Source organism: Salvia hispanica, chromosome 1, assembly GCF_023119035.1.
Source record: "Salvia hispanica cultivar TCC Black 2014 chromosome 1, UniMelb_Shisp_WGS_1.0, whole genome shotgun sequence".
In the NCBI taxonomy this organism is placed as follows: domain Eukaryota; kingdom Viridiplantae; phylum Streptophyta; class Magnoliopsida; order Lamiales; family Lamiaceae; genus Salvia; species Salvia hispanica.
Window position 1 is genome coordinate 32512502 of NC_062965.1, and position 71578 is coordinate 32584079.

Below are 71578 nucleotides of genomic sequence, written 5' to 3' on the forward strand. Positions count from 1 at the left end.
ATAGGCTGAGAGCATCAAATTATTGTGTAATACTCCCTCCGTCCCGGCTAAGATGACACATTGCTTAGTCGGCACGGGGTTTTAGGAGTTACTGGTTAAAGTGTTTGATTGGAGAGAGAGACGGTGAGTGTAAGTATTAAAGTAGAGAGATAAAGAAAGATGAATATTTTAATATGAGTGGGAAAAAGTGGTTGAGTGTATTAATTGGAGAGAGGAAGTTACCAAAAAAGGAAATGTGTCATCTTAGTTGGGACAAACTAAAAAAGAAAACGTGTCATCTTAAGCGGGACGGAGGGAGTAGAATCTTAGTTTTCCTTACCTTTTCTCTTATCTTTTCTCTTATGTCTCCCAATACTTTTATTTTTATTCTCGATCAATATAAAATTAATTCAACTAGTCTCACAACATAAAAGAATATGGAGCAAATGCTGTTGATTTTCCAATTAAAAATATTAAAAACGTTACCAACAGGTTCTAGTGACTTGGCAGCGGGAGCTACGGTGACCTTGAGTTGAGGTTACGAGTTCAAACTCTGCCACTAGCTGGAAGACTTTCGGTTTTAATTAGTGAAGACAGGTTTAGTACACTCGTGGTCAAACTAAAAAAGATAAATAAAAAGGTTATACTCTAGTCTCTCAAGCATTTTCTTCATCCCCGTGTTACCGTGTACTTACAGCATACTACATAATTTAGAATAAACAAAGATTCGATCATTTTATTGTATTATGTATTGTTTGAGATTATGAACTCAAATTTTAAACTATGTTTGAGATTAGTATTTATTTTTCTTGGAGTTGTATAATTCAGTAATTCACGAAGGAAGTATTTATTGTCTATCATTGCATGAGGAAAGTAAAATTGTCTAACGATATTAATATATAATTAGTATAAAGTTGAATATGACTTAACATCCATATGAAGATATTTCTCTACCACCAATAAATAAAGGAAAATTGGTGCAAAAACACTCGTGCATGCCCATGGACACACTACACGTGTGTGCATGTGGAGAAATACTAATAACTCTTTTAGTCAATTATTTATCGAATCTTTATTACTCCATTTAAACTAGAAAATGTATAGTACAAATCTAGATTTTCATATCCAAATTGCATGTTGTTTGATTCATACTTTATCTCGTCAGCGAGAAGAAAAATAATGCTTTAGTGGGTACAAATTTTTTTAATTAATTATAAGAATAATTTATTTTAACAAAATACTAATGTTTTTATATAATAAGTCAATAACCATATTTTTTGGACTTTATAGTAAGGGAGAACTCATATAAACTTTTATCATTTACAAAATTAATTTGTTAAGAGTTGAGATATTTTAGTTTTGCTTAACTCAACCACTCATTGAAGGTGGTTTGAATTTTCGAACTTATTAATTAATTGAAGTGAACGTGTTATCAGTTGTAGCCGCGTTTCGTTGTAAAGATATTAATGGAAGGAGCCCCATTGAATACCCATAACTATTCGTTTTGGGTGTCTATCGTTTGGTTTTTGTGGAAAAGGGTCTATTTGTATTTTATTGCCTAAGAAAATGTTTTTAAGGGAAGGGATGAACAGAGAGTTAAAAAGAAATAATTGTTATATTTAAAACTCTTTTTAAATAAGGGAAGGAATGAGCAGAGAGATCAAGAGATGTAATAAATATATATGATTTTTTGGGTGAAAACTCTTTTTTAAATAAGAAGGTGTTAGGAAAAGACGAAAAATTTGAAAAGAGAGATTTTTTTTATTCACTTTTTGATGGCATATTACATGAAGGAAATCAGCTTTATACAAACTGATCGAAGGATTCAGAAAGGGAAGTTACAATCACTAAATACAGAATACAAAAGGATGCAAGTTTATATCAGTTATAAAGCTCAGCTCTTATCAGTTACGAGCTGCTTACATTCCACCTTATCCTTTGAAGTAACTTTGTTGAGATGAGCTGGATCAATGCATTCAAAGTTGCAAGTTTCACTTCCATGTAGACATCTTTGTTTGGTTGCATTTGTGATAGAGCACACAAGGCTTTGTGTATCATGGCTCTCATGCTTTGAAGATTGTGTGCTAACATCCCCTCTCAATTCGAGCATAGACCGAGGATAAATGCCCAACTTATTCCGAAGGCGTGAGAAGAATTGGTACGATAGAGGTTTGGTGAGAATATCAGCCGTTTGATCAGAGGAAGGGACATGACGAAGGTCAATCATCTTAGCACGAACTTTATCTCGGACGAAGTGGATATCCAACTCAATATGCTTGGAGCGTGCATGAAGAACCGGATTACTTGCTAATGCAATCATACTAATGTTGTCGACCCAAATGAAAGGGGTAGAAGAGCATCGAATACCAAGTTCATGAAGTAAAGATGAAACCCATTGAACTGCACAAACAGTCTGAGCAAGGCTTCGATATTCAGCCTCAGTGCTGGAACGTGAGACGATTGGTTGCTTCTTCGAGCACCAAGAAATCAGATTCTTGCCATAAAAAACACAGTAGCCAGAGACTGAGCGACGATCATCAAGATCAGAGGCCCAATCCGAGTCAGAGAAGGCAGTCAAAGAAGAATTAGACGGTTGCACATGGAGTCCGTAGTCAACTGAGCTGGCAAGGTAGCGCAAAATGCGCTTGACTGCTTTCCAGTGAGTATCCAATGGAGAAGCCATAAATTGGCTGACTTTGTTCACCGAATAGCTGATTTCTGGCCGTGTGAGGGTAGCATACTGCAAAGCACCAACCGTGCTCCTGTAGAGTTTTCCATCAATGGTGGGATTCGCATCATTTTTAGATAATTTAAGGTTGGCAAGCATGGGAGTTGGACAGCCTTTAGCGTCCTGCATTTTAACTCTATCAAGAATGTCTCGGATGTAAGCACCTTGGCTCAGGTGTAGACCATGTTTAGTACGTGCAACATCAACACCGAGGAAGTGAGTAACTTCACCCAAGTCTTTAAGAGAAAACTGCTTGCTTAGACAATCGATGACCTGGCTGATAACAGAAGGAGAGGTGCCTGTTATCAACATATCATCAACATAGATGAGAAGATAAGTAACCTCTGAACCACGTGAGCGGAAGAAGAGTGAAGTGTCGGCCATGGATTGGGTGAAGCCAAGAGACAAAAGTGCAGCTTGTACAGTGACGAACCAAGAGCGTGAAGCTTGTTTTAAGCCGTAGATGGCTTTGTTGAGTTTGCAAACAAGGTGAGGGCCACCCTGTTCGAAGCCGAGGGGCTGCTTCATGTAGATTTCTTCCTCTAAATCACCATGAAAGAAAACGTTGTTCACATCCAAGTGTGTAATTTTCCAGCCAGCAGAGACAACAATAGAAAGAATTAGCCGGATTGTTGTGGGTTTAACAAACGGGCTAAATGTTTCGGTGTAGTCGAATCCCGGCTCTTGAGAGAAACCTTGAGCCACGAGGCGAGCCTTGTGCCGAGCAATGCTACCATCTGCAAGCTTTTTTAATCTGAAAATCCAAGAACAACCAAGAATATTTTTTTCCAGAGGAAGTATGGTTAGTATCCATGTTTTGTTTAGCAAGAGGGCTAGAAATTCATCGAGCATCGCCTGTTTCCAAACTGGAATTAAAAGGGCTGCCATGGCGGACCTAGGGAGAGAAGAGTGAGGGAGAAGAACAAGAAGAGCCTTGGGCTTGAAAATGCCAGCTTTAGGACGAGTCACCATTGGATGACCAACAACTTTATTTTGATTGGATGGAGGAGATGCACAAGTAGAGTGATCAGAGGAAGATGAAGGAGGTTCATGAGCATTGAGAGAAGAGTTAGCTGATGGAGATGATGTATCATCAGAGGGGGAAGGATAAACAAGGGGCACCGAGGGAGAAGTTGAGGTAGAAGATGATTCATTGGAGGGGGAAGGAGGGATAAGGGGAATAGGTGATGCTGAGGAAGACAGAGAGGAGGAAGAAGATGGTGCCAGATTTGGTGGTGGATTAGAGAGAACTGTGAGAGGAGTGAAGGACGGAGAATGAGATAACTAGGAAGATGGAGAGGATTTGGATAGGTGAGGAAAAGTTGATTCATTAAAAATCACATCCCATGATATGATAACCTTCCCATTGTCAAGGAGAACCTTGTAACCTTTGTGATTGCTGCTATAGCCAAGAAATGTAGCAGGGGATGATCTAAACTCTAATTTGTGGTGATTGTATGGTCTCAAGAATGGATAGCAGAGGCAACCGAAAACTCTCATGTTATTATAGTTAGGCTTGGAATGATGTAGAATCTCAAAGGGAGAGTTGAAGTTGAGAGTTTTTGTAGGGAGTCGATTTATGATATAAATGGCTGAAGAGAATGCATCATCCCAATGTATTGAGGGTAAGCCAGACTGAGCTAGCATGGCTAATCCCATCTCTACAACATGTCTATTCTTCCTTTCAACTAAGCCGTTTTGCTGGGGAGTGTAGGGGAAAGATAATCTGTGATGGATTCCAGAATCATGGAAGAACTTTGTAAGGCTCCTATATTCCCCACCCCAATCACTTTGAACCATTTTAATTTTAAGATTAAATTGGTTCTCAACAGCAGCTTTGAAGTTTTTGAAAACTCCCTCTACTTCACTTTTAGCTTCCAAAAAATAGATCCAAGAGAATCTTATAAATTGATCGATGAAAGTGATGTAGTATGAAAAGCCATTACGGGATTTTACAGGAGATGGTCCCCATAAATCTGTGTGAATTAGCTGAAGAGGAGCAGTATATGAGGTGTTAGAATTGGGATATGGGAGTCTATGGCTCTTTGCATTGCAACAAGGATGGCAAAGCACACTTGATTTTATTGATTTATAAGAAATATTACAACTCTTGAGGGTACGTTCAACCATATCAAAGGCGCTATGGCCAAGGCGCTTATGCCAAACATCTAAAGATGAAATAACAGAAGTTGAAAAAATAGCAAGATAACTTGAGGATGATGAGCTATCAGAAACACAGGAGCTGCTCTTATGTTGTTGGGAATGAGAGTTAAAGGAAGACATGGAGGACTTGACTTTGTGAAGATGGAAGTGATAGAGTCCGTTCTCAAGCGTGCCCTTGAGGATTACTAGTTTGGTGGCTCGGTCCTTGACAAGGCAAAAGTTGGAGTGAAACTCAAAGAAAACATCATTATCAAGTGCAAATTGAGAAACACTTAAAAGATTTTTAGAGATATGGGGAACATGAAGAAGATTATGGAGAAAAAGAGATTTCGATGCAGGATGAGGAGATGATTTAAAATGAGAGCTGCCAATGCGAGCAATGTTGATGCCAACACCATTGCCTAAAAGAAGAGAGTTACCTCCTTGATATTCGGTGGCTGTGTTGAGAGTGGTGAAGTCATTTGAGACGTGGTTTGTAGCACCAGAATCAGAATACCATGAGGTGATGGATGAAGCATCAAGGTTCAACTCAGAAGGTGGATGAGATGAGGCAGGTTGAGAACGAGGTGGAATCTGATATCCATGATGTGGTCGGGAATGAACCAGATTAGCAGAAGGAGCTGATTGCTGAAAGTTGGGAGTACGGAGAAGAGGCCTGGAATTAGCTTGAGGAGAGAAGCCTTGATCGAACCTATTCCAACAGCGGTCCGCGGAGTGTCCCGGTTTATGGCAGAGTTGGCAAGTAAGGCGACCATTATTAATTCTGCCACGACCACGCCCTCCGCGAAAGTTAGAGAAGCGACCATTATTTCTAGGCATAGGGGGTCTATTATCATTGCGAGGAGTGGTGTATGCAATATGAGCTGAAGGAGAACCGTCAGTGTTGATTGAGGAAGAGCGAGCAGCCTCATGTCGCGATTCAAAGCTCAACAAGAGGGCGCTCACGTCTGGAACAGTCCAACTACCCCTCGAGGTGACCGTGACCATAACGGGATCATACTCGAAGCCAAGACCAGTAAGGATATGAAGAATATGATCCTCTTCAGAGACAATACAACCGGCAGAGCTGAGAAGGTCGCAGAAAGACTTGATTTTGTAGAGATATTCTTGCATCGAGAGGTTGTTCCTCTTGAAGGTTTGGAGTTGTAGCTTGTAGTGCATGACTTTAGCTTTTGATTGGCTGGCGAAGCTCGACTCAATAGTTTCCCAAATGTCCTTACTGGACTTGAGTCCAACGATAAGAATCATAGTGCTTTCCGAGAGAGAGCCTTGTATCCAAGCCAGAAAAGCGGGATTCACTTGAGATGGAGACGAATCAGTACCTTCGATGAGAGGAGGAGGAATTTCTTGATTGCCGGAGAGATATCCTTCAAGGCCATAGCCTGCAACGGTTGCCAAAATTTGTTGGTGCCATATGAGAAAGTTGTTGGGAGTGAGCTTTATAGAGAGAGGAGGAGTGTTGGAGAAGAATGGAGTGGAAGAAGGAATCACAGAGGATAAGGGAGGGGAGATGAAATCAGATTCAGTGCTGGAAGCCATTAGAGAAAAAGAGATAAAGCAGGGACAAGAAATGAGGGAGGTGGGAAAGGATCAGAACCTAGGCGAGTGATACCATGTTAGGAAAAGACGAAAAATGCTCTTTGAAAAGAGAGATTTTTTTTATTCACTTTTTGATGGCATATTACATGAAGGAAATCAGCTTTATACAAACTGATCGAAGGATCCAGAAAGGGAAGTTACAATCACTAAATACATAATACAAAAGGATGCAAGTTTATATCAGTTATAAAGCTCAGCTCTTATCAGTTACGAGCTTCTTACATTCCACCTTATCCTTTGGAGTAACTTTGTTGAGATAAGCTGGATCAATGCATTCAAAGCTGCAAGTTTCACTTCCATGTAGACATCTTTGTTTGGTTGCATTTGTGACAGAGCACACAAGGCTTTGTGTATCATGGCTCTCATGCTTTGAAGATTGTGTGCTAACAGAAGGGTATGTGAGAAGGTATATCTTATTCAATTTTGAAAATGTATATTTACACTTTTTCTATATAAAATGTAAATATGGTAATTATTAATGTGAATCACATTTGCATGGTTTTCTCCCTTAATTTTATGCACTTTAAGTATTTTATAGACTTATTGTTGTGTTGTAAGTTTGCTTTTATGAAAACTAACTCAATGCAAAATGAAAAAAAGGAAAGTAAGTAAGAATGTACTATGTACATCAATTGACCTATATTCAGATACATTTCCAAATACTTGCATAAGAGCATCCACAATAGGATGGACACTTTGGCTGGACACTTTTACGTTTTTTGTCCATAGCCACTTTTTATTTGTCCACGGGCATAAAAAAAAGTTTCCGCAGCAATAATGGACACTTTTTTTTAGCCACATTTCACTTTATTTTATTTGTTGTATATTTTAATTCAATTACAATTAAAATAATCGGACTAAAAATAATTAGATAAAAACGGCTAATAAAACAAATTAAAATTGAAAACTAAATTTTCGTCGGATTAAAGTAAGGGGAAAATTACAACGAAAATTTGATCTACGGAAAATCACACATGTTCTTCACGCTACGCCGCCTCCCCTACGTGCCCAGACCTCTTCAATCAAATCGACCTGGAGTTGGTCATGTGCTGTGCTCCTGCGTATATCAGCGAAACGTTGGATCAGATATTCATTACTACGTGGTACACCCATCTGTATCGGCGCGGAGGCAACGCCGTGACTTGAACTTGCACCATCTTCCGGTGCCCAACGTTCTGCAGCAAATCCTTCATCTTCTATTATCATATTGTGCAATATGATACATGCTAACATAATATTCGCGACATAATCTTCGTGCCAAACTCGTGTCGGGCAGCGTACTCATCGCGCTTGGAGCACACCAAAAGCTCGCTCAACATCTTTACTAGCGGCCTCTTGTTTTCGCGCAAAATATTATCCCCTCGCTCCAGCCGGTTGGCGAAGTGTCTTGACGAATACGGGCCAACGAGGGTATATTCCATCTGCCAAATAGTATTCCATGCGATACTGCGTGCCGTTTTCTACGAAACTGATCTCTGGACCCTCTCCCCGGCACTCATCATTGAAGATAGGCGACGACTGCAGAACGTTGATGTCGATGTTCGAACCTGCAACACCGAAATACGCATGCCAGATCCACAAACGGTAGTCAGCAACGACTTCCAGGATCATTGAAGGATGATTGCTTTTGAAACCAGTAGTGAACTGGCCTTTCCACGCCACCGGGCAGTTTTTCCACTCCCAATACATGCAATCAATGCTGCCCATCATCCCTGGGAAACTGTGCACCGCACCGTGCATATCTGGCAGTCTCTGGCTGTAACATCCCACTTTTTCAAACCCTAATTTTTTTTAGACGTGAAAATTTTTGCATTAAATGCTTTTAATGCTATGATATATGTGGATTAAATTATGAGTAATTATTGCATGACTCTTGTGACCTAATTGCATATTGGAGTTGAATAGTCAAGCTTGTTGAATATATGGTGTGGCTATTGAATAGTCAATATTGTGGGAAATATGACATGGCCGTGGAATGGTCAAAGTCGTTGGACAAATGTGAAGTGGAGGTGAAATTAGAATGGTGGATTTGTGATGTGAATATGCGAATATTTTGATGCGGGGTGAAATAATATAGTGGTGAATTATTTTCCTAAGGGATGAGTGAGAATTAAATAGGAGCATTATTTATTCACATGGAATTTTCGACCCTCCTATTTATTGGAAAGAAATCCTGTTTTTCTTAGATTTAATTATTGCTTGGGATAATTATTTAAATTAAATTCAAAGTCTGGTTATTCCTTATTTATTGAAATTTTCGGCCCTTATGATTTTCGAAAATCTCCTATATTATGGGAGAAGGGATTATTTTATTATATTATTTGATCCCTTGTTTATTCTTTTTCATAAATAAATTCAAATATCCTAGCATATCTTACCATATCTAAGGAGATCTTGTCATATCTTATTTTAAATAATATTTGAAATTGATTCCTTGTAGAGAATCAATATTCACGCCACTTTCCCTACTTAATTGGGGAGATTATTATTTTTATTCTACTCCGTGATATTTTATTCTACTCCGTGAAATACCAAATTAATCACATGCTAATTAAATAGCATGGAATTCGAAAATTCCTATTATTCTCTACCAAAAATCACGCCAACTACACTCTACCATATCTTTCAAATCTTTAATTTAGTTAATTAAAGATATTATATTTTGCACTCTATAAATAAGAGTGAAACCCTAAACCTAGAATCAAAAATCACGCCTCCCTCTCTCTCAAAATTCACGCCACTTTCTCTCCCACTCTCTCCCAAATTTTCTTCTACTTTTCTCCAAGATTTCTTCATCTTTTGAGAAGAATTCAAGTTGAAGCCTCAAGAATTATTGAAGAATCAAGATTCTACTTTGTTTCTACCGTTTGTTCTATCGAGAAAAGGTATTTTTATATTAATCTTTTCTCATCTAACCGATTAGTCGGTGTTCTTGAGCCCTCATGCATTTAGATTGAGTGAAAGGGGAAACAATTGATGTATATGGGATGCATATATGTGTGGGTGTGTGAATCGTGTGTGTGTGTGCGTCGGTGCGTGTGGGTGTGTTTTAAAACACTCATGCGTGACACGTTGTGGTGATAGATCTGGAGTTGTTGTGCGAATAAAAAGTGATACGATAATAATATCTTGGTTTTGAATGGTGATATTAAAATGAATCGATGGGAAAAGGGAAACGTTAGGAACATGCATGAATATGAGTAGATGATTGAGACTTACTTGTGATATATATAAATTAAAGGTGGTAATTCGCGCTCTCGGTGTGTTAGCAAGAGGAAGAACATACTTGTGATCTAAGGAATCGAGGTGGGCTTTATTCTTAAACTCTCTCTTATGTTACAAATATATGAAAGTGGAGCGATAAGGGTGGATTAAACTGTTATGTCATGCCTATGATTATTTTGGATATTGTGTGTGCCTGATGCCTAGTTTGCGAGTGCGCTCCATTAGGCTATAGGGCTATATAAACGAATTCGGGTCTGAGTAGGGCCGCAAACCCTATCAGGCTAGTGTACACGGGAGATCGGGAGCCGTCCTTGCTAGTCGGCCGGTCTCGTGGGCAAAAGTGTGGCCACACTTCGTCGCACCATGATATTGTTGATTGATGAGAAAATGGGAGGTATTGTTTGACTGGCTAGTCCATGAGATATTTTTGTGATACTCGATGCTATTCTTTAAATAAATGCAAAAACTCGAGTTCACTATGGTAAGGGTGGCATAACTATTAAAACGTTTTGGCATGAGTTCACTGAGTATGTTTAAAATACTCAGCTCTGCATGTGTTTTTCCTATGTGCAGGTTGAGCGATGACGAGCGGGTGGCGGTGTTGAGCTAATAAATCGAATAATGATATGATCGTTTGAAACATCAAGTGGAGTTATGTCTTCATACATGTTCTTCATTTTTCTCTTGGTTGCTTCCGTTAAACACGAAACTTAGTATCATCGTTTTTGAACTATTTCATTATTTTTTGGAATATCGAGACATTATGCGTTTTGTTGGATTTACATTAAACCCTTGACCTTTGAGCATAGTTATGATATCTATTCATCTTTTGATTTTCTTGATTAAACCGTTGACTTATTGCTTTGATAGTTTGTTAAATACCTTGGTCGAAATCCTCCTTGTCGGCTTCCCTCTGCACCTCTTGAATCAAAGAATCACATGCTTCATTCCACAAATCATCCATAAATAGCAATGGAAATCCATAAATTTTTAGAGATAGAAAAATTGGATAGAAAGTGAACTGGGTGTGAAGATGTGTGTGGAGAGAAGATGAAAATGGGAGGAATATTTATAATAAAAACAATTAAAAATCCAAAAAAAAAAAAGCATGTAAATCGGCGACCACCGCGGCGGTTTCGCCGTGCAATAGATAGCCGCGGCGGCCGCCGCGTTTCTCTCTCCTCCGGCTCGTCCTCGGCGCATTCGGGGCGAAAGCCCTTCCGCCCCATAAAACCGTCCGCCTCCGGGGCGGCCTCTTCCGCCACAGTAGACAGGCGCGGCTTAGCCGCGATCGGGGCGCACGCCGCGGTGCCGCTACTGTGGATGCTCTAAGGTTACCAATGTCTTCATCTTTGAAAGAGATTCGTGTGGTTACCTTGCATGCTTCAATTGAGATTCGATTGAGAAATGTATGACCCTTTTATGAGAGTTGCTCTGTGTTGTCAAGAGAGTGAAGAAATTTTGGCAAAAATTAGGGATATAGAGATATACATGCCTTTTATGTGTCCAATCTCTTTTTACTTTAGATAAACTTCAAAAATTCAGATCTCAACCCTCTCCACAATTATAAAAGAAAGTTCATTGAGTTCATAATTCACCTCTTTTATTCTATCATTTTTTCATCTTTTAATTTTCTTCCATCTTTTACTTGACGGAGAACCTTAGAGATCCACAGAAGAGAGGATTGTAGATTTTCTTTTATATCATCCAGTAGAAGATTCGTCCACCGTGGTATTTTTTTCTATATCAAATCAAACTATGTGTGGCTAATTTTTTGGATTATTCCTAATTTGTAGTTGTATTTGTTTTGTACTTTTATTCTCCAAGAGTCCAGACTATAGTTATAAAACTCTATGCTAAAACTGTTCATGTATGAAGATTGTTTTTTCACCTGTTTTAGAAATTAATCATCTTTTTCTATTGCTTTCATTTAGTTTTAGTTTCTACTGTTATCTTATCTCCTTTTTTAAAATCAATTTTAGTCTCTTTTTTAAAAGCTTTTCATCGTAACCGTCATCATGTAGGCTTGCTCCTTAAATAGACTAGTATTAACCCTCGTGCTATGCACGGGACATAAGAGTTTCAAATAATGATTATAAAATATAATAAATATATTAAAAATAAGAATTCAAAGCACTATGAAGATTTAAAATAACAGAATGTAATTATTGTCTCACTCTAAATGAAGAATTTACTATCCCTAATGAATGAAATATTTCAATTTCAGCAAAACGATTTTATAAAATTTTAATTTATGATCTAAGTGGAGTAAAAACAATAAAATTAATAACAAAGAAAAGATGTGTGACTAATGATCAAAGAGTGTGAGTTAATACGAATAAGATATACAAATAACGAAAATACGTGTGAGTAAAGATCAAAGAATAGAAATTAGATCATTGGAATAAGAAATGTACAATAACAATATATTAGATAAATAAATAAAAAAATTAATTTATCATTGCGTATTGTAATAATATCCGGTATTGACATTAACTCAGTAACCATGATAAATCTTAAACAATTAATGGTTGATAATTATGTTATGATTCTTGTGAGCGAGTAAAGTTATAATGAACTTCATTTACTCCTAAATTTCTATGCCAATTCAATAACGAAACATCTTATTTCTATTTTGTGTTCTTTTTTCTTTCTGTTGATCATGGTTTTTTAAACATTGCGATAATTAGCAAAGTGTGATCAAGGCTAGAGGTGAGTATTTGTTTCTCAGCTTGATTTTCTAGCCAAATAGTGAAATTTTAACCCATAAATAGCTACTCTAGATGTATTTCACCTTTTTTTTATTAAAAATTATCGACACTGAGTATATACAAATAAAATAAATAAATATGGATGACAAATTTGACCTTAAATATGGGTAAGTAGTGATATTGACAGATTTCTATGTTTGAGGATTCTTGTATTTTGTTGTTAATGGTTCACATAGAAATTTGAACTCATAATATATATTTAGAGTTGTTTTAGAAAATCAAAGTTTATTTAAATAAGTATATGTTAATAAGCATTAAAAAAAATAAGATCATTGGTAACTAATCCAATCTATTTTTCAGTATATAGTTAAGACCAAAAAGAGGAATAACTATAACCATATTTGTTAGTTTGATCTATACATATATATGTTGATCCTAGTTGTGGCATGTTAATCATCTATTCTTATAATTGACTGCTGCTGCAATGTAAAGTATAATTGAATACTTTGCAAGTGTTGGTGTTTAATGATGGTAAGTTTTGATCTTCAAATTTACCATAATTTATGGTACCTAGTTTTGGCATTTTCTATTCAGAAATCCAAAAATTAGAAATCAAAATTAGAACCTACATAATAGAGCAAAGCATCCAAATTTGAACTCTATTTAATTAAAAAAATATCAAATTATTATTAAAGTTTAAAATATAAAATATACATTTAAAGCTCAAAATAATGCCCAAGTATTATAATTAATACTCAAAATAAAGTACATATATTAATAAACTCCCAAACCCTAAAAAATTGGCGCCCCCTTCCCGCTTTCTCCTCTCTCACGCTCGCCACCATTTTTGTAGTAGCACTCTTTTCTCTATCTTTCAATCTCAACCTTCCTTCTCCAGTAACATTTCTCCCTAATTATTGGCAAAGGGCCATTACAAAATTCAATCTTGAATTAAAATGGAGCTCGGTCCCCCTCCAACAATGTCCTCCTCAAGGCCAACCGCGCCGCCGGCTGCTCACCGCCATCGCCGTCGCATTCCCTTCCTTACCTCCGTCGTTCGCCGTATGACCTCAGGCCGCACCGACTCCTCCGACACCCATAGGCTGAGAGTCATGCCGTGAACTTGAGGTTCTTCATCTGAATGTCTAGCTGCTGCTCCTATGCTCGATTCCGGGATTGTGGCTTACTTCAAAGGCTTACGTTTCTGGCAGTTGGATCTTCACCTCTATAGCTTAGCTTTTATAGCAATGGTGCTTTTTTTATGGATAATGCTACTTCTCTTCTAAGCCAAATTGTTTGGGAAGACCACCTTTTTGGAAACACCACTTTAACTCTGCACAAATGCCGTCCGCCGCTGCTCCGGCGATGATTGGGGGTCTGCATCGATGCACTCTTTCTCCTTCCTCTTTCTTCTTCTCACCCTTCTCTCTCTATGTTTCATTTTGGGATATGGATCCCCTGCTCAAAGTCACAACAGGGTGTGCTGTTCCACACAGCCAAATATTTAATTAAAAAAGAAATTAATATTTAAATGTTATTATTTATGAATTTTATATTTGGCTGTGTGAAACAGCACACCCTGCTGTGGCTTTGAGCACAGCATGGGATCCATATCCTTCATTTTGCAGATTCAATATCGTTTTATAATTGTTCCAAATCTTGATTGGGAAGCTATCATTTAATTGGATCAACTTTCTATCCAATAGTTGTTATTTCTCAAAATGAACAAAATAGCTTTAAATTCTCCCTCCAAAAAGGGTAAAAATGTCTTTTCACCATACTGTCACTTTAGATTATGATAGATTCCCTCCTTCCATTAAAAATATGAATTGCTATTTCTCTTGTAGCTTGTCCCTTATAACAATAAAATTTAAAATTTAAGAAACTTTGTTTTTGCTAATGAAATGTAGCCCATTTTTATTAATAATATAATATTTTTTCTTTTTAAAAAGTTTACCAATTATACTTATATCCTTTCAAAAGAGTATAGTTTTAAATGACGGAAAGAGTATTTTTAACACAATTATTTTGTAATTAAAAGTATTTTTAGACTATTTATTATACTTGTGCTTATTTGTATCCCAATTTTTCCCATTTTAAACATAAAAATTACGAATTTATTTATAAGTAAAATGACCGACTTGTAGTGACTAAATGATTTTATTTATTTATATATGCTTATCAATATCTGACAACCTCGAATTTTCCATCGAGATTTACGTAATAATAGTAGAATATTACATCTTGTAGTTTGTTACACTTAAATTTTAATCTCTTAACATTATCATCTACCACATAGGATATTATCTTCAACGTACATATAACAAATTAACAATATTAACACAGTAAATAGAATAAGATGTAATTGCTCTAAAATTAAGCTAACACATATTTATATCAAATTGCATTATAAAATTAAATATGAAATTAAACATAATTAATCTTAAGAAAGAATCAATCAATCCCTTTTGCAAATCACAAGTTGTGCATGTCATCAATTAATAAAATACAAGTATTTCAAATCTCACACCACCCGTCTCATTCAAACACAATTAAAAGATTTTGGACCAATTCTTGATGAAACCTTATTTCAATTTGTGGCGTAGTCTTGCGCAATTCAACTACCCATTATGACAAAAAACAAATTAAACCTCCATTGCTCGCCACGTTCGCATTTAAAACAAGCCTCCAAATTCTTTGAATCAGTTTACGTCAACACCCGCTTACGAAAAACATCGACGCTACGCCAGCTGGGACGGAAAAAAATCCAGTCTTTTGATTAATGGTATATTCCAAATTAATGATCCTCTTCTTAACTTGTTCATTTTCACGTTTTTCTCTCTTGTTAAGTTGTTGATTTTTCACGTTTTTGTCTCTGGTTATAGATTGTCGGTGACCATTGCAAGAGTTATGATGTTTCGATGATTAAAGACGATGGGATTTCTAGAGAGTTTGTTGGAATGGATAGGATTTGGGTTTGGGATTCCAATAGGAATCGTTGTCGGATTCTTGGTGTTTATATACTTTGACCCCACAGATGTATCCAAGGTAAGAATTCATGTTTCTACTGCTTATTTAGTAAATGGCAATTTTCCAGTTCAAGATTCATTTTTTTTTTGCTTTTTTGTGATTCTTGAAAGAATCCCATTTGATCATTTCTAGTTAGAAGTTGATATGTTGAAAATATTGGACTTCAAAATGTTGCCTTATACAAGCGTTTGGTGTTTGAATTTGTAGGAGGTTGTGATTAACTCGGTTAATGAATTTGACTCGAGCTCCATAGTTGATATCATGCCTAATCTTCCACTATGGGTGATGAATCCAGACTATGAGAGAGTGAGCCTGCTTGAAATGTTTTTGAGTCATGTTTTTGGTTTCCAAATGATTTATATGCTTTGATTTTTGTAGGTTGATTGGTTAAACAGAGTAATCCTTGATGCATGGCCATATATTGATAAGGTGAAGTGATATATATGTTCAATGCAAGTTGCACCGGCTTTCTTCCATTTTCGCCTTTCTAATTTCGAGCATTGCCTTCAGGCAGCGTGTGGGATTATAAAGACCACAGCGGAAGCTATCTTTGCAGAGTATATTGGCCAATATCAGATCAAATCGATAGATTTTGAACGCCTTACTCTTGGAAGCCTTCCTCCCAAGATTCATGGTAAGATCTGAGTAGTCACTAGTCACCTCAATCTGAAGATACAATGTTGAATATGATCTAATGTTGTTATGCGATTTTGGCCTTTTCCCAACAGGTCTGAAGCCCCAAGAGTCTAATGAGAATGAACTAGTTCTTGATCTTGCACTGAGATGGGCTGGGGATGCTGACATTGCTCTGGAAGTAAAATTGTCATCTCTACGACTAGCTATCCAGGTAAGACGAACATCACTAGCTCTGCACTTTCGATTGATGTTGTCATGCAATTTCGGCCTTTTCAATTCTCTTGCATATGCTCATCTTTGTTAGAGTGAAGTGAACATTTGAAACTTGTGAGGTCAATGAAAAAGGGTGTGTTTTATTTTGGATAACTGATCATAGCTTTTCCAATTCTATAATGATAATAGTATCATTATTTAACAAGAGTTCGCACTAAAGTGAGTATGTACTAACTGCATAATGTGGATTGCACGTATGATGCCACATTTTTTAATGTATCATTGAGCTGATTCTGATGCCAGGTTGTAGACATTCAAATATCATCAGCAACAAGGATCGTTTTGAGACCTTTTGTACCGTCATTCCCATGTTTTTCAAGCATTGCCGTTTCCCTGATGGAGAAGGTAAGCAAACCTGAATCTCGCCATTCTCAAGTTTCGATTATTGTTCAATAGAGACAGACTTTCAGTTCTCAACTTCTGTAGAATCATTTGAACTCACTTAACACACTCATTGCAAGATTGCAGCCAATGGTAGACTTTGGGCTTCGAATTATGGGATGTGATATTATGTCAGTACCCGGTGTGTACCATATTTTACAGGTGCTCCTATCTCTTTGATCCCCTTCTGCATATGAAAAACGATACGTGTGTGATTGTGCCTTGTCTTAGCTGATGAATAGTCTAAACAACATTGGATGCATGAGTATCGAATTTGAAGATGATTGTCTTTTTTCTTGATGTCTTGTCTCTTGCTGGATTCGCTGTGATGCCCGAACCTCTGTTTCTTGCAGGACATTGTGGCGAGGCAAGTCGCTAAGCTTTATCTCTGGCCCCAAACGTTAGAGATAGACATCCTTGATAGTTCATTGTAAGTTTTAACATTCTCTCAGAAACTAATAAATGTGATTCGTTTATTCAAAATCTTTCACTCTGATTCTTCTATTCGTAAATCGTCAGAGGGGCTACGAAGAAGCCTGTTGGAATACTACATGTCAAGGTTGTAAGAGCACACAATCTCTTAAACATGGATTTCCTGAGCACATCTGATCCCTATGTTAAACTGAGCCTCACAGGGGAAAGACTCCCTTCAAAGAAGACGACGGTCAAGAAGAATAATCTTAATCCCGAATGGAACGAGACCTTCAAGCTGACCGTGAAGGACCCTATGTCCCAAGTTCTACAGCTGAAACTCTATGATTGGGAAAAGGTATACATTATGTGCATTTAGTTAATCCGCAAAACAAGTTTGCTCATTGAGTTCGTCTAAAGATTATGTTGTGTAACACTTCTTTTCTTTTCCTATTTGAATACCAGGTTGGTGCTCATGACTATCTAGGAATGCAGGTAGTTCCACTGAATACGCTCGTTCCATACGAGAAACAAGACATCACGCTTGATTTGCAGAATAGCATGGACCCGAACGACCCTCATAATAAGAAGCCACACGGCCAGATCACATTCGAGACGACCTTTGTTCCTTTTCTCGAAGACAGCAAGAAATTTAGTTCATCATCTGGTTCTTCAGGAGATGGAAGTTCAAGAAACGGCCATGAAAGCATGTCGTTGAGTGGGACGGGGCTGCTCCTTGTTAGAGTTGTGGAGGCTAAGGATGTTGAAGGGAAGACCAGCCCGAGCAGCCCTTATGCCACAGTCCTGTTTAGAGGCGACAAACGGCGAACTAAGGTGAGATTTTTCACTAATCACACTTCAATATATGTTTAACTTAATTAATACTAACATTCAAATTTGCAATTTGCAATTCGCAATGCATCATCCGTAGACTGTGAAGAAAACTCGAAACCCTTATTGGAACGAAGAATTCCAGTTCGTGCTAGATGAGGCTCCCGTGAAGGATTTCATCAAGATCGAGGTTATGAGCAAGAGACGGCGCATGGGAGTCATGTGTAAGGTACAACCACCATAACTTCCATCTATCTATCTCATTAATGTATGGCTCACAATTTTTATCATGATGTTGATTGTGCTGTTCGACATGTATAGGACTCGTTGGGGTACGTAGAGATTCACTTGGCCGATGTGGTCGACAACGAGCATATCAACGAGAAGTATCATCTGATCGACTCGAGAGATGGAATTATACATTTGGACATAAGGTGGAAAGTTGTATAACTGTTTCTTGTTTCCATCTGCAGATTTTTGTTTTCTTTGAATGCATAGATGTATATGTGATCACAAAGAAATTTAAACACAAACAAATGGCGGGAAATATAAAATAGATATTTATATACTTGTTGAGATTTTAATTTAATCTACACATATATAAGGATATTATTTTATAAAATTGTGTTTACCTGTTGTAAAAGAGCATTGTTTTACAAAATATTGTAGTGTTAAACAATAATGAGGCAGTAGGATTAAACGTACTTGTTCAAAAACAGAACATTTAATTATGAAAAAATCTATTATTTGGTTTTAATAGAAGAATTTTTTTTTTATGTATATAAAAAATGGAAAATTGTCCTAAACGGAGTACATCATATTTGGACGAATTCTAATTTTGCACGTAAATGTTTGAAATTTACAATAAAATACACCAAGTACTATTTTTTTTTTCTAGTTTTCCCCGATTATTAATTTAGTTGAAATTGAAGCTGATATTTTAAAACGAAATTGAAGCTTGATTGAAACTTGAAACCGAAACCAGTTTCAATTTTGCCTGAACAAAATATCAGGACAAATTTTGAAAAAATAAATTTAATGTATTTTATTTCAAAATTAGAAAATTTTGGATTTTCTCCAAACTTGATTATTTTAGGATAATTTTCTTAAATGCAATAAGAAGAGAAAAAGAAATGGCATCCTAGTTTATATTAGTATTAAAATTACATATATTTGATTTTGATAGGGTACACTATATGTCTATATCTCTGTTCAATTTCAGACTTGAAGTTTACATTAAAATAAAACCAAGTGTTTTTCCTCTAATTTGTCCATGAGTATTCCCGATAGTAAAACAAGACACTTGGAACCCATTTTGACCGCCAATATTATTTTTCTATGTCGAATATTAGTATTTTAAATTGCCTACAAATAACTTCTTTGGTTGGTAAAATAACATAACAAAATTTCGTAATTTAATGTAAAGTTCATGAAATATAACAAAATTTAATCCAAACTTCATAATTTAAATGAGTATTATCCGTAATAAATACACTTATATGTTCTAAACTAATCAACTTACTTGAACTTCTACCTTCATTAATATTGTGTATGTAAAAAATTTAAAGCAAAGCATTTATCTATAAAGTGGAATGATTATTGCTCATTAGTACAAAAAACACCATATAAAAAACAGCAAAAGAAAATTACTCCACCTTATCTTGAAAGAGATATTTTTATCTGTCCACAAAATATCAGCCTCTCTATCTTCGTTATAAACTGTAGCTTAGCTCATTCCATCATCGAAAATCAGAAACCTCACCAAAACCTTATCTTTAACAATGGCTGCTGCTGCTGCCTCGCTCCACTCCCTCTCTCTCTCCCTCACTCCGCAAACCCTATGCTTCGTTTCCGCGTCTTCGCTTGCTCCCTCTTCTCTCAAGCCCCTCGCATTGCCAAGGTCCCCCCTTCTCTCCCTCTCTACCGCCCACCCAATCCCTAAATTCGTCCGCAACGTCGCCATTTCCTCTGAATTGGGCGAAGAGGTGGACGAGGGAGAGGATGAAAAGGCGTCTCCGCAGCCCAATTTCTCCCCCGAGTTGAAACTTTTCGTGGGGAATTTGCCCTTCACCGTTGATAGCTCCCGGCTTGCTGGCCTGTTTGAACAAGCCGGGAATGTTGAGATGGTTGAGGTATATTTTGTTTTGTTTTCTGTTGTGATTTCGCTTTCTATTTTCCGTTATTGTCTCTTTTTAAATTATTGTTTTTGTTTGTTTTTCAAATGCTAGCTTAAATTATTCACTATGTATACAATACTATTACAATCCAATTTAATTAATTAGGTGCTCTAGTTGGATAAAACATGATTTTGTTCGGACATATTCAACTTTGATTCGGAACTGCTTCTGGAAGCTTTGGGGAATGGATATATTTATGCTACTTAGGGGGTGTTCGGTTGCCAAGATTAAATCCCATGATTAAATATGTATCATGTTTGATTCATAAGATTGAACCCTACAACTTAATCCTAGATGGATGGATAGTCTCATTATAATTAGTCATAGCCTCCCCCTCCAACTAAAATAATCCCACAACTTAATCTTAGATGGCTTGTCTCATGATTATTAGTCATGGCAACCGAACGCCACCTTACATGATTGAATATACTGTTTTGGATTGAATTTGTTGATTGGTTACTCAATCTTTCTCTGAGTACGCTTGAGTTAACGGGGAAAAAATCGATCTTGAAAGGTTTTGATAGAAAAAACGATGTTCTTGAACTTGTGCAGGTTATCTACGACAAGGCTACAGGAAGAAGCCGGGGTTTTGGTTTCGTGACTATGTCCACAGTCGAGGAAGTAGAAGCTGCCGCTCAACAATTCAATGGATATGTAAGCTTCTTAGTTCTTGCTAGTGTTTCTGAGCTTTGTGTTGTATGCTGTCTTTTGTTGTCAACTTCTTGCTAGCTTTCTTTATGCTGCTTGAGACGATATCCGCCTGCCTGACTTTTGTCATTTTCTGCAGGAACTTCAAGGTAGGGCTTTGAGGGTGAGCTCTGGCCCACCACCTCCGAGGGATGAAAATTTCTCGCCCCGAGGACCCAGGGGAGGGTCGAGTATAGACAACACCAACAGGCTTTATGTGGGTAACCTTGCGTGGGGTGTTGACAATCTTACACTCGAAACCTTGTTTAGCGAGCAGGGGAAGGTTAAGGAAGCAACTGTTGTCTATGACCGAGACAGTGGTAGGTCGAGGGGTTTTGGTTTCGTAACATATGGTTCAGCTCAAGAGGTTGACAATGCTATCAGATCATTCGATGGCATGGTGAGTACCCTGCTTTTACCTACTTACCCGTGCATTCGCCCTAACTACTTGGGACTTTTCTTGAAATCAAACAATGTTTCTAATCTATGTTGATTTACACTGCTAAACTTGGTGTTGAAGTGTTTATTTCTTATAAATCTCATTGAAATTTCTTGGAGCAGGACCTCAACGGTAGATCTATTCGAGTGAGCAGAGCTGAAGCCCGTCCAAAGCGTGAATATTAATGACTTAAACCATTCGAGGTCATCCAACTGGGAAAGCATGTGGAGGTATTGTATTTAACTCAATTGTATCAAATAGTTGTTGCATTTATATGAAATGTGAAATATATCTTCAACCAATCTCAAGTTTTCGAACATTGTGATTTGTTTATCTCATTCAAACCGAGACTCTTTCCTCATTCTTACCTGATATATGCATCAGAATTCCAAGTCTCAAATGCTGCATCCCAAGGTCTCGCCCTCTCGACAAGGATTGGAAGATCTTGTTTCTCGCATCACCTGCATCGGGATTCACCTACTGGCGTTTAGGTTAATACGTCCCCTCCATCAATACCAACAGGATCTGGAGTAGCAATCTAAATTTTAAAATGTGTTTCTGCAATGTGTGATTCTGCATTGTGGAGAAATTTTGTGGGTGTGTAATGAATAAGCAGGTTAAGTTTACTTCTAGATTCCGACATGAAGCGACTTCCTTTGTAAGAAGTTTGTATACGATAATACCCAATTCTTTTTTATGGCAATCTAGAAAATTGATTTCTTTCTAAATGTGATGAATTAAAGATTACATTTTGGACATGGACTGCTAATGAGTTCAATCTGATTGCAATGGTTGTTGATTCTTGAATCTGGGCTTTGTTGTGATGCCATTGGTAAATCAATTATGGGCCCAATGGGCTTCAAAAATAGAAAAATTTAGTAACTGGTTATAGTTTAGTTAGTTAAAACAAAAACCTAAGATGCATAGTAAAAATTTGAATAATTTGATAATGGAGTCCAAGAATAGTTAATTTTGGAAAAAGCAACGACTTAGATGCTCGGATCAAATGCTATGACATGTTAAAAAGGGCTTTAACATATCAATCCTGCCCAATTAAGGAAAAAGGAAAAAGATTAGTTTGCTTGCAATTTAAAAATACATGAACAAATAGAACATTGACAAATCTCACAGCTAATTTTGAGCAGACACGGCTATAAATCATAATAATAATTAAGAAAACATATTTTCTTCATTCAACTAATCTGAGACCACATAAAAGCATAATAATATTAATTTGACTTTAACTTTACTTTAAATGATAACCAAAGTTAGCAACAACACAGAGTATGATGGTGATGATAGGTGGTGAGATTTAAAAGTTGGGTAAAAGTGAGGATAAGATTATGCATTTCCAAATGTAGTAAGATGAAATGGGAAAGTAAGGCTCCATAAATAGAATATAATTGTGCTTTGTGACAAGCAGTCACATATTAGTGTTTCGACTTTATGAGACCTGATCAAACCTATGGATACCCGACAAAGTTTTACGTGTCGATCTATCATTCCAACTTAGTGTAGTTGTTAATTTGGTATCACCCACCAATCCTGGCCTTCCACGTCTTCTAATTAAGATCCCTTTATGTGTTATCACTAATATAATGCTCAAATACTTTATTGTTCAACCTTTAAAATTCTATCCATACAACATCTTTTATAGACGAATCATATTGTACACAAATATGAACGTTTTATCCTTAATTAGTAAATGAAAATAAGTACTACACGATATTTGTTAATGGCGTAGCCAAGCCCCAAAGGTTATAGGGGTGTGATGAAATGAGAATCATATTTAAAATGAGAACAAGAACTATTTTTGCTCATTAGAAATTATAATCTAATGATTTTTATGTATATGATTTTGGATAATTTTTAAAATATATATATAATTGTCCACAAAAGATAAGTAGGTGAGGGAAGAAAACCGTCAATATGTAAAATGATATTTTGTCTGGCATAAACTGATATCGGTATAATATAGAAAACTGTTATGACGTACATTGATATTGTATGTTAAAGAAACTGATATTCTATGCGAAAGAAACTCATTTTCTGATATTTGACTACTTTTCAAAAATATATTGATGTATATAATGCACAACGAGTTTATGTATAAAGTTGATTGCATAGTGTTGTAATGCAAACATTCACAATATTGCAATGCAAAATGTTGGTGAATATAATGCATAACGAGTATATATCATGAAAGATTGAAATTTTATATGACTAAAACATAACTAAGGGAAAAGTTGATAGAATAACACTAATCAAGGAAATAATTATATCTTCATATTTAAAAAAACGTTTTAGTTTAAATCTCTTGCATGAACCAAAATGATTTAAATATGACATTGTGGTTTTAATCTTATCCTTCCACTTTTGATTTAATAATTGAAATTTGATCTATAACTATTCATTAGGATTTCGTTATTTATTAATCACTGCCGATTTTAAATTATAATACATCTATGTATATGGTGGAGTGTCATGTTCTTTTGACTTTCTTGTTTTGGTGTTGATTTGTTTTTGCTTTGTCTCCACAGCTATCCTTTTTAAGACTCGACTATTTTAAATAATAAATTAAGACTCGACTATTTTAAATAATAAAAAAATATATCCATTTGTAGTCATTTAATTTTCAAGATCAGACTATCTAGGAACTTTCATGTGGCTGCGAATATACATAAACCAAAGTTTAAATATGCAAAAGAAGTACTCCCAAAATTCGATTCCCTTCCGGTCGTACAACTCACAAGTTAAGTTATCTATTTCCTCTTTTTAGGTAGACATTGGCACATTGCTTAATTTACGATTAGTCAATACTATCGGTATTTCCATCAGATAGTAACTTACAAATCACAAGTTAAGTTATCTAGTACTCCATCCATTCTATAGTAGTGGAAGCGTTTCTTTTCAGCACGGCATTTAAGAAAAATTGTGGTAGGTGAAAATTAAGTAAAGAAATAATAAAATAGAAAATGAAAAAAATAGAGATATGAAGAGAGAATAAAGTAAGAGGAAGTAAAGTAAGTTACTGTAGAAGAAATGTGTTGACTTTTACTAAAAAGGAAAATGACTCCACTACTATAGAACGTATCAAAATGTCAAAATGACTCTACTACTACGTAACTGTGCGAATATAAAACACATTTGAGAACAAATTCAGAAATTCAGTGAAACACATAACAATTGTTCATACAATTTAAAGTCGATACATGCATATGGGAATCGGGAGTTCTTCAGGTTTGAGCTAGTTGTTATTCATTTTGTGTTTGTACTAGCATGTGGTTTAAGAAACAATTTTATTAGTTGTAATGTCGTTGTGTTTGCATTGGCTCGCTGTTTAACAAAATTTTTTGTTTTAGTCAATGATGATATTTGTTATTGTGTTTTTATTAGATACCTGATACAAAACTTTCATCTATATAATGTGAATATATATCACGATGTTGATTGAAGTATGATGCAAGCACTAGAGGATGTAATTCGAATAATTTTTTTATTGGGATGTCAATCGGGTTGGTCAGCGGATTTCAGGTCAATCCTACTTGGGTTGCGGGTCAATTAGGTGTGGGCTAATCGGTTTGTATTTTTTTGGGTTATAAAAATTCGACCCTAACCATGAAGGCTCGAATTTCGGGCTAGCCTAATGGGTTAATCAGGTTGCTACTGATAAAATTAACATGCGATCATTCCATTAAATAATGATGAAAATTAGTTATATTTATAAAATGTAAAATATTTAATTATGATAAATTTGAGATATATGCTTAAACTCAAACATAAACACGATCAATTAGGTGTACTAATATTTGAGATTTGTGCAAAATAAAACATAAACATATTTTGAGAAATTTAAAAGTATGTTTAAAAATTTTAATTTAACTTTTTAGGAAGTATTAAGTTTTTAACTTATTTATCTATTATTAGTGGTCAGATTGGTCCAATCGATTAAAGATGCCATAGATTCATGGGTTCATTTGACTGGTTCAATTTTTTAAATATTGATGGTAATATTCCCTTTAAAGAATTGTTCTTAATTGACACAAAAGACTAAAATGAAATTGAGGCGTATATCGATAGTACACATAGTCATATTGGTAATAATTGTGTGACAATTTACTCCGGCTTCATTTTTGAGTAAAAAATTTAAAATTATGACATTTTAATTTTTATAATTAGCTTGATGATTATAAATAAGTTGGAATTATACTAGTGGAATATGGAATCTTTGTACAAAATCCGTATAGGTGGGACCACATATTGCACAGGCAAATAGCATGCGCACAGCACTCCGAACTATCATGCGCAGTTGCGCACAATAAACATGGATATATATAATTATTAAAATTAGAAAAATGGACGGATATTTTATAATGGTAATTAGTTTTATATGGAGTTTGAAAAAGAGAAAAAAGACACTTCTTAAACCGTATACTCTTTTTTATAAGCAATGAAAATAATTAAAGGTAAAATCCGCTAGTTTAATTTTTCATTCTTGAGACCTTGACTTCTATTAATTTTTTTTTTTTTTTTTTTTGGCAGTTAATAGAGTATTGAATATTTGTTTTAATTTTAAATTGCATAATTTATACGCATAGAATATAGTATAGTAATTATTCTTTGACACCAAAAATGTGACAACATAAAACAGAAAATCTAAATGTAGCCAAACAGCCGCTTCACGAATGTATTTCATGGGTTTGGAATATCTCTTGAAATCCATAAAAGTCAAACAAATTAGTGGCGAAAAGCTATAACTGAAGTAGTACCATTATAGGATAATACTTATCTATAATATTCTCGATGCCTAAACTATAGTACTACAGTAATAATGAATTAATTATGTATGTACATGTACTTTTCATTCTCTTATTATATCATACTCCCTCCATTCACCGTTAATATTTTATATTTGAATAACACAAATTTTAAGAAATTGTTTGACTTATAAAATAAAATATGTAGACTAATTGGTGGAATCTAGGGTCTACTTTTAGATATTGGTTTTATAATAAAATGTGAGTGAAATATATGGTCCATTTATTTAATATGATAAAAGTGAATGAGACATTTATTAGCGTACAAACGAACAAAGAAAAATGAGACATTTAATGGCGGACATAAAGTACTATATTATTAAAAAAAATCATACCTCCTGGCTTTTAAGTCATATCGCGTGCTCGAAAAAATGTTCATGAATAGCGTATAATCCCTCCGTCCGCCATTAGGAGTCTCATTCATAGGCGGCACGAGTTTAAAGAAATGTTAAGAAAAGTTAGTGGAATAGGGGTCCCACTTGTATATATTAGTTTTAAATGAAATGTGAGTGGAATGAGTTAGTGGAAGGTGAGACCCTATTACCATTTATGGTAAAAGTGAACCGGGACTCTTATTCGCGGACGGACTAAAATGGAAAAACGAGAGTCTTATTCGCGGACGGAGGGAGTATATACTAAATTTTGATCAAGTGTTATATAGACAAATAGTACACATTTATTTTGGTTGATATTAGAGCATCCACAATAAGAATAGGCCAGCCATAGGCCAGACACTCTCTCTCTCTCTCTGCCACGACATCAGCACTAAAAATCCACCTGCCACATCAGCATTTTACTCAAATAGGCTAGCCTTAGGCCAGTCGCAATAAAAATAATTAAAAAACAACTACATTTACGGAATTAAACACAAAATACGGAATTAAATTTAAGACACATATACGGAAAAATTCGTTAATTTTATTTAAATAAAAAAAGTACATTAACTATAAATAAAAAAAATTACATAATAAAAAAAATCCGGGCTTCCACACACAAGCCACCGCCCCACTCTACTCCTCATTAATTTATTAAAAAAATAAATTAAAAAATGTTAGTATGCATTGAATCCGTTATAGTTTGCCGCTACTCTACGCTATGACATGTTTCTGTTTTAGGTCTTAATATTGTATTGGGCCTAGCTCGTATTCTGTGTGCCTATTTTAAAATTACATAATTAAAAAAATTCATTAAAAAATACATTAAAATACAATAAAAAATGCATAAAAAAATACAATAAAAATGCAATAAATAAAAAAAATGCATAATTTTTTTTAAAAAAAAATAGCATTGGCCGATCGCTGGTCGATCGGCTCACCACAATGGCGGCCAGCGCATCGGCCAGCGCCCTCAAATCGGCTAGCCCACACCGATTTTTTCGCCGATTCGCGGCTGGCCATTTCCAATAGTTCAACTAGCCGATGGGCTAGCCGCTGTTGGAGATGCTCTTATAAAGTTACCTCCATCGATGTAGATTACAAGAACACGCCAATGTATGATCTGACGGCATATGAATAATGAAAAATGAATACTAGTAGTAGTAGTACAACTATCCTAATAAAAGCAATTAGTTAGGAGTACCAAATCGTACAATATAAATAAATAAATACTCCCTCCGTCTATGAAAATTCATCCCGGTTTAACCGGACACGAGTTTTAAGAAATGTAATTGAAAGTGAATTGAAAAAGTTAGTGGATTGTGGGTCCTACTTTTATATATTAGTTTTATAATAAACTGTGAGTTGGAATGAGTTAGTGGAATATGGGGTCCACTACCAAAAATGGTAAAAATGAAATTGGACAAATTTTGGGGGACGGACGGAAATGGAAAACTGGGACAAATTTTTGTGGACGGAGGGAGTAAATCCTTAAAAAATTATTGTTAGTATTTAGATACATAAACCTTAACACAATTAATAAACTGCATATAAATTCAAAATTTTTAGTACTAATACACTAATTTTTCATTTGTTGTGAATTTATCACGATGAAGTTTTGGTATAACTTTTTTTATTTATTTAAATGAGATATTTTAATTGACGTTGTATTAATAGTGATTGATATGGCAACAAAGTGTAAAAAAAATCGAACTAAGTGGTGTTTTATGACTCAAATGAGATTGTTTAGCCTTTAGGATTAAAATCATCGTCGCCTATCTCCTTCCTTGAATTTTTAGAAGGCATCATTTTAAAGTTTGGAACAAAATTATATGCAATGTTGGTCGATAGTATGAGTCCATGTAGGCAATTTCAGGCTTCTATGTCATCTAAAAAGGTTTAAGTTTTAATTTTGGCATAAAATTATGATACACCAAAAAATTAAAATTATACTAAAATTTATATTTATGTACAAATTCACATATTTTGTGAAAGTGTATTCAAGTCAATAACTCATGGAGTACTAGTGTACTACAGTATATGAGTAAATAAATTCGATTTTAAGTAAAAGAGAATCCGCAACTATGCACAAATTTTTATGTGCACACCACCGGTTAAACGTGGTGCATTTTTGTTAAAAGGGTGCCAATAACATTGGATTTCATATAAAAAATTGAGACTTATAGAAATAGTAATAAGAATCAAACCAAGGATAAAAGGCCAAAATTGTTGTTAACATAAGATTAGCGATTTTTTAAAATAAGTTTCGGAATTATTAATTCAGTTCCTTACTACCAATACTAATTATTTTTTTATACTAACAATAAAAACTTTTGCAATGCCATGGATTTTAATACAAAATAAGTAAACTAAGAAGGATATAAAAAGAAAAGTGTGTTAGTGAATAACGAGTACCACCTTATTAGAGAGAAAAAAAAAATTCTAAAAAGAAAAGAATTCTTATTTTTAAGGAACAAAAAAAGTACATTATTTATTATTATTATTATTATTGTTGTTGTTGTTGTTGTTGTTGTTGTTGTTATACTTTATCCCCTCCGCCCACCATTAGGGAGTCTCATTTCTTGGCGGCACGAGTTTTAAGAAATGTTAAGAAAAGTGGGTGGAAAAAAGTTAGTGGAATAAGAGTTCCACTTTTATATATTAGTTTTAAATGAAATGTGAGTAGAATGAGTTAGGTAGAAGGTTAGACTTTATTACCATTTATGATAAAAGTGAACATGGACTCCTACTTGTAATGGACTAAAATCGAAAAATGAGTCTTCTATTTACGGACGGACTAAAATCGAAAAATGAGTCTCCTATTTGCGAACGGATTAAAGTATTTGGCATGCCCATGAATTAGGAAATCAAGAAAATGCCAAAACTAGAGTTAGGTGATGTGAGTACCACCCTCATAGGCTACTTCAAGCTAATTTGTTAAAGAAGATAATGTTTGGTGTACACTTTTAATATGCTTGATAAGATGGCGATACATAAGTCTGTCACTCGATATCCAAATCCAAAAAATTGGATAGTTAGATACCCGATATTTGATTTTTCGGTTTTAGATCGGATATCAGGTACTGAGATTTTTAGATTATCAAATATCGAGTTACCTGAAATATACTATAGTTATTAATTTTAATTTACTCTAAATATGCTTTCTAATTAGGTACTAATTTTTACTCTAAATATCGAGTTACCTGAAATATACTGAAGTTAATAACTTTTACTCTATTTTATTAGTTGTTGTAATTTTAATTTATTAGTCTTTTTGTTTTTATTTTAGTATTTAGCTTATGTTTTTCAATTTTTGAATTTTCATTAATTATTAATGTTAGGTTATTATTGCTGTTATTTTATTTTATGTAAGAGCATTCCCAATGGTCCGGCGATAACACTCGGCAATTTTTCGCCGAAAATCGCCGAGTTATCGCCGACCGTTGGAAGTGTTTCGGCGTTTTTTGGGCGTTAATTCTACCGAATTAACGCCAACTCCCGTTTCATCGCCGAATCATCGGCGCCCACTGTAGGCGCGATTCGGCGATTTTTCGGCGTTTTTTTTTTTTCCAACGGCTATAATTCCAGACCTATATATAATTCCTCCTCTTCCTCCATTCATCACACACAATCTTCATTCTCTCAAATTTTCAATCTCATTATCTCAATCTTCAATCTTCAAAATTATGAGTTCAAGTAGGCGAAGATCCTGATGGGCCTCCCGCCGGACGCCCCTCCCTCTTAGTTTTTTAAATCTTTGTTTTTTATGGTTTTTTATTTGTAGTTTTTTTTTTCTCGTTGTATTATATTTTCCAATGATTAATACAACGATGAATTGTTCATTATAAATCTATTTATTAAACACATTTGTAGGGAAAATTAAACAATATTAGTGATGATGTAAAAATGAAATGTTGAGTTAGGGAAAAATAAGAGAGAAATAAGGGAGAAACCATTGGAGCAGTTGGCTAAAAGTTGGCTAAAAACAGGGGATAAATTTTGGTGCTGATGTGACGCTGATGTGGCAGGAGTTAGTGAGAAATAAGGAAGTTTTTAGGGAGAGCATTGGGAATACTACAAAGTATCTTATTCATCGTATTTAGTCTTCTGCGTTTATACTTGAATTAAAAAAAAACGTATATATGGGCTATAGCCCATTAATCAATAACTAACATATTATTAATAGAATATTAGGCATTAATTCTTATTATCTCTTCTTCTCCATCGCAGTTTGGTCTGCTCTTTCTCTGTAAGTTTCTCCATACTTTTGCTTCTATGTATTTTTATTTCTCTTCCTCTCCTTTTTACTTATTTTGATAAATATAGAATAATTTGAACTAGAATGCAATAAATTATAATTTGAAAAGAGGTTTTGGTATAGTTTTAGTGCAAACCAAAAGATAAGTAGTATATTTCACTCAAATATATATAATAGGATTGGTTTTACAGTACCATTAGCGGAATTTTCCTATTGCATTTCAAGTTTTGTAGTACTGTTAGAAATGGTTTAATGCAAATTCAGTGTTAGAAATAATCTATTCCATAATTTTGTTTAATAAGAACCATCAAGATTAAAATAAAGTGAATTGGTCAGTACTAATGGAGTATTATTTTTTATTTTTTTATTTATTGAGGTTTATTATATTTTGGACAATTTTATTCATATAATAATGTTCCAACGAAACTATAAAAATACACAATTTAACTAAACCTAAGTCTTCTACTCCTGTATTTTAATTTAATGGATGAGATTCAATCTTAGTCATGTATCAAATGAATGACTTCATCGTAATGCAACCACATACAACATTAAAAAAGTGATAATGGAATGGGGATGAGGGAGGGACATCATGCTAAGTGTGAGGAATGGCGTCGCATCAAATAAAAATAAAATGTTTCCTATGAATGGAGCATAAATGTCTCAATGTATAACCGCACGTATATATAAATATATAAAATATTATAGTAGTAATTGTTAAGTTATGATGATGCACAGTGCTCTATGGTGACCAGTGACCACATCTGATTTCTTAAATTTTACCCATCTCCTTGCCCATCTCTCTCTCTGCCTATCCCTCTCATATTGTTTAGTTAGACTATAAATTAACTCATGTAAAAACACTAAAATAAGAACCCCATTTCACACTGTCCATTGTGATGTTTTTACGGTCGATATGAAAAAAGTTTTTTATCTTTTAGCACAATCCCAATGCTGCTATCTTCCTTCAAGTGGGATCAGACCACAAAGGACATTTTTTCTTTTTCTTTTTCTTATAGTAAAAAATTGGAGTAAGTTTCTTTGGAAGTAAGTAAATGTCTGTTTTGTGCTTTAGGAACATTAGAGTGCTTAGCAAAAAATTACTACTTACAAATGATACTCTTACAAAACCGTAACTTTTATTTAGAAAACAATAAGTAAAACTTTAACTAGAAAGATTTACAAGATTTGTAGTCTCTCTCTACAATTTATAGAAGATATTGTGGATTTATAATCTAACTTTACTACTTATATTTTAAAAATTGTTGAGTTAAGAAGTACGTCAATGGTACTGCAAGTAGAAGTCTACTTTTGTATTGACAATTAAAGCTAAATTAGTGGTCAGAGATACCTCTAACTCTATTCAACAGCTAATTATTTAAATTGTTAGCTCTGCTAACTTAGTTGTCATGACTAATAATCATAAGACTATTTATCTAGGATTAAGTTGTGAGATTATTTTAGTTAGAGGGAGAGGCTATGACTAATTATCATGAGACTATCCATCTAGGATTAAGTTGGAGAGTTCAATCTTATGAACCAAACATGATACCCCATAGTGTATTAAAAATGTCAATATGGTAACATCAAAATGTCAACACATTATATTGAAGTTCAACAAAATTATGTGTTGATATTTTAATGCCATCGTGTTGACATTTTTAATACACTGCATTGATAAGTTAGAAGATTAGCAACTTAAAAAAGTTAGCAATTGATTACCCCCTTACTTTTATTTTATGTAACGAATGCCGCTGTTTATATTTTCGTTTCAAATTAGTCAACTTCAATTTCTATTACATAGTTGAATAGAAAGAAAATAGTAATTAAGATTGTAAAAGTTTGTATGTGATGAATTGGAGCAAAGCCCGTACAGTTTTTCAACTAATTAACTCTAATTAATCTTTGTATAATAAATACTGTGACACCGTTTTTCTTTTGTAATTAATTATTTTTAATTGGCTCTAGCCTTTAGGGTTATTACTTTAGAAGAATCTAATTCTTCACATTATACTTTTAAACGCGAATATGCGATTCAACTTGACCGCGTAGTTCAACCATACATAGCACTTTTAACTTTTAAGAGCGTAAATAAAATTTGATATTATTTCAATTTGCACACACCGTATCTGGGTTAATGAATTTACGAAATTCTAATTACTAATAATTTTGAATTGTGTAAAAAGAATGAAGTGGTTGACACATGGCAGGCACCAATGCAAAATGGTGCAGTTATTTTAGCATTTGTAAATGAATTGGCTGTAAATTTAATTTTTGAAGATTGATTCCGTGTGAAACTTGTGTTCTTTTTTTCTTTCTTTTTTCTCTCACTCATAAAAATAAAATGAATGAGAGAGAAAGATAGTGGTGGTGGTGTATATATAGAGTGTGTAGAAGAGAATTAGAGAAGGGCTTTGTAGAAAGTTTGTTTCTTTTATTTGAAGCTGTGACTCACATCCACATTTACAGATAAAAGATAAAACAGAGAGAGAATGGAGAGAGAGAGTGAATTGAAAACATCAAAGTTTAAGACGATTTGCGTCTTCTGTGGGAGTAGCCAAGGCAACAAAGTTAGCTATCAAGAAGCTGCGATTGAACTCGGCAACGTTTTGGTATTTTTTTTTTATTTTTTATTTTTGATGAGCAATTTTTTGGTTTTGTTTTCATGCAAATGTGTTCGTACATGGATTCTTTTTCAAGCAATAAATAATGTACAATTGAAATGACTATTGAGACATTTCATGGAGATGGCAGAGAACATTTCTTCTCTTCCTTAAAAAGGTAGAAACATATAATTTGAATGTACACCTTAAATAGGCCACACTCACTGACCTTCTGTATTGATTGTTGTTACATTTTGCTCTGTTTTTGAAGTCAAAAAATTCCTAACATGTTTGAGGTGAATTTCAAGGTTGCAAGGAGCATTGATTTAGTGTATGGAGGAGGCAGCATAGGCCTAATGGGGCTGGTTTCTCAGGCTGTCTACGACGGCGGCTGCCACGTCACTGGGTGAGGATGAGCTTCCTTTCATCACCTCAAAAAACAAATGTTTTTTACCATAAAAATTTGAGTTTAGTTTTGCATATTTCCTCACTGAAAACTGATTTTTGTCTTGTTATTGTCCCCATTTGCAGAGTGATTCCCAAGACGCTCATGCCTCGAGAGGTATGTCTGTTATGGTGTTAGATGAATTCTTGAAACCACATTTTATTTAGAAGAAATTTATTAGTATTAGAATTCTTGATAAATTTACTACTACTAGAATTCTTGATTTCAGTGTCTTTGTTAGTTGTTGTTGGTTTGTGTTTGTTTTCCTTGAATGACATTAGGGCCACATGTTTCTTGCTTTTCTGATGAAGTGAAAGGTCCTTTTGTTGTTGCTAAACCTTATCCTGTCTATACTGCAGAGATTTGTTTTTGTAAAAATCTACACATTTTTGGACTCCCAAATTATCTCTCTCAATTTTCCATTTCTGTTTATCCCTTATTTCCTGTCTTCTGTTGTATTTTTCTATCAACAAATGCTTCTACAGTTGTTGAATTTTGAACTTCAGTTTCAATTTTGTTGGAATAGTACACACACACATTTGCTTGCTTTATGGAATTTTGTAGTACATTTTTTGGCAGTTAACTGGACAAACAGTAGGCAAAGTGAAGGCAGTTGCAGACATGCATCAAAGGAAGGCAGAAATGGCCAAGCATTCTGATGCTTTTATTGCCTTACCAGGTTTGCCACTATCAATTCCATTATTTGAAATTGTTTTGTCTTCCATCATTGATCAACCAATTGATTATTGGACAGGTGGTTATGGAACTCTGGAGGAACTGCTTGAAGTCATAACATGGGCTCAGCTCGGGATCCATGACAAGCCGGTACTATTCATTTCAAACTATAATCCTTAAAACAGGTCAAGAAACTAAGGGGGAGCACTCATTTTGCAGGTCGGTTTGCTGAACGTGGATGGATACTACAACTCGCTGCTCTCATTCATCGACAAAGCAGTCGAGGAAGGCTTCATCAGCCCCAATGCTCGCCACATCATTGTGTCTGCACCAACAGCCAAAGAGCTTGTGAAGAAGCTAGAGGTATTGACTTTTCTTGCCCTTTCCTCACATTGACTTTAACATTCATTGATGAAAGATGTGTTGGTGATGTGTAGGAATACGTTCCACGCCACGAGAGAGTAGCTTCGAAACTGAGCTGGGAGATAGAGCAGCAGCTAGGCTACTCCCAGAGTTATGATATTGCCAGATGACTTCTTCTCACCATAACACAGATTTTCATCTTGGAATTAGGCCATGGAAGAAGCTAACTTGGAGTTTTTGCAAATCTTTATTTATCTAAGGTTACTTTTGTAAATTTCATGGGATCTTAGTTACTTATTTTATTTGCCTAATTAGTTTGGTTTGCAAAGGTTGTAACTAGTAACTACTACTATGACATTGTGTAAGACTCTATCTAATGTGACCTTACTGGTATTATTCTACTCTCATTGCAAATCTTTTGTTTCTTAAAAATACTAAAATGATGTTAGGTATGAAATCGAATATTCAAGGCACAAGAATATCGAAAACGACTAAAGAAGAACATGAAAATGAAGATAAAAGTTATGGGCATTGGTTGTGGTCGGTAATGATGGGTGGAATTGATATTTATTTTGTTGAGAATGATGAGTTTGTTAGACAACATAAGTGGTCCAAGTGCTCCATATTGTATGTTTGGGGAAGAAAGAGAATTGATGAGGACCATTGTGTTTAGTTTTGAAGAAACGTGTATGCGTTATTCAAACTAATTATTGTGGTTCTCTTCTCTCTTGTTATGAAAATTGGGACCATCACTTTTGGGCACCAGACAACATTCAATAACTCTTTTGGGGCTGTTTTTTTGTATCTAACAAATGTGGTTCTCTTTTTTTTTCTTTGAAAATTAATATTTGAAGTGTACATGAAACACATACTATAAATCCCACTGTCTAATGGGAATATTAACATTCTCTGTAAAATATGTAGAAAATAAACATCCACGTTTCCGATTAGAAGATAAAATCGTGGATTAACTCTAGTTTATGGTTGCAAAAATATGGAGTACCAATTTTGAAGAATAAAATCATGGGATGCCCTTTGTACAATTACTTAAAAAAATGGTCTACTTTGGAATTAAGAATCATCTCTAAATGCTTTTTTTTTTATTATTTTCCACTAATATTACTTACTTAAGTTCAATAAAACAAACTGTAAGTATATATATTACTCGTACATATTTTTATTGTAATTTACTTTTATTATATAGTTCGATTGTTTTTCACAAAAAATTTCATCCCATTGTTTTTTCCAATAAGTATTATATTTAAAGATCATATGAATATAATTATTTTTTTATTATGAAGTGTTCTCCTGCACCAAAAAATTAATTTTTACTACATATCCAACAACTTTGACTTTCACCATTCCCTTTCCTGTTAACTTTTCATATAATTAGAGGGTTCTGTTTATCTATTTTACTGTAAGGCTTTTAAAAGGAAAAAAGAAATCGTCCAAAAAATTTTACTAGTGACCAAATTATAAATTGAACGAAATTTATCTAATAAAAAAAACATTATACATAAAAATAAAACTAGAGTCGAAATAGAGAATTACTATAGATTATGTAAGAATGTTGAGAGTGTATTGGTTATATATGTATAGAATTTCATAAATGGAAATGGATTTTTCGATGGAGAAGAAACTTTTTTTTTGGGAAGAGGAACTCGTTGGGAACCTTTACTCAGTAGTGAGTCGCATTGAGTTGAGAGAAAACACGAGAAATGAGAAGGTTTGGGCTTTTAATAACTCAATAGGTTTCTTTGATCCTAACTTTGTGCTGCATGTCACTAAGAGCTTGGAGAATGCTAACACCACAAGGAGTTAAAACTCCCTTGCTTGGAAGAACTCTGCCCCACCCCGAGCTCAACTGCTTGTCAGGTTTATCTTGCAAGGAAGTCTTAACACTAAAGATAGACTAATCAGATGGGGCATACCACGAATTGAGGATGCATGATAGATGTATTTTCTGCAAGGAAGAACCGGAGACGTTGAAGCACGTCTTTTTTAGCTGTAGAATCTCGAGTGGTATATGGTATTACTGTTGTGCTCAATGGAACTTATCCATGTGCTTGCCCAAGGATCCGATGGCATGTTTCCTCTCTTGGCTGGGCACTTCTCTTCACAAAGCCAATAAAAGGGTGTGGATTTCTCTGCTTTTTTTTTCTTCTCATGTTTGATATGGGATATTCGGAATAAAATGATCTTCCAAGGTTTTGTGCTGGATTGGGAGCTTGAGAAGAAAAAATTGATTTTGTAACTAAGATAGTGGACAAGATGATGGCACCCAAATTCTCCCTTTCCAATAGAGGTTTTGGGTGAGAGTTGATTCTTTTCTTGAAGGCTTTAGTATAAGGATTATTTTCCTTTTGGGTTGTTTGGTTTTTCGGTTGGCTTTTTCCAAGGTACTTTTGCGTTAGTGTAATGGTCTTGATAGCTTTTGAGTGCCCGTTTATTGCCTATGTATTGACACTAAGAGAGTTTGCTAACTTGGATAGCTTTTGTACTTGGTTTTGCCGCCTTGTAAACTTTTGATCACCACTCATGACTTGAGCCTTTTATTTATATCAAAACAATGTATAGACTTTCATTTTATTTTTTGGCGTTATATATACAAAATGGAATTTTTAATCATATATAAATACATTTTTTTATCTTATATAAATATTTTTTACACAGTAATATAATTAGTGGTTACATGGTATTGGTAAAAAATGTTTATTAATTAGGGGGAAATTACACCAAACATATAAAAGGTTTCGTCAATGTTTCAAATTAGTAAAAAAAGTTTAAAGTTTGCATAAATCATACCAAAACTTTCATTAGTATTTTATATTATACTTTCTGTTATATTTCTTTAACACCGTTTAAAAAAGGGTAAACTACTTCTAAAATCGTCATCTTTCAAAAAAGGCTGGAATTTCCCGTGAACTTTAAAAGTTGCATGAAAAATCACAAACTTTGCTCCCGTGTGCAAATTTCCCGAGTCAGATATTCCGACTAAGTAGTGTAAATGTCTGACGTGGATGCTGTCGTGGACGCTGATATGTGCAATGACATGGATTTAAATTTTATATTTTTAAAATCAGATTTTAAATTACAAAATCCCCCAAATTGAACTCAAAAACCATCTAATCCTAACATCAAAATTGAACATCAAACCGCTTAGCGCTTTCTTCTGCTCAGTGGCGTCGACACGACCCCGACAACGACGGCGACCGCAACATCCGATGGCACTGCCGACTCCGTAAGTTCCGCACTCCTCCGCTGCTCATTTTTTTGTTGATTTTGTGTAGGATGAACTTTGGTTTCATTAATTTATGTTATTTGTCATAGTCCTTGAAAGATAAAGGAGAGTTTGAATTCGAGGGTGTTTTATTATGAAATTGAAAAAAGTAATCTTTTTCGAGCTGAATTCGAGGGCAACAATGATGAACGCAGCAAGATTTGTCTGTGGGGTTTAACGGTAGGGGATAACAAATTGTAGAGAGAGAAGATGTGATGATGGATCAGACTTGAATCTAATGAAGAAGGATGGGTTTAATGAGTCCGACACCCCAAATACTTGAAACTTTTTGAAGAATTATTTCTCTATTTTGGTTTTTGATTATCTTCATTATTTAGTTCATAAGAAATCTGAGTTTTTTTAATAATTATTTTAGCATAACACAAAAACGACGTAGTTTTATGTTCCGGCTGCCTAGTCACGCTTCCGGCTGCCACATAAAATAAGTTTATGCCGGAAAAATTCAGGGTCGGGTCATTCGAGAAATTTGCACAACCGGCAAAGTTTGTGATTTTTCGTGCAACTTTTAAAGTTCACGGGAAATTCGAGCATTTTGTGAAAGTTCACGATTTTAGAGGCAGTTTACCCTTTAAAAAAACTCTTATTATGGGCAGTATTTTTCTTTAAAAAAACTAAGTTTGATTCTCTTCTTTAAAAACAAAAAGTTCTAAATAAAGGTTTATTTCTTGCTACATTTAAAAGTTCCCCATTGCATATAGTGATATAGTATTAGCGAAGGTTTGCTATTTAAAAATTTCCCAAATGACACATATAGTAAATACTATAGCAAAACATCATAAAAAATCAATACTTTAAAGCCCCTTCTTTAAAAACAAATAGCATAAAAAAGTTAAACTTTTAGTTATTTGAAAGGCAAGTGAGGTTCATCTTCCTAAATTTCCATCAAGAAATAAAAAAACCATCTTCCTAAATTTCCATCAAGAACTAAAAATATCCTAAGTGACGGTTAATCTTTCTAAATTTCCATATAATTAAATTAATTTGATTGGAAATACATGCAAAAGTGTAAAAGATGGGAATTTTAAATAAAAATTCCTAAGCTTCAATAGGGTTCTCGATCCTTTTTCCCAAAGCCCATTAAAATCAGACAAAAATCTAAGTAAGTTTACCTGTTATTGAGAGAGAGAAAAATACTCCAAAATTTTCGGGAGAGGTCAGTTATCGGAAAGTATTGCTAAGTTCATCTTCTTGAGTGTAAAATTCTATTTCCTCTAATATTCTACTAATATGTTATGAAAAAGGTTAAAATACTAACGGTGTTAAAAGAATTTTAACAGCCTGTATTAGTTTAAAACACAAATAAAAATTCTTATACTATTCAAGTTAACTAAAAACCTTTGTACTAATTTGAAATATTGATGAAACATTTTGTATGTATAGTGCAATTTTTTCTTATAATTACGTGCGCACTGCGCGCATTATGTTTTTATAATTATTAGTTTTTTGTATCAATTATAATAATTTGGTTTTAATTCAGTTAATTAGATATTGATTACAATAATTAATACGGCGTCTCATCGAGGAGCACTACACTCCCTACAGACTTATATAGTTATAACATCCTACTGATATGAACCGTTAGATATACAGATGTGGGGTTGTGATTTCATCAACTGAGATTGCATTTTTTAGCATTTTCGTTGCATTAAAGGGTAAATTAGTCAGTTCATGTATTTAACCCACTCTCCTAATATGAGGCGCAAGATTTCAGGGACCATTCAATTACACGATCCGTCTGCTCATTCAACTCCTATCAAACCTTTCCACTCTCTTTCCAAATCATTCAACTTGTCAATTTCGTTCCGCCGCGTTCACTTCCGAAAACCTCCAAATACACATTCTCAATTCAAAACCCTAACCCAATCCCGCCGCTCACCACAGTTCGGGCAACATCAAAGTCTAGCAATTTCATCAACATAGCATAAACTGCTTCCATCAACCAACCACCAATTCGATAAATGTCTAAAAGACGAGAAATTCCGAACACCACAGAGCCTGATGTCGAAGAATCTTCGCGAATTGGTAATTTCCTGCTTATCCCGGTTATTGTTTCGTGAAGTTCTGTTTGCTAATTCAATTGATTAATTTGTTTTTTTGTGTATTTAGATGTTCTTCGTTATGTCGATTTGGATTTTGGTGTGGTGTATTTGCTTAACGTTGTATTCATTTTGCTTATTGCGACTGAGTTGTTGCTTAATTCTTTTTTTTTTTTGCTTAATTTCATGATAAATATGCTTTTTGATGGATGATATTTGTATGTTGAAAAGTTTTGCTTAAGCTATTCGAAATATCGGTTTTTCTGTACCAAAAAATTGCTTACTTTGTGCTTAACTATGCTTAAATGTGATTAATTCTTTTTTTGTTGTTGCTTAATTTCGTGTTAAATATGCTTGTTGTTGTGTAATATTTATGTGTTGAAAATTTTTGCTTATGATATTCGAAATCTTGCTTTTTTTTTTACAAAGATTACTTATTTGCAATAAACTGTGCTTAGTTTGGATACGATAATTAGTTTTTTGCTCACTCTGTACAGTGTTTAATTTGTTGGACATTTTGCTTATTCTATTCGAGAACGTGCTTAATTTCTAGTAAAATATGCTTATTTTTGTTTGATATTTTATAAATTGAAAATTTTTGATTGTGCAATTTGAAATGTTGAACTGCATAAAAGATTGCTTACTTTGTGCTTACCTATGCTTAATTTGGCTACAAAAAGTTTTGCTTAAGCTATATTCGAAATGTTGCTTACTTATTGAGATACTTTGCTTGCTTCAAAAAATTGCTTACTATCCTGGTCTGAATCGAGTTTTTTGTACACCTTTAGTTCACAAGCGATGGAAAGGAAAGCATCCAGCTAATGTACACCAACAGTGTTGCTGCCAGTAGAGTGGACGACTGCAACAAACAAGGTCGACAGTGGAGTGTACATAATGAGGCACATGGAGACATACATGGGCCAAAAAGCAAATGAATGGAAGTGCGGACTTACTCCTAGAAGCGCTTTGTCATTGCAATACTTGAGGGCCAAAATAAGCAAAGAGCTGCTATTTGGGAATTCAAACGCAGTGATGTATAAAATCCTGCATCTTACCCAACCTTGCAATGAGGAAGGGAAGAAGAAGGGGCCAATTTATATTGAGAAAATGATAGAAATGTACTCTAAATAGTGACACACGAGAGTTCATGGTTTTCAATCACTTGCTTTTTCTGTTGGATACAATGTTGTGAAGCAACTTTTTACTGTACAATGCAATTGATACTTGTTGAATGTGCAATTAGGTTTATGTTATAAGTTTGTGATGAAAACAATGGTTTATGACTACTAGTTTTGGGTACTGGTAGTTGATCCTTATTTTTTGACTTGGAGATGTCCTAATGTAGTTGATATGTGAATCAATTTTTGGCAGCAATGCGAATATCTGTTAATGGTGATGCAATTATATCCGTTTAGAATGCAATTATTTTGTGTAGAAGTTATGCGCAGCGGATCTGCTCCTTCAAATTATACAACATTACATACTATACTAATAAAAGAATGACACGTGGATATGTTTAAGTTAATAAAATAATGGACTAAAAATACTAATTATCATCATACATATAGTAATACACCAACATTTTTTTTACGGTCTGAGTTCCAAAGGCTTACATTCTTTTTGAAAAAGATTCGAGATCCATATTCTTGTCAAACTCTAACCATGGAAGCTTGAACATCACCCTTCACATAATAGAAAACTTAACTTCCACAAGGAGAGAGAGATGGAGAAGATAAAGTGCAATTGACGTTATAAATTTGCAATTCTACCAGTCTGAATAGAAGCATTCCTCGTCGAATAGTTGAATAACTGAAAACTTGTAAATCTTCTTTAGTTGAACTTGAGAATAAGATTGCACACAATTGTTCGGCGCTAACTCTTTGAATTGAAGAAATAAAATCTCTAGGATATTAAATTTAGGTTTAAAGAATATACGCAGTAAGCTATTGGTGTATTACTATATGTATGATGATAATTAGTATTTTTAGTCCATTATTTTATTAACTTAAACATATCCACGTGTCATTCTTTTATTAGTGTAGTATGTAATGTTGTATAATTTGAAGGAGCAGATCCGCTCCAGAAGTTATGCTGTCAATTTTTAAAATTTTTAAATTTTCGTAATGCAACTTTGTCTCCGCTGTAATGCAACTTCGCATGGAAAGTAATGCAAATATTGACTTATGAATTTGATCTGTTCATGTTGAAATAAAATTTTTAGCCTATCATAATTCAAATGGAATTGCACTGTAAAAACTGTAAAGAGGCTACAATACAATTGTGTTCGAAAATGAATAATTAAAGCAACTATGCAATGTTAATATAATAAAACATAACTGTTCTTCAAACTTTATAGTTTCAGCAAGTAAAACAAAATGCTTGAATAGCCAGGAATATATTTTCGTCCCTTCGCTAGACAACAATGCAACACCGAATGTCACAAGCTTTTCGTGATTTTCTTTCCAAGTGAAAGGGGGAAAATTCATGCAGTACCTGCAACACGTCATACATTGTGTGACAATACGATAAATCCAACAATCGACATGGCGGGATGCAATATTATAAACAACATATGCAACTAGTAATACAGAAAATAGCTAAACACATCAAAGACACTAACCTAATCTATGTGACTGTGATTACCAAAGATGCAACTCAAGCAGTACACAATTCGTCGTACCACATAAGCGAATTCTCTCTCAATATAAGCAAATTTTGGTGGAACACATAAGCATATTTATATATATATATATATATATATATATATATATATATATATATTAAGCAAACATTTGTGCAACATAAGCAACATCTTCACAAAGAAATTGCAAAATTAGGTAAAGGACAATACATGTATGTGGTGTATGTTGAATCAATATTCAATCAAACGAAGTCAAATGAACAAACATAAAAAACTGGAATTTAAGTTTATCACAGAAGTGAAAAAATGAAGAGCGAATTAGAAAACCAACTGAACGTGAATCAACCAAAACAAAAAAAACTGACCTTAGCATGAATTGTATAATTCCATTGATGCCATTCTCTGGTGAATGTAGATTTCGGCAGTGTAGAGATTGTATTCGACTATACAGATTGTATAAATATTCTTCAACCGTCGAAAAGATGAAATCTTGGTGAAGAATTAATGTTTAATTCAACCGTAAATAAAGTAAAGATTGTAACTTCCCATTTCTCCCACATAAATGACCAGTGTAGGATTTAGAATAACTAATGAATATGTACATTCCAAACTTACCCCTCATACATGCAAATATGAATATTACAAGAAATTCCAAGTGGGTGACGTGGCACAATTATGTGCGTCCGTAACTGAAATCGAATGACCTATATTGGTGGGAAGTTGTGAACTTAAAATCTGATATTTTTTAAGTGTATCCCGCGTCTCATATGGGCATTTAAAATTTTGCGGCATTCTAATTTGAACATTCCTTGGATTTCGATGAAATGAAGGTCACAAATTCACAACCATAAAATGCTTAAACAAAGCACAGTCATGAAAATGTGATGCTTAATTGCTGCGCTTTCAAATTTTGATCTCCCAAAATTTCTCAAAAACCTCTGCATAATTTTCTTTTGTAAAACTTTCTGCAACCTCCATGCCGATCAACACAGGCGGCGGGAGATCTCTTTGCAGCGACAGGCCCAGAACCGCCAGGAACCTAAGAGGATTCGAAGCGCAGCGATGGTTCGCGAAGCAGAATGGATGATCGATGTTCCCGACCGCTTGAATTCGGACTGGTATTTATCTCCTTATTTGATCCACTTTTACTTCAATTCTTCTCACCGTCTTTTGTTTACATGAGATTATGAATTCATTTCCTTATTATTTTGTCAAACAATATTGAAGATTGCTTGGTTTAACTAAAAAGAGGAACTAAATTAAATGTGATTCTAATAATCTCATTCATTTTGTGGAGATATTGTCAATTTATACCATGAAAAGGTGAAATTGGAGGAACCTTTGTCGATTGAATGGCAAAATAGATACCTGCATTTATTTGAAGGTTTGCTGAAATATCTGATGTGCTTATGAAGGTGCATATTCCGAATTTTGTGAAGGTATGTATGCGCTAGACCGGCTGGGAAACATTGTTTGTGGTGTCATCTAACGGTTATTAGGTTACGAAATGGTTGTTTGCTGCATCATTTTCCATCTGCTTTACCCAATGGAGCCAGTACCAATAATAGCAGCAGGTCTGGCCAATCTTCTTGTATACTTGACTGTATATTTCACGAGCTAGTAGATTTCTCGTCCTCTCATGGTCTTATTAATTGAATGTGTTATATGATGTGATGTGTTAGTGTTACATAACGTGACAGCAAGCTGATCAGACTTACTACGTAATTGACATGGTTTGCTGGGCAGGAATGCCAATGTATGAATGCACCACCGTGTTCAGATTTTTCTTGTTGAGCAGCAAGCTTGCAATGATACTTCACCTTATGCATAAATACAGGTTCATGACTCTGCTCGTATACAACTGCGACAAGGAGGTTTTGTTCTACAATAAGTAAGATTTTCTTCATCTTTTCTTACGACTGGTAGAGCCGTGAATCAGTATTTTTTTATAATAACTTATTTGGTGTATGAGCTGCATCTAGTTTTTTCACCAAATAAACCTCTTCTTTGAGTTGAGCCATTTTTTGTCCAACATTATTGCATGACCAGAATGAAAGGATCAAAGGACTAGGAATCTAGGATAGAATCATAAAAAGAAGGAAAGGGTTACAAGCAACCTTCACAACTAGAAATACACTGACTCAATTTTCTTAGGTGTTTACTTTGATTGGTAAGAAGTTCAATGAAGTTCAAAATTAATTAATTCGACAAAGCACACACTGTATTAGCTTGGATTATGCTTATCAATCCATCCTTCAGTTCAGTCAAAGTAAACGCCCCCTTAGTGCTTTGTGTGGTGCATTCTCTTTCTTCTCGATTTCTGATCATCAATTCTGATTCTCTCAGACATGCACATTATGAATCAGGAAATACCCCTTTGGTATTAGTCTGGAAGGATGAGAGTTGTGGCCGATATGTTCTTGATACAGATAGTAATGGGAAGATTTCGAATCAGTAATAGGTATATTTTCATCTTATCACTTGAAATTGCTTCAATGCACAGATTATTATTTCAGCTCTTCTTGTTGCACTTTATAAGGTCTATTTCAGTATCTTGCTTCATAATTTGAGGTTTGAAATAGATAGTCAAGTTTACTCGAAGGGCAGTCTTGCATTCAACCCTTTCTACCAGTCTTGCATTCAACCCTTTCTACCATTTATGGGTTGTTTATTGTTATCGCCACGTTCATCTACTCTGATAGATCCTCAACAAGTATAGTCACAAAAGAAGAAATCATTGAATTTACATGTTTTTACTTACTTCTCTACATAGTGTCTTGTGTAAGGAGCCGCTTTTATGCCGACATTTCTGTCAGATGATTCTAGAAAAGTTCTTTAGTATTTCTGCAATATCATCCTAATACATTGCATGTACAATATGCTTCCCAACATGTTTAACAACTATTAAGAAGTAAATGGCATGACATTTCTGTAAATCCAACATTTCCCGGTGTGCAATTATCAGTTAGTGTAGGAGCTACTAGATGATGGGAGAATGGCTACCTTAGAGTATCCTCCTGTTATATATGGTTGCCTGGACAATGATTTCGTTGAAAAGGTTTGTTAGAATTTTTTTCTTAAATTACATAAGTAAAGAAGTTTCTGCCATTGTACATTACTGAATTTAAAATATGAAATTCATTTCCAGAGGTTGATCGATAAGTTAATATAAAAGACCTTGATAAAGCTAGAAATTTCTAAGAAATTTTATATTTCTACCTTTCAAAGCTAGAAATTGCTTCAATTGAACTTCACTATGGCTGTTGTAGATAAACTAGAAAGGCAAACAAAATATGTTTACTACTTTGGCAGAAATTGTTGATATTTAGGGCTCTGTTTATTTTTTTGTACTGTTGTACAAATACAATGCGAAAAGTTCCAAAAAAACAAGATGCGGAAGATGAGAACACTACTGATTTAAGCTATTCAGACAGGCATTCTAAAGCATGTATTCATGGCGTTGACTCGTTTCAGGTCATGTTCCAGCACGCAGATCAGCATTATCCTCTCAGAGTAGAGCATCTTCTTGCATCCAACGAAGGAGATGTAGATATGGTTGGTTGTATGCTTTGCAGTGGCATCTGCTGGTGAGGAGCTAACTTAGTCTTAGTTTTGAAAGATTTTTTTGTGGTGTTGAACGCATGTAGTATGATCCAAAGCAGCTTTCTTGTTTACTCTAAATTATGGGTGCTTTTGAAAATATACTATTTACAAAATTAATCCAGAGCCTTAGTTATTGTCAAGTCAAAGGGGAAAAGAAAAATCAACTTTGATATTTATGTAATTTGTGAACTTTAATGGTGTTAAGTACTACAAATTAGATGTATAAAAAACAAAAACAAAAAAATTATTTGTTTGAGAAACAATTAGCCCATTACTAATAAGGAGCATATCTATTTGATTTTCATAAATAGGCTGGGCCTTAGGACAGCTACTGCCATTAATAAACCTATTAAGGATCACTCGTATGCCTTAATTTGGTGAAATTAGACTCTTTTTTGGACTCTCAAATATATAGTCAAAAGGCCACGATTAAATTTCTTCCAGTTAGCTCTTTCTTCCAAAAAATTCACGATTAAAAATGTACTACCTATTTGGGCCTTTTGAGTTTTGGGTACCATGTATTTGCAACCATCTTCTTCTATTTTGATATTATATTTGTACATATTTCTTCATATTCAGAAAATTTTAATTTTTATATCTCTTAGTCCAATGGGTTAGATGATTGAATATTTTTAGTCTGAATACTAGTAGTATATATTTTCATTAATAAAATTTATAAAAGAAGAAGATATCGCACCATATACATGAATGGACTGATGCCAGATTTAGGTGAAATATAAAAACTAAAATCCGAGTCATTTCAGAAATAAACAAATAAAATTGTAAATGGTGTAAAATTATTTCTTTGCTATATAGGGCTTAGCCTGCAGTAGAGCCCAAATTGTGAGATCCTATATAGGGGAGAATATAATTAATTAGATGTATATATATGGAGTATTTAACTGGTGTAAGACAAGAGAATAAATTGGAATGGACAGAGATTGCTTATATAGGTGGGGATCCAGTGAGAGACAGACACGTATTGTAGGGTAAGAGGGCCCTTTTTGTTGTCTTGTAGCTGTCCTTTTAATGTGCCCCGTTTTTCCGTCCCACCGACGAACCAACTACCATTAAACCATTAAACCTTTTCCTGCGTCAAAATTCACTCGTTTATAAATTACTCCCTCCGTCCCGAAAAGGAAGATGACCCCTTTTTTAGACGTCACGGAATTTTATGCAAATTTATTTTGTGTGTTGAGAGGAGAAAATAAAGTAGAGATAAAAGTGTTTCTATTTTAAGTAATGAGTCATCTTAGTTGAGACAAACTAAAAAGGAAAATGGGTCATCTTCAATGGGACGGAGGGAGTACTACTCACTAAATTTTATTTTCATAATTTTACAATTTTAGTTTAATATATTGTGTTTGATAAATATTATGACTTGGTCTTTTTTATCTTGAAAGTGATGACGATGTTAAATTTAATGGATAAAGCGATTTTTCCAATACCAAAATGAACTGATCCGTAAGCGTGAATATTTTTAGTGAGTCACTCGATCGAATCCAACTCAACCGAGCCTGAAATAATTGGATTTGTAATGAGTCAAATCCGATAAGGACACTAAAAGAATAAGGCTTGACTTAAATCTATTAATTTCGTACGTGTTCGTGTCGGAATTTCGTGTTTTTGTCGGAGATTGTCAACCCTAATGTTTATGCATCAAATTTTTATTCTAAAATACGCACAACCTCCATAATCTTGTTTTTTGAATTTATAATTACTAAATTTGCAATTATTTAAGATAAATTTTGATTTTGTACAAGGATATTGGAAAAAAAATAGTACTATGCATTAAATAAAGATGGTAGCAGCTAGTGCATGCTTTCATAAATGTTGCTCCTTATTAACAACTTCATGAAAACTTCTTCTTTTGTTTAGTTCAATAGTAATATGAGAAATGTAGTGCCCTTGATTTTTTGGACAGCTATCGTTTTCCCGTACTCATCATTAGTTCATTACTTAATTTGGAAGAGCATTTGTCGTATCAAATTATTATATATTCATATTTTTAAGTGGTTTAAAACGAATATTTTGACATCAATCTTTGTTCACACTAAATTCTTCAATCACACTATATTGATCACTCCCCTTTAGCCGCAACCAACAAATTAGTGATTTCATCCAATTAAAGATATGTACTATCTAAGAAATAAAAGGGGGAATTTTTAGTGGTGGAAGCCTGAAAGATTGCAAAGTTAATAACGTGAGTATTTGAAAGATGAAAACTTTTAGAATCTCGTGAATGCTTGAAATTAATTGAAAGAGTTATTTGTACGTAAATAATTACTCTTTCTTAAAACGAAAATATTATTATGTCAATATTATTTTTTTCAATCTTATTCCTTCTTTATTTAATATATGTTAAAACTTTTATATCTTGTCTCACATCGACTTGGTGATGATCCTAGTTCATCTATATAAGTATGAATAACTCTCTCCCTTATAAGCTCTTTTAAAAGGTGAGTGACTCATTTCTAATATGGTATCAGAGCGGACCCAATTCGATGATGAATTTTATCTCTTTATCTCTTCTCTTGCTTACCCACGTGATGGAAGTCCGATGCGTCATTCTGGCCCACATGTGAGGGAGCGTGTTAAAACTCTTAAATCTTGTCTTCACATCAATTTGATGATGAAACTAGCTCCTCTATATAAGTATGGATAACTCTCCTCTTTATAAGGCCCTTATAAGACTTTTTATAGAGTGAGTGACTCATTTCTAATAGTAATATACCAGAAAATAATAATGTATAAATATTTTTGTCATCTAAAAACGTTGTTATCCTCATTCGGTACAATTTTTCAATTTTGCATACCAATTTTAAAATCTGCATGTGACTATTCAACTATTAACTTTATCAATAGAGGATTTTAATTAGTCAATGTCCGTGTTGACATATGGCTAGACAGAAATATGGCATGGATAGGGATTCAAAGTAAGGACATTTTTTTTATATTATACTCCATCACCGATTATATCACATCAACTTTCCCTGCAATCTATGTCAGCACGGACATCAACCATAATCCTATGTACTTGCTAAACCAAATGAAATCAACAGTTCAATTGGTACTACTAGTAATTAATATAGTACATTTTAGAATTGATGTGCATAATCAGAAAGTGATGAAAATTTCATAAATTATCTTCAAATAACCCAAATTGAACTATCATCATGAATCTCGCCATTTTTTGGTTTATTATTCGATCAAATTCGTTATTAAATTTAATTGATTGTTTATGAAGGAATTTTCAATTAAAATATACTTATAAAAAATATTTTTCAAAAATTTAAAACAAAATACTACAGCACATATGGTTATTTCAGGAATAATTTGTTAGTAATTAATAGTATGTCCTAGTTTGATAGTAGTACTAGTATTTTTCATCTAATCTAATTAGGGATGTTTTCCTCCTTGGTGAGAATTAATCTAAGTAGGAGGAAAAAGGTGTTCCACCACCAAACCTTAGAGCATCCGCAGCGGTGGCGTCCGTCCGTCCGTGCCGCTGAGCACGAGCTCGTTCGTCCGCTGCTGCGAGCTGTCCGTCCGTGCCAGCGGCACAGCGCTGCTCTTAGCTAAGAGCACGTCCGTGCCGTTGACCAGCCGTACGTGGTGGCACACGATTGGCCAACGGCAATTTCGTTTTTTTTTTGTAATTTTTTTAAAAATTTTGAATTTAATTTAAAAAATCATTTTTAATTATAAAAAAAATATTTTCCCACTTCTCAATAAATTATATCCGTTTTCTACACACTTTTAATTTATTTTTCAAATTTTTCCCCCAAAATTCACTTTTTAATTATGTACTTTTATTTTTTAGAATTTTAATTATGTATTTTTTATTTTTTAAGATTTAATTATGTAATTTTTATATTTTAATATGTTTTTATATTGTAGAAATGTTTTTAGTAATTGAAGTATTTAAATTGAATAATAGAATAGTGGGACCCTTGAGCTTGTCCTTGCGGAAGAGCACGGATGTGGGTGTTGTGCTCTTGCCTAAGGACAAGGAGTAAAAGTGGGTCTGGGCCCACCTCCGTGCTCTTATTTAAGAAAATAAGAGCACGGATGGGGATGCTCTTAAGCACTTATTACCCTACTCGATAAACTATTTACATATTAATGCCCACCACCATATCAAAGTTACTTAACTCACTTTTACTCTGATCACCTTCCTTTCTCCACTCATCACACACTAACAATACCTTAAAACACATCGTCACTAAAAGTGATGAAGCTATCTTTTGGGCAAATAAAGTACTCCCTCCGTCCCATAAAAGTTGAGTCATATTCCTTTTTAGTCCGTCCCAACAAAGTTGAGTCATTTCATTTTTTAACTAAAGACAAAACATCTAATCACTCTTATTTTATTCCATCATTTACTTTACTCTTTCTTATCTTTCCTACTTTTTTTCATCTCTCCTATTTATTTAATATAAATTCTTAATCTCCGTGCTCAAAAGTTTTGTCTCAACTTTTATGGGACGGAGGGAGTACTTCTATATATGTTAATCCTTTGTTTACTAGTACATTACATGGATTCAAATTTTGCAATGTCCTAAGACCCTTCTCCTATAGTTTCACCTAATAACGATGAAAAAAGTTCTTTTATTAATCATGAGAATCTAGGGTGAGAGTTAACTAGTAGAGTATATATTTCACGCCCTTAATAAACAGAACTAAAAAACAATAAATTTTATTTCTAACTATATGAACAAAAAGTTACTATAATTTCTGGATGTGGGAATTTTATTTGCAACGTCTTGTTCATATGAATGGGATAAAATAAATTGATGGCAATAATCAAAGGTCCATTTTGAGAAATTAATGGGTGGGAGTGGGACTAAGAGGCCATATTATAGTTGCCGAAAAGTTGGGTGGTGATCACCATAAGTTTTTAACTAGAATTAATTAAGTGGTGTTTTATATCTACAAAATTAGTTGCACTTAAATTTTTTCCAGCCCCACCTCTTCTTTCTGTTTAACTTGTTTCATGTGCATTAGACTTATACATCTTGTGTTCTTATAAATGCAACACTTAATATGACAAATAAATACATTATTTATTGTTTATTTACATATAAATGCCTAAATTTGTTCCTGGCCTGAATCATTTTATTTTCCTAGTTTGGTGATTATTGAAGAGAATAAGTTTTAAATTTCCTTTTTATTGTTCTCTGCGCACAATTCAAAGTTAATTGTAAATAGGACGTGGATGTAAAACTATAAGACCCCATGTCCCATATAAATTTCATTGGCATTTATTTTGTTGCTTTAGATAAATCATTTAATTTCATAGGAAGGCCTCAATGAAACTTAGGTGCACCTTTGAATTAATTGGAATTTGGTACATCTTTGCAAATCTTTGCAGGCATAATTGAATGCTATTTATTCCTGTACTTCAGACCACAATTTAAAATAAAAAATTTCTATAAAATTCACATTCTACAAATTTCATTGCTAGTGCCGTACACGATTATACTCGAATTATGATTATAACTAGGCAATTGAAGTTTGATACGGTCGTAATTCCTAAATGAAGAATTCCCCATTTTGATCACTTTGATCAAATCTAATTAAGCTCACTTTTTAGTACGTCGATATTGGTCCAATTTCCATTTTGTCCACGTGCTTTAGATCGGTATATAAATGGGAATTGAAAAATTAACCTGGACCTCAATTTTTAGAGTAAATCATATAATCTCAAGCTCGAACAAATCATGAGATTAGAGATTTGATGAAGTTACCCATCCTTGAGAAGTAGAAATTCAAGACATAATGATCAAGTGAGAATTCAAGAATTATAGAAAATGAAGAGAGATAAAATATACTCCATCCGTCGCAACTTTTCTTTCTTTTACTTTATTTCTCTTGCGCATCCTTGAGGATGTTTAGTACATCAGTGATGATGATAGAGCGATGATCAAATTTCTGATGAGCATCAGTTAGAAAGTCTTTCCATTAACAATTTTGGATTTGTACTTCGATAATCGTGGAACCATTCGGATGGTCGCGCAAAATACCCATGAGGAGTAACTGATAAGTGTCTGGAGATTCTATGGGGACAAGGGATATATATCATCTTTGTTTTATGGAGTGTAACTTAGTGGTCATTTTGTAATATTAGGTATGAAGTAACTTTGAAAGTTATGAACAAAAGTGGAACTTGAAAATGAAAAGATTTATTTGGTATATGGATAAGAAGTTGGTATTTGAATTTTCCCTTCTCCACGGCACCGACGACGAATGATGTGGGTGCTATTAGTGGCTACACTGCACATTAAAAGCAGTTTCTTTGGAATGAGTTCGTGTGCAATTTTAATGTTTCGGAGTTTATGGTGTACTTTAGAAATAGTTTTGGTGTGTTGTTTTTGTTTGCTTGTTGGACACCTTCCAACTTTTCTCAGACTCCACTTGTTCGGATTGTCGATTGCAATAGATGTTTAATATTGTCCGCTTTGGGTTAAGCCCGCACGGATTTGTTTTTGGGTCACTCCTAAAAAGCCTCAAACTGTTTTTGGATATGATTATATACTTCTTCCAACTTCTCCCAGGCCCCCGATGTGGGATGAGTTTGCCCATAACATTATTATTGTTTTGGTTTTGTGTTATTTCTGCCTGTACTCTACAGCTCGCTTCACTTGGCTCGGGGATTTTGAATAAAAAAGTTATATATACACATGCACACATGAGTAAATTATTTTTCAAGTTTCGCCCACATATAATGACATCACAAGATCATTTACGGGCAAATGAAATATCACAATCACAAATATATTTATTCTCCAATAGAATATGGAATAAGTATTTGAATAAAAAGGTGAAAGTATGTGAAAAATAATAGTATGTCAAATTAGTGAGGCATGTGCGATGCTAAGGCGTGTGGGCGCATGAGTAGGTGTAGTGTGTGTAAGAACACTACACATTACATTACGCACCCACAAATAGTGGTACTATAAATGGAGGGACGAAACCAACCAACATTTCATATGGCCCATTCTCTACGTTAACTCATATTCTAATGTCCCATTACTTTTTATTAATTTTTGTCTTCCTAATTTAATTCATTTTATGATTGTAAGGAGGTTAGGCGAAAATAGGTCCACCTCATTACTACATTGTTTTTTTTTTAATCATCAAACCACGCATTTTATGTACTTTTTTAATGTATTGATAATAACAAGTTAAACTAATTTATTTTTTATTTTAATAGAATGTATTGATAAACTAAGATTCACTAACCCATGCTAGGATTTATAATATTTTTATAGTTAATTTTTCTGTTAAAATATTTTTTTTAATTATAATATATTCCATCATTTATTAAAATTAATTTTTTTGGTTATAAATACTAATCATGATGTACTATTATACAATAATTAATTTTTATTATATATAAATTATTAAATTAGAGTATTAAAATAATTAATGAGATATTTGAAATGTATTATATAATAGTATAATACTAATATATTCTTATTTTATAGGAGTATATGATTGTTATGTTGCTAACATATTATTCAATCAGAATATACCACTTTATTAATTATCACTAATTAATTCCATTGCAAAAACTATGATTTTGTAGTATCAATGCATTTTGTTCACATATATAAATTGAATTTTTTTTATTGGGGGAGCTGTGAGTGCTGCTTTAGTGTTAGTGGCAGTAGTATGCAACATAATAATAACGTGAAGACCATAGTTTCATGCCTTATAATTATTTCGAATAATTTAGTCCATTATGTGTCTTTTTTAAAGATATTACTTGTTATTTATACAGTGTGTAAATATAGAAAATATTTGGTTGACGGAGTTAGTAATAATTTATTTTTTCTAATTTTTTATAGGAATATGTTTTTGGAAACCAATGTAAATATTGTAAGAAAAAAATTTATCTAAGACGCTTCTTAAGAATGGTGTTCATATTTAAATAAGCTATTAAAAATAATGAAAAAAATTATTTTTATCTGCATAATTATAAATCTTATTAAAACGCTCATAAACAAAATATTTACTTATATTTTAGTTTATTTTTAATGTATATATATAATTAAAAATTTTGTTATTATCATATATTTGATGTGTTTATTGAATATTTATTGTTAAATTTAAATATATTGAGATTGAATGGAGAATGTAAGAGATGAATAAGAAATTAAATAAAGAAAAGAAGAAAATACGAAGACTAAGAAATAAGAATGGATGAGAGATAAATATAATATAAACACCAAAATATCTACTAAAAACTAAAAATAGTCTTAAAAGGGTAAAAATGTTCAAAAATACCTCTAATGAAATGAAGTCATTGTCCAGACTCCAGAGACCTCTAATGAAATATTTTTTTTAGTTTTACTCAAAAATAATAAAATAAAGTGAGTTTATTAATAAAAGTAGCTCCCGGTAGATCATTTAACACGGCGTGGGACAATTTGTTACACATTAATAAATAAAGTTAAACTCAGTGACAACCAAACTTAAATTAATGAGAGTAGTACTGTACTGTTTTCATCTATGAACATTACATCCACACACAATTTAATAATCAATTGATTGTGCATTTACTAACTGTTTGGTTAAATATGGTTTGATTACGTACCCAATTAAATGAGTAGAGGGTAAAAATGTTTTACTAGTCAACAATATTGAGTCAAAAACCTGGGTAGTATTGAGTTTAGTTTAATTAACTATATATCAGAAGTAATTGAAAATTCCGTAATGATTTCGCATATCTTGGTTTAAAGAAAATTTATGATAAATTTACATGTGAAAAAGATAAACTAAACAAAGTACTATACTCTCTCTGTTCCACTCTAAGTGAAACATTTCTAATTCGGCATGTAAATTTATATAGTATTGTTTTGGGAGTAAAGGTGAGAGAATAAAGTAAGAGATAAAAAAAGTAGAGAAAGAGATATTTCCATATTTAGAAATGTGTTATTTAGAGTGAGACATCCCAAAAACAAAAATGTATCACTTAATTAGAGTGGGATGAAAGGAGTATATAAAAAACATTTGTTTTTTAAAGATATACGAAGTATTATTTATATGAAAAATGACAAATGTTATTTATTGAAATTCAAGTAACATAACAATTTTTTTATAGTGTTCATAGATTAAATTGATTACTAAATTTTAATTGATATTTTTCACTTAGTTTTATGACAACCCATATTTTACATAGGTTTTCCCTATCTAAGTGACATCTAACTATACTCATTAAAATACTTGCCATATTTCCTATTACCTCCCGTGCTCCCGTGTATGCATAAATTTTAAGAAATATAAATAAAATTGGGTTGAATAAGTTAGTGGACTATGAGTCCCAATTATATGTACTCCTATTAGGTTTACAATAAAATGTGAATCCCAATTATATATACACCTATTAGTTTTACAATAAAATATGAGTGAAATCAGTTTGTGAAATGTGATATAAGTAAAAGTAAATTATACTACTGCTATTATGGGAGGGATCGAAATGAAAAAATTGACTCTTAGGGCGAAGGTAGTGTTATTTTATGACATTCAGAATCAAATGTTACTAATTTTCTATCAATCGAAATCAATATTGCAGTTTAATCAATTTTCTACAAATAATATTGATGGAGATTTTTCAGTCCATAAAATGAGATAAAATAAGAGTATTAACAGAGAAAATCCGTAAAATTCCCAGTTCTGCAAATCTCAAAGACTTTTGCTTGGTTTAGAAATTCCTATGAAATTAATTCCAACAAATATAAGCATTTCTACAAAATTATTGTGTTTTTATCTAAATTAAAGATAAACTTCAATTCAAACACACCCTTAGATTGTTAGTACTACTTTCTTAGTGCGTTATTTTAATAAAGAGTGAACTACATAAATGGTACCTGATCTTTCACATTCGCACATAAATGGTACATGATCTTTATTTTATATAGTTTTTGGTACCCCATGACAAAAATAACCCTATGAACCCAATATGTGATTTTTTTGTTACGAAGGATATTTTTGGAAATTTCAATTAAATAGAACCAAATATGTGATTTTTTTTTCTTCCTTTCTTAGTTCTTTTTTCTTCTTTAGTTTATTCTTCTTTCTTTTTAGTATTTTATCTTCCTTTCATCTTTCTTTTTTCTCCTTAGTTTATGTTTCCTCTTTTTTTCTTTTTTCTTTTCTCTTCTTTTTCTTCTTTCTTTTTAGTGTTTTATACATACATCTAATTGCATTCATAATATAAATCAATAACAAAACACCTAATTAAATTAATTATTTAAAATAATTAAATCAATTTGAATATTTTTAATTAAATTATTTATACTCATTTTAGGGTTGAAACTTGAAACACCTAGCTAAAAATATTCAACTCTTTATCGTTATGAATACAATTCACAATTTTAAATTTTGATTAGTACAAAATTGATTAATTATTAATTTAATATAAAATAATAATATTTATTATTTATTAATTAATACTAACTTTTACTATTATAACAATAATATTATTATAATAATTAAATATAATTATAGTTATAACTATAATTATGATTAAGTATATCTAAATGATATTAAAAAATAAATTAATTATTAATTTATAATATCAAAATAATAATATTAATGTTGATTAATAATAATAGTATAAAGAGTGAGGAGAATGAGAGAAGATATTATAATATCACTTTTGGTACTAGTTTTGTCAATGCCCAAAATATCCTTTATGACATAAATAGAAAATTGAATTTGTTTAAAGGGTATTTTGGGGTAAAAATTGCATCAGATACTAAAAATGTGATTTATAGATAAAAAAACGATATAAGATAAAGATCAGGTACCATTTATGTGCGAAAGTAAAAAATTAGGTACTCTCTCCGTTTCTTTATAGTTGAGTCATTTTTCCATTTCGGGAAGGTTCTTCATAGTTGAGTCATTTCCATATATATTAACTTTTTTCTCTTTCTTATTTTACTCTCTCTTACTTTATTCTCTCTACTTTATTCACTTCATACTTTATTCTCTCTACCTTTTCCTCTCTTTTATTTTATTATCTATTTATTTAACACAACAAACATTCATTTCTAAAACTCTGTGCTGAAAAGTTCTGCCTCAACTATAAAGAAACAGAGAGAGTACCATTTATATAATTCACTCTTTTATAAAATAGTATTGCTTGTTAGTACTACTTCCCTAGTGCGTTATTTTATAAAATGGTAGCATTTGTTATTTAACAAGTGTGTCTCGACTTTAGTCCCATTGAACTATGTCTGAGTTTATAACTCTGTTGCATCGCCATCAATCTCAAAATGAAGTTATCGAAGAATTCTATACGAAAAATAATGCTAATAATTAAATTACCAAAATCACTATTCCTACATTATTCTTGAGCTATGAATAATGTATAATTCATTTTGTTCATCTAATTATTACTTCTGATACCTTCATCCATTGTAAGAGTTAATAAATGTAATTTTTTTAATCATTCATTGCTTTTTTACTTTAATGTAAATACTTAGCCCACTAATAAAACATTGACTTATAACAAGACAATATACTTTCATAAGTATTTGATACTACGTACATTACGGAAATATTGATAATTTTACATAATTGTACATATAAACATGTGGATAATTTTGTAATTTAAAATAACTTTTGAAAATGAAAGATTCACCTAATCTAATTTAATTTCCATTTTACACAATTACCCCTTATGATAATGAACGAAAAAATATCGTAAATAGGTAGTTAAGAAATTAATACAGTAGTACTTAATTCTAATATCAGAAAAATATTGAACTTTGTTTCTATGTTCAAATATCTTTCTTACAAATTTAAATGAGTTACAGTGACTAATTTGCACATACTACTATATTTTTTCGATATAATCAATATGAAAAGAATTTTTTATTTTGTTTTCATTTATTAATAATTAAATATGAGTATCACTTTTTCTTTGATAAAATAAAAGATCAAACAAAAAAAGGTAAATAAGAGTCCAACAATACTACCACAATAAGGGTAAAATCCTGTCAAGATTAAGAAAAACTAGTACTCCCTCCGTCCCATGTCCCATCGAAGTGACTCATTTTTTTTTGGTTTATCTCAATCAAGACGATTCATTACTAAAATTAGAAACAACTTTATCTTTATTTTATTTCATCTCTCTTACTTTACTATCCCCACTTAACACACAAACGAAAGTTGCATAAAATCCCGTGGTGCCCAAGGAATGGGACATCTTCTTTGGAACGGAGAGAGTACTAGCTACTAACGCTAGACAAAAAATATAAAGAAAGCAACAAAACCACTAAGCAAACGTGAATAAGGCACCTCTTTCGTGGTCTTTGATTGCCCGCATAAGACACTCTTATATTTGATATGATATCAGTCTATCTTCTAATCCGACTCAACTCTCCATATATTTGCTCTGTTACGAAAGGGAACTCTAGGTATCTTCCTTTAATCCACGAACCTAGCTTTCACAGTAAGGCCATCCGCATCCCTGTCTCTTATCCGTCTCTTAACCGTCTCATCTCTTCACTATTCATGGACCCCACTGTACTTTTCGCCTCATCTTTTAACTAAGAGACAACATCTGCATCCCTCCATCTCTTAACCATCTCATCCTTTAACTATTCATTCAATTTCATTTTTTATTTTTAATTTCAACAAATTCAATTAATATTTCATTGAAATATTAAATTAATACTAATAATTCATTAAATCATTAAAAACCACAAAAATTACAACATCCGAAAATACGAAAAATACATAATTGAAATCCTATGGAGTATTTTTAATTTTAATTTTTTAATTTTTAATATTTATTACAACATTGAAAAATATAAAAATTAAAAATTATAATATTTTAATTTATTTTATTTTCGAATTTTCCTATTCTTTTAAAAAAAACAAAAAAAAACATTTTAAACGGATATAAACGACGCCCACTCGCCGGCCGGCGAGTGGGCGTCACGCACGAACCGGAGCACGCCACGTCGCTAAGGCGCGTGTCTCGCCAGTTCGAGGCCGGCCTCTTCGGGACGCGTCACGCGACGAGACGGCTCGTCTCTTCGAGACGAGATGCATGCAGCATCGCCGTCTCGATGCTGCGAGACGAGATAGGGACCGCGAGATGCGATGCGGATGCCCTAAAAGTCTCTTCTCAATCTCTCAATTTGTGACAATACCACCAAATGAACTATATTGTCTCATAAAAGAGGGAGCTTCAAAGCTTTTTATTTAATTACATCAAAGACGCATCCATCCAGCTGAGGCACATATACTAGTATATCATTATTTTCACATATCACATTTAATAATTCTGAAAAATACATCATGATGCATATAATTAAAATAAAAAATATACTAGTATATCATTATTTTCACATATCACATTTAATAAATCTGAAAAATACATCATGATGCATATTTCTATTTATGGATTAAAATTAAAACCAATATACACATATTAAATAATGAATTAGTAACAGATGAATAGCCATATACCAGAACCAGACATTAAAAAAATAATAAAATAGAAACGTTTGCAATACCCAACTCGTCTTTTCATCTTTGAAACATATACCCCGTTGTGGGTGCCTTACACGTGCAATTTATTACACAACCAAAACATGAAATACTACAATAAGATACTAGTAATTAAAAAAGTGGTAAGTTTGTTTAATGGTGGAATCTAAAGGTGCATCAGAAGTTTCTTCAGATCCGATAAAGAAGGTCAGAAATATTTCTTTATTATTTTTGTCTTCATAAAGAGTATACTCTACCTCAAATATCACAAAGTAAATTCCTTAGCCGATTATCGTGCTATGAAATAGTAACAATAAGCCAAAAAAAAACAGTAAGTCGGCTTAAAGACTCTTTCTTTCTGTTGTCAAACATTTACATATATAAATATCTAGAGATGAGAGAGAGAAGGATATATGCGATTGGAGTTGAGTGTAAGTACGGGAGAAATGAAGAGGAAGCTCAAGTAGAAGAAAATCAACGGGTTCTCATCAATTTCATCTCTTTGCTTTTAATTTTCCCAATTCATCTGAACAATTGTTCTCCCTTTCTGTTTGATTTTGTTTTTAGCTTGAATTCATTGCTTTATGGTGTGAATTTGGAGGAGGGGGTGGAAAAAAATGTTCAAAGATTTCATTTTTTCCCATTGGAATAGTGTTGGGTTCGTGTGTAAATGCTAGTCAATTTTTTGTCTTGGAAATGGTATTTATTGTGGTCTAATAAGTCATTAGTTCTTTGCCGGTACATAGAATTCTTAGCAGAAAACAAGATTAGCAGTGGTCAAAATTTGATGAAAATGAGATTTTGGTCATTTTCTTGACAATTAATGTTCAATTTTCGAAATTTAGGAATTTGATTTTCATGTTGAGCTTTTAATTGAGAAACCGTGTTTTTTTTTTCTCTCTGTTGTTGGGAGTGATTGATGTACTGTTGATTGATTAATTCATTCAAATTTTGTAGCCAAGTTGTGTCTGAAAGTTTTGAGAGGAAGGTTGAATCTTGATACAACGTTGTTTACTTGAGATGATTACATTTATGGACTCTAAGGAGAGAAGCAAAGAGAGTGAGAAATGTTTGGATTCTCAGCTGTGGCACGCCTGCGCCGGTAGCATGGTGCAAATGCCACCGGTGAATTCGAATGTGTTCTACTTTCCTCAAGGCCATTTCGAGCACGTTTCGGGCAATCTTGATCTTAGGAATTGTCCGAGGTTGCCTGCCTATGTATCTTGTAGGGTGTCTGCAGTTAAGTTCATGGCTGATCCTGATACGGACGAGGTTTTCGCCAAGATTAGATTGGTCCCGGTTGAAGGGAACGAGGTTGATCTCGATAAGGATGGTGCTGCTGAGGTTAATGGCACTGAGAGTCAAGATAAGCCTTCCTCGTTTGCCAAGACTTTGACGCAGTCTGATGCCAACAACGGTGGAGGCTTCTCGGTGCCTAGGTATTGTGCAGAGACGATCTTCCCTCGTTTGGATTACACTGCTGATCCTCCGGTGCAGACCATTCTGGTCAAGGATGTGCACGGGGAGGTTTGGAATTTTAGGCATATCTACAGGGGGACGCCCAGGCGCCATCTCTTGACAACGGGGTGGAGCACGTTTGTGAACCAAAAGAAGCTCGTGGCAGGGGATTCAATCGTGTTCCTTAGGGCAGAGAACGGTGACCTTTGTGTTGGGATCAGGCGTGCCAAGAACGGGATTGGTGGCGGACCTGAAGTGCCATCACAGTGGAATCCTGGTGGTGGCGGTCGTGCTTTGCCATATGGAGGCTTTTCTATGTTCTTTAAAGAGGATGAGGGCAAGTTGAGTCGAAATGGCGGTGGGAACAACAATGGGAGTTTGGTAAGCAAGGGGAGAAGAGTGAAAACAGAAGATGTTATCGAAGCAGCAACGCTGGGTGCCAATGGAAAGCCCTTTGAAGTGATTTACTATCCCCGAGCTACCAATCCCGAGTTCTGTGTGATGACGTCTCTTGTGAAGGCGGCCCTTCAAATTCATTGGTGCTCGGGGATGCGGTTCAAGATGGCCTTTGAGACAGAGGATTCTTCTCGCATAAGTTGGTTCATGGGAACCATATCATCCGCGATGGTTGCTGATCCTGCTCGATGGCCCGATTCCCCTTGGAGGCTTCTACAGGTTTGACTCATTGAACTCAATCTTGTTGTGATTTCTGTTTTCAAATTGTGAGTTATGTGGTAAAAGTAGCTTTTCAGACTTTTGATATGAAATAATGTGATTGAGTTCTTGATGAGATTGTATGGTCTGTGTTATAATCCATATATTAAGCTTGTTTGATAATGGAGGTGTATCGTTGTAGGTGAGGTGGGACGAACCAGATCTGCTTCAAAACGTGAAACGCGTTAATCCTTGGTCAATCGAATTAGTATCAAATCTTCCTAACATCCATCTATCCCCTTTCTCTTCTCCCCATAAGAAGCTAAGATTACCACATCCTCCTGATTTTCCTCTTGACGGACATCTTCCATTGCCGGCCTTCACCGGCAGCCACCCTCTCGGGTCAAGCTACCCCTTCGGTTGTCTCACAGATAACGCTCCTGCTGGCATGCAGGGAGCCAGGCATGGTCAATACGGTATAACATTATCCGACCTCCATTTCAGCAAACTACGATCAGGTCCATGTCCACCTGATTTTCATCGGCCTCTTGACAGAGCCTCTATACCTATCCGGCCCTCCAACCCCGTTGTCTCTGAACCGAGCAACGATGACAACATATCTTGTCTTTTGACCATGGGAACAACTTCAATTCAAGGATCAACCAAGTCTCAAAATCGGAAGGAAGTCCCATTTGTGCTTTTTGGTCAAGAAATACACACGGCGAAGAAGATTTCTGTAACCTGCTCCAGTGACACTGTTTCCACTCGTCGTACTGTGAATAGATCGGATGAATCCGGTTTTTTTCCTAATAGGAACGATGCACATGAACGGTCATCGACCGATCACTGCAAAGTTTTCATGGAATCTGAAGACGTGGGCCGGACATTGAATCTTTCGTTGCTTGGATCGTATGAGGAACTGCACATGAAACTGGCAAGCATGTTTCGCGTCGAAATCACGGAGATTGCAAAGCACATCCACTATCTTGATGACACAGGTGCAGTGAGGCAACTTGGTGAAGAACCATTTAGGTAAAGCTGATAATTATTTTGTGAATTTCATTAATGCATCTATGTCTATACACTCTAAAATCTACTATGTTTGATGATGTTGCAGCAAATTCTCTAAAACAGCAAGAAGGTTGAGAGTTGTAGCTGATTCTAGCAGTGATAGTGTAGAAGTATAGAGATTTTTGAAGCAGATTTATTACACGTATTGTTAGTTCAGTTATATGTTGAGCTTATTCTTTAGAAAAGTGTGAATGGGTTTGTTTTCTGCTTGTGTTTATTGGATTCTTTTTTCTAGTGTTTGCTTGCCTAAGGCAATTCTTGAAAGATGACCCTTTGTAACTTCAAACTTGTTTCTTGAGCTATTTATCTCGTGATTTATTTTGTATCTAAGGAGTTACTGTGTAAATTGAGCTAGCCACGAGTGAAAAATAGACACAAATATTCTAGTTTTGGTAATTATGAAAATTAAATTGGAAGGATGTGGTTAGTAATTTTTTCGATTTAATTTCTTTTTTTTTTTCCGTGTGAGTTGTGACAGTCATTATAGACTAATTTTTCAAGTTGGAATAAGAGATTTTGTATATAGGCTAATGCAACAAAAGAGTCATAAATGGAAATTAATTGTAAAACAAAATATTTTTAATCTATTGGAGTTTAGTGGGTAAAGTTTGGTATAATTGTAGGAGAAGAATATACTATGAATGTGTATGGAGATACATAGTCTAGAAGTGTGGATTATGATATATGAAAACGAGGTGGAAGGAAGTGATTATTTAAAAGGAAAAAAACAAGGCATGCGTGTGGGTAAGAAAAATGAACTAATGAAGGAAAGGAAATGGAGTATAAAATTATATGTAAAGAAACACAAGTCGTAACTAAACCTAGACTTTTTCGATATTTCCCGGTTCAACCGCCGCAAGTCTTGCTAATGACTATATTAATCAATATTTAATCCCAATTTCCATGCTTCTTCTGAGTTGTTTATCAACTAAACTCATTTTTTAAATACATGAGTTTCTTTCATTTGTTCAAACTTTTGTAATTGTGGTACTTCCCAATAAAAACATAGACTAGATTTCGTCCCCTACTTTTACAACCAAAGTCTTAATAAGTGACGCTAGAAATACAAAATTAACAAATTGTAAATGGTAGATCAAGAAGATTGATAAACAAAACATGATAAGAACGTACACTTTAGATTATTTTTAGTTATATAACTCTAATATAGTCTACCATACCAAAATAATTTCTTATCAATAAGCTCGCTTTAAGAGTTTCAATAATTGTTAATCATTTTTAAAAGAATAATATGAGTAAAGCATAAACTGCATCTGTTGCTAAATCAGTAGAGGGGCTGTGGAAGTAGGTATACATAACCAAAACAAATTACATGGAGTAGTATATTATGTGAATTTATGGCACTGAAATTAATATAAGACCATGAATAGAAGAGAATAGAAGGAGACAAACTCAACTACTATTTCCAAAGTTTTGTTTTATTAGGGAAAGCCTTTATTAGTACAATTGTTTTCTGCATATGCATTCCAAAATTGCTGCCATAGTTTCTCCCAACGCATAATCGGGATCTGTAACATTTTTTATTTTAATTTGCAATTTTGTGAAATATGTTTAGGTATCGTCATACACGAATTTAACATTGGAACTTGATTTTCATGAAAATTAAGTAATTAACATGATCGAGAATCATTCATGCATATACTACTTCGGTATTCTCCATGCAGAATCCTGTGTGCCTCTACACATGTATACTAAAATCTCAATTATAAATTGAGTAAATTAACCCTCGAGAGTACGTAAATATTCTAAACTAAACACACAATTGATGATACCATACCACATTAAAGATCCATTTTTTCCATTAATTTTGTACATGTATGTCAGTATGGATCAATTGATAGTAAGTTATAAATTTGAAACGTTAACATATAATGCATCTCATTTGCTAATGTTATAGTGCTATACTTTTGGATTCATCGATCTCAACTTTATTAAATCTAGTTACAAGACTTTTTAGGGTTCTGCATATAAAAAGAATAGAGTCCTTCACTGCAAGGTGCTTCTATTGAGTAGTAAGCTTATTGATTTTCATAACATTATTGTTGCCAGATTTTGCCATATGATTCATGATTTGGGCTTGCTCGAGACTCAAATTTGTATGTTGGGACCTATTTTCAGGCCCATTTATTGTTGGGCTAAATCAAATTTAATTTAATTTGATCCATTGATTTTCTTTCTAAATATGATGTTCCTAGAAAGGATAAGGAGTAGTTCAACAAAACAGCAAAAATAAAAGGAACACCATTTATCAAATTTGAAAAACACGACCCTCGTCCAACTATGGAAGTGTGCAACCGGATCTTTATGTAAGCAGATGTAGAGATTTCCAACATTAAAACCATATAGATTATTATTGTCTAATATTATTTGAGGACAATATTTCCTATAATAAGATAGTTTAATTAATTTATTGTTACAACCCTAAAATCAATAAAAAAAAATTGCTTATTATTTGTATTGAATAACCCAGTCTAATCAATCATATTATGTTTATCCAAAATTTGAAACATAAAATAAAGAGTGAACTACAAAAATGGTCCCTGGATTATGGGTTTATCTCGCTCATAGTCCCTGGACTTTAAAAATATCGCCAGTAGTCCCTGGACTAAGGGTTTATCTCGAAATTGGTCCTTTTGGCTTTTTTTGGTACGAAAATACCCTTTGATATTATTTTGGGGGGTTTGGACAATTTGGTCTTTTTACACTTTTAACATTTTAAATCTGATATTATTTTAGTTATGTACTAACTTTGATATTATTTTAAATTTATCATCCTTTTTCCCTTTTGTCATCCTTCACTTTGTTTCTTCATTTCAATATTAGATTTAATTTTACAAAATTTTAAATTTTAATTTTTAAATATCAATAAAATTTTTTAATTATAAAAATTATTTAAATAGCAAAAATTAATAGTTATAATCAATATTTGATAGTGTATAGTACTATGTAATCAATAAGGTATGACAACGCCTTAGTTTTAATCAATATTTAATAGCTTTAATCATAAATAGATTATATAACACAATTTATTCTGAAATAAATATGCATCTAATGTAAGACTAATATAATTTTCGTTTATTAATTTGAAAACAATCAAAATTTACTAGAAAATTTCAACAAAAATACTCCTATAAAAAATTTTAAGTATGATCAAATTTTTAGTCAACTTCATAATATTTAATCACAAGCAATTATAACAACCGAAAATAAATGACTACAAAATGTTGACATAACGAGTAATAAGGTTCGATAAGCATCACTGTCACTAGCTTGTCCACTTGTTTTCTTACCTACCGATGCAATAACAAAACCAACTAATTTTGTCCTAATAATGCTGCTTTTCCTTCTCAATAAATAAAAAAAGGTCCAGCTTTCACTCTCTCCAATCTCCAAATAACAAAGAAAAGGCAAAGGTTATTTTTTCGTTATTTAATTGCCCACTTTTTCTAAAACCGTAAAAACAAGAACAATAATAACCACCCAGTTCGCAGCAACAATAATTCCAATAACAAAATAAAATTTTGACACTTAACACAAGTATATATGCAAATCAGTATAAATGATTATCTCCAAAGTTTTTAATGCGCATTTAATTTAATTAAAGTCTCACGATTTGATACATTACTAATTAATTTGCTTTAATAGTCCACCATTTAAGGTTACAAAACTTTTATGATACGGGTAACAAATTAAAATTTAAATCTAATATGGACATTGTCATTATACTAGTGTCACACCCGTGCGATGCACGATCCAATTCATTTTCTTCTCCTTGTACTAATTTAAAACATGGGTTCAGCATTTTAAAATGGGAAACAATATGATTATAAGTTCTAAACTCACAAATGTATACTCATACAATTAAATAAGTTTTGAAAATAAAATTTGAACACAAAACACATATCCATAAGAATGCTTTCGATCTCCACTACATGATCAACAACAAACACACATTGATTACAATTTAATTTTTTTCATAATGTATATAAATATATTATAACTGTAACTGCCGAAATTTAACACCACGTATATTTATCTAAACCTTGATTATGACATATTTTATAACTATTCAATTTCATCGCTAAAACTCGCCTTTTATATATGTATAGATACGATTGGTGCAACATATATACATGTTTTAGAATTTTCTACACAAATAATTCTATCATTTTTTACTAATGCTACACTAATGATACATTTAGAATTTTTCTGACAATTTAAACCATATAAAATACTAGACCCAAGGAAATAGAAAATACTAGAAGTATTTTCTATAGTTTAAGTCAATTTTAATGTAATTACAATGAATGATTGTGGATGTTACCAACACAAAACAATCTAATCGATTATATTAATCTATATCAATCCTTAAACCACAAAAAACTCCAATTAGCTAAACTAAGCTAGCTAATTAACAAATTGTTTAATCTTCAAAGCCAATTTTTTTCCAAATGGCATTTCTAACCCTACTCAAATCCCTGCCCTTGAGCGTCCTCCCTTCACCTTCATGCACCGACAAAGAAGCTCCTCTAACCCGCGCCAAATACTCATGAGGGGGCATTCGCTCATTTTCCTCTTCCTCCTCCTCATACTCGTCGCGTGGCTTCCACTCACCGCCGAGGATCTTCGACCAGTCCGGTACGTTCACGGGCAGCGATCTAGCCATACGATCGACGTCGTGGTTCTTCAGCTTCAAGGGCTTTCGCGATGGCCTACGACGCGCTTGCTTTTTTGGTTCAGCGAAAACGATGCTGCTCCAAACCTCGGATTCCTCGAATTCGAGATGATCCTCGGTGGGCGCTGGAGCTATTGTGGCGGTGGCGAAGCTGAGGTAGCGGTGGCTGTTTCTTGCGGCCATTGCATTTCTTTGCTAAGAGAGATTGGAGAGAGAGAGAAGGGAGAGAGTGAGGGTTTGGTTGATGAGATTTATAATGGGAGTGGGGTTATCTTCGCTTTATTTTACTTCATTTTTTAATTATGATGAGATAAGATTTATCATTATGTTTATTGCTATCATAAGTAGCTTTGGATTGAGAGATAAGATTAATGGGATAGAGTATGACTCAATTATTTAGGTTCGCTACAACAGCAAACAATCGGATAAAGTGAAAAAAAAATCGGATATGACACTTTTTAATGTTATTAAGGACGCTAATTTGTATGTTTAATTATACCGTCAATACTCAACAAATTATCCTTATTATTAGTGTCCCAAATAAAATTAAATGACACAAATGAAACTATGAAAATGTCCTTAAAGCAAAAGATTAAGATAATTTACCTTTAATTTAGGGACGCTTTCTTTTGCGTTCTAAATTATCGTTATTTTAAAAAAAATTCAAACGCTAATAATTGCGTCTCAGTTCTTGTGTCACTAAAAAATACTGCACTAAGTTTTTTTTTAGTGGTTCTTGATTGATTGTGGTGTAGAAAATATTTAAAGTATTATGATTAAAATATAAAAGTTAAAACGATTTAGATTTTTTTAATAATTATATTACTTGAGGACAAATATCTACTACTTGTATACTCAGTTCCAGCACAGCACGCTGACTTCTTCGTTCATTGGTACTACTATTACTTAACAATTTCATCCCTTCTTGCAAATATAAAAATGATTTCGTATATTATCTGCAAAAAACAAAAACTATATAAAATAGAGATCTCGAAAAAGTCTTGATGGAATACGAAATTCGCCCCCATCGATTTCAAACAACAGGGAACAAACGTAAGAATGTTGTCAAAATTCAACCAATCATACGAAGCTGACACGCATGAATTAGGTGGAATTAAAAGTATACCATGATAATTTTAAAAATAATTGTTGTTGTATAAATTTTCATTTCAGAATCTGGTTTTTTTTTTAATTTATATTTCATATATTATCAACTTTGCAGTGTTGTTCTAATTTTACCATAAAATTGGGATAAATATGAGAGGATATATAAATACTTCTTTTATAGTACGATGTATAAATTTTCATTTGATAGAACACAGAAATCACTAATCAAATTAAATGTTTGTGTAAACCATAAATTTCAATAAATACGTATAGATATTGTCCAAGTCCAACGAAAAAATATGATGATTGGAATTACGACATTTAAAAGGGCTGAGAAGATTACTCGTCGAATTCTTATTAGGCTTACTGTTTAAGCTAGGCATTATAAAACTATTTCAATAGCCCAGAGCTATTGGGGATTGGCCCAATCATTTTTCTACCAGCCCTGAAGTCTCTGGGCCACAATAGTTTTATAACCAAATAATGTAATCCATGATCAAAATAATACACACTTGGTTATATTACAAAAGAAATTATTAATCTTGGGCTGAATTTGGAAAGACGGATTGGTTACTAACTTACTAGTTACTACTCCCTCCACTACGTTTACATTATGTTTTTGCTTACCTTTTTTTGTTTAACGACGAGTGTTCCGAATCCGTCTTTTGGGGAAATTCGATTAATACTGCTCGATCGGACTTGCCGATTAAGGTCGAAAGTCTCCCAGTGGGTAGCGGGGTTTGAACCCGTGACTTCAAACTATTCAATTGTATTTTTCTAATGCAAGTATAAAGAAAAAATGACACGATAAACTGAAAATCAGAAAATTAATCATTAGTAGTGAACGATAATATTATTATTGAGGAAAAAATGTATTTGGCTCTCAATTTTAATGAACTGAAAAATGAAAATAAGTAAATGAATGCATACTTAATCAATGTTCAAATTATGAATTAATCTGATAAAATTGACGCATTAATAACTTATACAACGCATTTAATTAATACAATCTAACGTGTAGTATTAATTTTGATACAAGTTTTATGTTATGGTCGTGATTAATTATTTATAATAATGTAAGATGCTTCCAAAATTATTTCACACTCATAATATATTTCTTTAGATAATGCTAAATTAAGCATCTCCATATAAATTTATATATCAAGTTTCTGTCATTCGTCGTGACATGGATTAACTATGCAATCAAATTCGATAAGTTATTCAATATTTTATAAATTTAATCATTAATAAATTATAAGTCTTAAACCATCCAGTATTTGTGAGTTGTATTATCAACCGATACACAAATAATTGATGAATTCTTTAACTCAAAAGTGACGAAGGGAAAACAAGATAAGAAAAGAAAGTATGTGATGATTTAATAGGCAATATATTATATTACCGACCAAGTAACCTAATCCACAACCAAAATATACATTAGAATTTAGAACAAAAGAGTTTGTAATAAGAGACCGCCATCTCATTGACATTGACGCGATGAAGTTTAATAGCCAAGAAATTAAATATATGAAAATTTGTCTTGACTTTGTTTAAAGGTCGACAATAAAGAGCTACAAAATTTCGTGAATCTGCGGATAGGGTAGTGATAAAATACAAATTTATATATTTCCTATGGCCTTATTGACGTTTTTCATTGATCGTATTGACATTTAGAGATTAATGATCTAACCCCTTAATTTGAATATCTAATGGTTATTATTTACTTGTAGTTAGCAATTAAATTATGAGTTAGCAATATAACACTCCCCATATCAACACAGTGTAAAATTTCAAGATTTTAATGTTAACACAGTATCAACACAGTATCAACACAACAACAATCATTGACTACCGTTGAAATTTTGTTGACATTTTCCTGTTGATGCTTTTTTGTGATCTGTTGACATTTTCTAATGGTCCAGATCATAGTTTTGAGTTTGTACAACATTTAGAGTTTTCATTTGATCACATCCCTGTGCCTATAATATTATTAACAATTAATTAATTTCAAACAAGCCATTTGCTTAACGTGTGCATAATATAGATGAGAGTGTTAGGGTGTCACCACCTTTTAAAATAATATCATACCACCATCCCTAGCCAATCATTTACACATGTGGACGATTAATAAGCTGCCACGTGGCAAAAAAAAAACCTAAAAAACATGGCCAACAATATTTTACACACTATACAACAATTTTTCTCGGCCAGCAATATCCAACACGCTATACAGCAATCTATAGCAATCTATAGATTGCTGTGTGACGTTTATAATATTGCTATATACGTTGTGTCACGGTGTTACAATAAAGAGGATTGTCATCTTAATACATCCCTAATTTAGATTATAATTAATTATTTAATTAGTTAAATTAACACAAATTATTGGTTATCGATGGGTTGAGATATGATGCGGTGGCGGCGCACTAGGCTTGAGTTGGCAATTTGATAATCAATTGATGCATGGTCGGTTTGTAATTTTATTCTTTGAATTATTTGTCAATACGTGATTAACAAATTGAATAATCATAATTCTTTTTCACGGGCAGAGACAATATTAGTATTTATTTTAAATGAATTTTAATGCATGTTTATGTCCTATTTAACATACCAGCTATGCAATTATTCATGATATTTCATGATATTTTAAACTTGCCAATAAAGTTTATTTTTTCACTAATAATATTTCAATTATTT

At 33.4% G+C, this 71578-nt stretch overlaps 7 protein-coding genes, 1 long non-coding RNA gene and 1 other non-coding gene across 11 annotated transcripts; 6 read left to right on the top strand and 3 right to left on the bottom strand.

The window, feature by feature from the left end:
* Nucleotides 1-5787: 5787 nt before the first annotated feature.
* On the bottom strand, nucleotides 5788-5920 carry LOC125202890. The gene has a single exon (XR_007173226.1). It is a non-coding gene; the product is annotated as a small nucleolar RNA Z247 (small nucleolar RNA).
* Nucleotides 5921-7450: 1530 nt separating this feature from the next.
* On the bottom strand, nucleotides 7451-8176 carry LOC125194574. The gene is made up of 2 exons (XM_048092836.1): nucleotides 7876-8176; nucleotides 7451-7665 (listed from the first exon to the last, which is right to left on the bottom strand). The coding sequence occupies exons 1-2, from the start codon at nucleotides 8174-8176 to the stop codon at nucleotides 7451-7453; spliced, it is 516 nt and encodes a 171-aa protein (XP_047948793.1).
* Nucleotides 8177-15045: 6869 nt separating this feature from the next.
* LOC125215641 (synaptotagmin-3-like) lies at nucleotides 15046-18535 on the top strand. The gene is made up of 13 exons (XM_048117126.1): nucleotides 15046-15190; nucleotides 15291-15453; nucleotides 15643-15741; nucleotides 15814-15864; nucleotides 15946-16069; nucleotides 16164-16282; nucleotides 16588-16689; nucleotides 16813-16887; nucleotides 17079-17155; nucleotides 17245-17494; nucleotides 17602-17970; nucleotides 18068-18196; nucleotides 18289-18535. Exons 2-13 carry the CDS (start codon nucleotides 15340-15342, stop codon nucleotides 18415-18417), a joined length of 1638 nt encoding a protein of 545 aa, XP_047973083.1. The 5' UTR covers nucleotides 15046-15190; nucleotides 15291-15339; the 3' UTR covers nucleotides 18418-18535.
* Nucleotides 18536-19692: 1157 nt separating this feature from the next.
* Nucleotides 19693-21998, top strand: LOC125202556 (29 kDa ribonucleoprotein A, chloroplastic-like). Its single transcript, XM_048100972.1, has 5 exons — nucleotides 19693-20099; nucleotides 20697-20798; nucleotides 20932-21231; nucleotides 21393-21500; nucleotides 21655-21998. Exons 1-4 carry the CDS (start codon nucleotides 19749-19751, stop codon nucleotides 21453-21455), a joined length of 816 nt encoding a protein of 271 aa, XP_047956929.1. The 5' UTR covers nucleotides 19693-19748; the 3' UTR covers nucleotides 21456-21500; nucleotides 21655-21998.
* Nucleotides 21999-33088: 11090 nt separating this feature from the next.
* Nucleotides 33089-35206, top strand: LOC125206869 (cytokinin riboside 5'-monophosphate phosphoribohydrolase LOG1-like). 2 transcript variants are annotated; one of them, XM_048106093.1, is made up of 7 exons: nucleotides 33099-33331; nucleotides 33631-33728; nucleotides 33854-33884; nucleotides 34347-34446; nucleotides 34522-34592; nucleotides 34662-34805; nucleotides 34880-35206. In XM_048106093.1, exons 1-7 carry the CDS (start codon nucleotides 33212-33214, stop codon nucleotides 34973-34975), a joined length of 660 nt encoding a protein of 219 aa, XP_047962050.1. In that variant the 5' UTR covers nucleotides 33099-33211; the 3' UTR covers nucleotides 34976-35206. The 2 variants fall into 2 exon arrangements, with proteins under 2 accessions (XP_047962044.1, XP_047962050.1); XM_048106087.1 differs by having other exon boundaries at nucleotides 33089-33331; nucleotides 34347-34592.
* Nucleotides 35207-37942: 2736 nt separating this feature from the next.
* On the top strand, nucleotides 37943-41381 carry LOC125217410. Of its 2 annotated transcripts, XR_007175731.1 has the most exons (3): nucleotides 37943-38046; nucleotides 38136-40128; nucleotides 40931-41381. It is a non-coding gene; the product is annotated as an uncharacterized LOC125217410 (long non-coding RNA). The 2 variants fall into 2 exon arrangements; XR_007175730.1 differs by having other exon boundaries at nucleotides 37943-40128.
* Nucleotides 41382-43674: 2293 nt separating this feature from the next.
* Nucleotides 43675-45850, top strand: LOC125204675 (snurportin-1). The gene is given in 6 exon segments (XM_048103385.1): nucleotides 43675-43856; nucleotides 43859-43901; nucleotides 44223-44403; nucleotides 44484-44674; nucleotides 45130-45244; nucleotides 45749-45850. Coding segments are annotated over 6 exon segments (729 nt in total). The 5' UTR covers nucleotides 43675-43759.
* Nucleotides 45851-60222: 14372 nt separating this feature from the next.
* Nucleotides 60223-63406, top strand: LOC125201591 (auxin response factor 18-like). The gene is made up of 4 exons (XM_048099765.1): nucleotides 60223-60379; nucleotides 60856-62031; nucleotides 62213-63042; nucleotides 63128-63406. The coding sequence occupies exons 2-4, from the start codon at nucleotides 60919-60921 to the stop codon at nucleotides 63195-63197; spliced, it is 2013 nt and encodes a 670-aa protein (XP_047955722.1). The 5' UTR covers nucleotides 60223-60379; nucleotides 60856-60918; the 3' UTR covers nucleotides 63198-63406.
* A 4013-nt stretch (nucleotides 63407-67419) lies between these two features.
* Nucleotides 67420-68015, bottom strand: LOC125202445. Its single transcript, XM_048100838.1, has one exon. The coding sequence runs from the start codon at nucleotides 67955-67957 to the stop codon at nucleotides 67523-67525; it is 435 nt and encodes a 144-aa protein (XP_047956795.1). The 5' UTR covers nucleotides 67958-68015; the 3' UTR covers nucleotides 67420-67522.
* Nucleotides 68016-71578: the final 3563 nt, after the last annotated feature.

Bases quoted from the DNA above. Each gene is read 5' to 3' on its own strand.
- LOC125194574 (XM_048092836.1), bottom strand. From the start codon at position 8,176: ATGGGCAGCATTGATTGCATGTATTGGGAGTGGAAAAACTGCCCGGTG. The intron at 7,666-7,875 runs GTTGGCCCGTAT...ATATGATAATAG, and splicing joins GGCAGATGGAATATACCCTC to AAGATGAAGGATTTGCTGCA.
- LOC125215641 (XM_048117126.1), top strand. From the start codon at position 15,340: ATGGGATTTCTAGAGAGTTTGTTGGAATGGATAGGATTTGGGTTTGGG. The intron at 15,865-15,945 runs GTGAAGTGATAT...CATTGCCTTCAG, and splicing joins CATGGCCATATATTGATAAG to GCAGCGTGTGGGATTATAAA. The intron at 17,971-18,067 runs GTGAGATTTTTC...CATCATCCGTAG, and splicing joins GCGACAAACGGCGAACTAAG to ACTGTGAAGAAAACTCGAAA.
- LOC125202556 (XM_048100972.1), top strand. From the start codon at position 19,749: ATGGCTGCTGCTGCTGCCTCGCTCCACTCCCTCTCTCTCTCCCTCACT. The intron at 20,100-20,696 runs GTATATTTTGTT...GAACTTGTGCAG, and splicing joins GGAATGTTGAGATGGTTGAG to GTTATCTACGACAAGGCTAC. The intron at 21,232-21,392 runs GTGAGTACCCTG...TTCTTGGAGCAG, and splicing joins TCAGATCATTCGATGGCATG to GACCTCAACGGTAGATCTAT.
- LOC125206869 (XM_048106087.1), top strand. From the start codon at position 33,212: ATGGAGAGAGAGAGTGAATTGAAAACATCAAAGTTTAAGACGATTTGC. The intron at 33,885-34,346 runs GTATGTCTGTTA...ATTTTTTGGCAG, and splicing joins AGACGCTCATGCCTCGAGAG to TTAACTGGACAAACAGTAGG. The intron at 34,806-34,879 runs GTATTGACTTTT...GGTGATGTGTAG, and splicing joins AGCTTGTGAAGAAGCTAGAG to GAATACGTTCCACGCCACGA.
- LOC125201591 (XM_048099765.1), top strand. From the start codon at position 60,919: ATGATTACATTTATGGACTCTAAGGAGAGAAGCAAAGAGAGTGAGAAA. The intron at 62,032-62,212 runs GTTTGACTCATT...GTATCGTTGTAG, and splicing joins CCCCTTGGAGGCTTCTACAG to GTGAGGTGGGACGAACCAGA. The intron at 63,043-63,127 runs GTAAAGCTGATA...ATGATGTTGCAG, and splicing joins CTTGGTGAAGAACCATTTAG to CAAATTCTCTAAAACAGCAA.
- LOC125202445 (XM_048100838.1), bottom strand. From the start codon at position 67,957: ATGGCCGCAAGAAACAGCCACCGCTACCTCAGCTTCGCCACCGCCACA.